Raw genomic sequence first — 60948 nt, 5'->3', positions numbered from 1 at the left:
CAGTCATAACTTTGAAGTTGTAGATAATTTCGTCTATTTAGGAACCAGTATTAACACCACCAACAATGTCAGCCTGGAAATCCAACACAGGATTGCTCTTGCCAACAGGTGCTACTTCGAACTGAGTAGGCAATTGAAAAGTAAAGTCCTCTCTCGGCGAACAAAAGCTAAACTCTATAAGTCGCTCATAATCCCCGTCCTGCTATATGGTGCAGAGGCTTGGGCGATGACAGCAACCGATGAGTCGACGTTACGAGTTTTCGAGAGAAAAACTCTGCGAAAGATTTATGGTCCTTTGCGCATTGGCCACGGCGAATATCGCATTCGATGGAACGATGAGCTGTACGAGATATACGACGACCTTGACATAGTTCAGCGAATTAAAAGACAGCGGCTACGCTGGCTAGGTCATGTTGTCCGGATGGATGAAAATACTCCAGCTCTGAAAGTATTCGACACAGTACCCGCCGGGGGATGCAGATTTACTATTTAACTTTAATTGACTGTGGCTTCTTAGTATTAATTTCACCTGGTCTTGAATATTAATTATATACATCTATAATTTCCGAAGCTATTCCATGTTGGCGTAGGGATCCTAAAAAATGGCTTTTGTAGCTAAATTATTTACCATCTCATATATAGCAAAATGTTTTATCCAAAAACGTTTCAGAATATTTTCTAACGACTACAAGAGCTCGGCGTTTGATCCAATACTGTATATATTTCATTTTATCCAACTGTACTTAAATGTACGTGTACAACCCCTTAATTGCTTATTTCAATTGAGAACCTACATTCGTCATCTAGAATTTTAGTGTACCCTTCATTAAGACTTCTGGTGGTGACGTCTATTCGAGATTTGTAGATTTGTTTTTTTTTGGTTACTTCAAATAAGCCTTAGCCTGCGCTAACAACCGTGGGATAGGTCTCTTCAACATCGGAGGAAAACTTCCACTCTGTTGGAAAGGCCAGGTGGAGAAGAACCTGTCTACACTTGGAATCTACAATTGGCGCCAAACAGCGAAAAGAAATAAGGTAGGCATTAGTCTTAACGCCTACTAAAGAAAACGAACTTTTAAGCCTGCCTGGTTAAGCTTGATGAGAAGATGAGTGACTTCAACGGCAACCTGCTGTTATTCCCATTCCGGCCGGGGTTCTAGACTATTAGTTTTTCAATAACTTTGATCATTCATGGTTACATAAATTTCGCCCCAGTTTATCTTGCCGTCGATGGATTTCTTCTTTCATATATTAAGACCTTCAATACTTCAGGTACTTGCCATAAAGCGATAAGTGTTTCTTTATCTAAACCACGATTATATGCTGAAATGCTGCTTTGGAAAATGAAAACAAAGATTTTTTCTTTGTTATTAATTTTTATATTTCTTTATTACTTCAAATTGATTTCATTTAATATTTACTTATATCTTTGCTGGCAATATAAAATTGTATAAATTAAATGCATTTGATTAAAATATTGTCCAATCTATATTTAATATATAGCAGATTAATTTTGCTTCAAGTATTTATCATATTTATGTATATTTATATCATATTTATATTAGTAATATGCCTTTGATGCATAATTAGATGCTCCTTTAAGAGTATTATTTAATTATATATAAGTAATTCCCATGGTATTCGTTTAATCAATAGTACTCATAATTATAATAACTATATATTTCGTGTTTTTGAAGTCAAAATCCAAATCAATATACTTGTATTTATAGGTTTTTAGTTTAGAGTCTAAAGGTTTTACGTAACGAGTTGAGTGGAAGTTGATAGTGAGTCGATAGTTTTTATTCGTAGCGATCTGGTCCAAAAATGGATGTTAAAATGGTAATATTAATGATATATTATATATATATATTTCTTAATTACTAAAAGTATTTAATTTTGAGAATTCGTTGGAGTTTTTTTTTTATTTAAATAAGTATAGTTCAATCACAAATTAGGTATATAAAAATGAATTATTAACTAAAAGGTACACATTTTTGCGGTATACATACTTTAGAATAACGAATTGAATGCATTTTAGGTGTTTTGGTATATGTATGGATTTATTTTAAATATCATTAATATCATTGATATTTTTGCTATATAATTTATCTTATAAAATTTACATTATAAGTACTGTACAACTGCACACTTGGCGTTGGTGTATTGTAAATGGGTTTGCGTTGTTTGGCCTAAATGCAATCGTTTCTTCGCGTTAGGAATATTTACTCTATATGTCTAATATTAATATTAATATTAATATATATTTATATGTATATAATTTTATATGCAAATATATTTACATATCTAAAGGCTTATCATGTAATATTTTATGCTGTCATATGCTTATTTCAAAACTCAGAAGAATGTTGAACACTATTTTTGAGGTAGTTACATAATAGAATAAAATAAGGCAACATAATGTATTAAATTGAAAAATTATATAACTTCAACTGACATAAGGTTTTTTTGTTTTAACAAATTATGGCGTTACTTTAAAGAAGAAGGATGGGAAAAAATATGGAAAAAGTATGATGCTCAGCCTAAATAAGCGTCTTCAATTTTTACTGAAAATTTTGAGCTTTGAAGGGAGAATTAATATAAGGTTGTCAAATATAACCCTTCCGTTTTTTTGCTCCATATTCAATGCTTTATGAAAAGTGTTACAGTGATCGGATTTAGTTCAAATATGCGCCATTTCGTTCGATAATCTGTTTTCAACAAGGCGGTAACTTCATAATACCCCCCTCGTAGAAGTCCCTTTCCTTATTTGCGTAGAACTCGGACAGCCACTTTCACAAGCCTCTTTTGAGTTCAACTTTACACCATGGACAGGAACAGGTGGTAATCACTTGGCGTTATTTCCGGGCTATATGGTTGATGCGATAAAACCTCCCATCCGAGCTCCCGTAGCTTCTGACGAGTCATCAACGAAGTGTGTGGTCTGGCGTTGTCCTGGTGGAACACTAACCCTTCCTGTTGGCCAATTCTGGACGCTTCTGGTCGATCGACTGCTTCAAGCGGTCCAGTTGTTCGCAGTATATGGTAGAATTAAGCGTCTGTCCATATGGGAGCAGCTCATAGTGTATGACCGTTTTCGCTTTATATTGTCGTGTGTGATCCATTTTTCGTCGCCAGTCACCAACCGCTTCAAAAATGGGTCGAGTTCGTTCGTTTCAGCAGCATATCGTTGGCGTTGATTTGGTCCAGAAGGTTTTTTTGCGTCAAATCATGCGGGACCCAAACATCAAGCTTTTTTGTGTATCCAGCTTTTTGCAGATGGTTTCAAATGTCGAATGTCGGGCGATGTCACGAGATGCCACATGCCGATCTAACTCGATGTTTTCCATGATTTGATCGGTATTCGTCGTCACAGGTCTTGCACCGGCTGGTTTATCAATGGTGTTGTTTTCACCCGCTTTGAATCGTCGAAACCATTTCTCCGCAGTTTTTAATGGACATATTGAACTTTTCCAAATCGAATTTTGATTGCAGTTTGGACAGCAGAAGGAAAGAGCAATATTCTTTGCAGCATACCAAAAGAATTTTTCAGTGTTTTTATGGAATTTATGACTTAACTTAATGCCAATGAAAGAGTAAAAAATATTAGTTTTTACGTTGCATGGTGAATAGAGTAAGGATATGAGGATTGTGTTTGGAGTTGATATTACCGAAACCCAAAACACATCTATATACCATATGTATGGTATATACACATATTTTTGTCAGTAATATCAGTTTTTTATTCCAAGCTTTAAAAATAGCATTGTAAGTATTGACTGAGTTCCCGTATCGTCATCAATTTCTCTACAAAATCGATCCTTACGAGCCGCGGTATTAACGAAATACCAGGTATTAGCAATGAGATTAAATGGTGTACATTTCCTATGTCTTTGCTTGGATCTTATTAAATTACATAATATTCTAGGGCAAAATGTCTTGAGAATTTCATCTAGTAATTCCTCTACCTTATGACGTAAGCACTAAGTCACAGAAGTTTAAACAGAACTTTTTAGGTCGCAACTTTGATAAGATATTATACCCAAAACGCATAAGTAAACAAACTAAAATTTTTAAGACAAATTGCTAATTGTTAACACGCTTAACGCCTCTAAACTACCGTTTAATTTTCTCCAATAAATATTACCGACAAGCCAAACATTGTTTCCTAACTTTACATATAATACTTGGTATCAAAATGAAAAGTAAATAGCTATTAAGTACTACAATACTGCTCTATAAATGTATAATTAATTACATAATATGTTGTATTTGATATTCTTTACTTACTAATTTGGTGTATTCAATTCGAGATCAGAGTAAATGTGGAATGCATATTCTTTCAGGGTCCTTTATACCGGTAATTTGGCAAATGTTTTGGAACATTTTTTCATTATGTCATAAAGTAAAACTATTTAAGGGAATGTGTAACAGAATAGTGATATCCTCAGCTTCACTCTGGCAGATATTACAATATGTTCACCATGCGAGTAGTTACAAAACACTGTGTGCCTGTGCATCAGAAATATTGAAATCATATAACTTCGGCAAACCATTTTAAAAGATCACTATGTTTCTAGAAGATCTACATAAACTTCGATGTACTCGTAATAACTAATTTATGATGTTCCCTCATCTCTCTCTATTGTAACATAACGCCAGAACTATAAAGTACACTTGAATATATTATTCTTAGCCACTGTTAATCTCGCTTTTGGAACTCTTTAAATGTATAAAAGTTGATTTCTATTACAAAGGCTCAGACTTCATTTTCATAATACGCGCATTTCTACCTTTCTTTGAAGCAATTTCAATCTGCTAAAAAAATTATTAGGCAAATTTTAATCGCCAGAAATTGTAATGATTCGTAAAAAAGCTGAATTTGCACTCTGCTTGTCAAACATAGTCAGACGCATTGGAAGCCTCAGATACCGGTTTTCAATTACATACATCATTTTTCGATAAATATAGCGTTTGCATCCAAAAGGTATTAAACTTTTTAAATAGATTTCCAGGCTGTTACTAGTGCAATTCTTGGGATAGTACGGGTACACCAGATAGGTCTGTATTTTTTATTATTTGTCCTGAGATCGTTTTAAGGATTAATGTTTGCCACCAAATATCAATTTTTTGCTGTTAGATATATTCTGCTCTACCTTATTCGATAGCTCCTCCACATTTAATATGAACAATACTGTTTAGAATTGTTATTCACTAGCCATTCGCTACTCTAGTTACTACAGCGAACCAGCAAAATAAAGCGAACAATTTGGCGCGAGCTTAATCTAAGTATGCCTCTGGTAGTATAAAAGTATAAATGCATGTTGCGATTTTTGTATATATATCTACACAATATCCTCTTACTTAACCAGCAGCAGAGTCCACACTGCAGAATTTATCGGCCATTAGTGCTAGCACTTTTTCGAGTTTTGAATGACGATCCTCTGGAGTAGCGGTGACGCCATTACTACCCCATAAAAATTTCACGTGGAACTCGGTTCTGAAAAGTCGTAAATAAATACATAACTCACAATGCACTTGCAACAACTAATGAGTACATACCTAAATGCGTCGCTGAGCAATTCGTCCAATCGCTTACTGGACTCTTCAAGTAAAATTTTCGCATTTTTTCTATACAGCGATAAATTGTTCAGGAAATGACGCGCCGAGTCTAAGTGTAGAAAATTAATTGTCATGCCGAAATCGTCGGCTTTAGCCTCCCATGCTGTTATACAAGTGCCATACAGTGAACTGCGATCGTCCAGGTTGACATTATTTACACTGATAATATCGATGATCGGTCGATCTTTCAATAGCGCATAGAGTAAGACATGTGGTACTGTAGTGTTTGGCGCTTGTGGGTTGGAACACTCATTCATGCTGATTAACGTGGGTCGTAGCTTGGCTTCGAAGGTGAAAGCGCTGTCTGTGTACTTCTGGCGGAGTATGTGCCAAGCTTTTTCTAGTTTTTGAATCTGTGAAATAGTATTTAGAGTTTTGAAATTAATTGAAATTGTTGTGTACTATTAACTTACCTGTGGCATGCATAAGCCCAACATAATGGCACAGAAGCCGAAGAGATTGCCCAAAGCTGTTTTCGTTTCCACTGCAATCTGTATCCATTTGCTTAGTAATTCCGCGCGATCCAAGTCTGTTTGACAAGTAAGTATTGTCACTGCGACCATTAATTTTATGCACTGTGTGCGTTCGATTAAATCAGCGCGGAATAATTTGCCAAATGGTAGTGTCAGCATCTCCAAGCCGCAGCAGTCTAATACATTGCGATCTTCATCTTCAGGCAGCTCTTCAATTAGTAGACCAATATCGATACGCGTTATATGCTCAGCAATGACTTTGGGACCAGTTTCCAGCAGCATCATCTTAAAAGTGGTAAGTGCGTCCCCATCCAATGGCTTATTATCCACTGACGGTAAGAGCAGTGTTATGAAGTTTTCAAAGTCGAACTTAGAAACCTACAATTTAAAGAGCAGGTATTATTTCAGAGACTGATTTTAAGTTGGTAAAAGGTGGAAATTTTTGAAGCTGTGTGCTTCAGAAGAACGAGTAGTGGAATTGGTGGATCGTGGACTCGAGCCCATAACATATATACTAAATTTACCAAAACCTTGAGCATTTCGGAACAAACCAGAACTTTTTCTAAACAATTTGAAAACATCAGAACTTGCAACAATGTATGATAACTTATCTTAGTGCCAAAGCATCATCTTTTTAATGACTAATATTTACAATCCACGATACTATTCTAATTTATTCAAATCTGCGCCTAATTAAAAATTTTACTGCGGCTAGGAACCCACTTACCGGCTTGAAATCGGGTATCTCCATAGTGAAAAGCTGCTCTTCTGCTGCAATCACATCGAAATCAGCAAGACTCTTAAGAGCTGCCGACGAGGCTGAATTACTCAAAAAGCGTGGATTCTTTATTATTACACCACGATGTTGGGTAAACTCGTTGGAGTCACCAGGTATCGAGCTCTGTACCGAATCGCCAGAACCATTGCCCGAATCAGAACCACTGGCGTGATAACCAACCCCTACAATACCGGCGCGATGCGCTGCCAATTGCTGTTGCTGTTCCTTCTCTTTACGTGCCTGACTATTTGCGCGTACTGGCTTCGGTGGTGGACTAGGTGGTTTCTCGGGTAGCTCGGGTATTTGTCTGCCCTCTAAGCTTGTGCTCAAGCCAACGGCATCTGAACCAAAATCTCGTGCCAAACTTGAGATACGCATAATGCTATTGCCGCGAAAGTTATTAGTATTGGGACGTGGCAATGAATGTGTGGTGAATTTAAAATGATCGACTGCCTCAGTGGCAGCGGAACATCGCGCGATCGTTTGAAATCCATTACCATGTAGTTTGCCCGCTTGCGCCAAGTGCTCCAGATGGCTTTGTAAATTTATATTATCCCCACCAACTAACGACGTCTCGCTAACTAGCACCTCCTTTTCGAAATTGCTTAAACGACGACCATGATCACGGAAGCCATTCGGATTATTGACGATCTCATTAGGTTGAGTAGGCGCGGCTTGTATAATACCATCAGCACTTGAGCACGATTCACTATTATGCGATTGACGTACACTAGTAGGCGTGGCATGTGCTGGCGTGAGGGATTGAGAGCGCTGTTTCTTTGATGGCAGACGTGGAGGTATTTCGCGTTTGACACGCGGCGGTGATGACATGGGGCTGTGTACTGGTTGTTGCTGTTGAGTATGCGGTGTTATAATACCGGACCCAAAGCGAAAATTCCCATTGTGGCTTAGTGGAGAATTAAGTGGGCTAGCACCTCGTATGCCAGCCAACATTTGCGTGTGCAAATGATTACCAACAATTTTATGTCCATAGAACGATAAAGGATATGTCCGATTGCAGGGATACTGTATGCGAGCACCGGAAGCTACCGAAATAGGTTTGCCTGGAAGAAATGAAATCGTATTTAGACTTCCTATTATATTCAATAAAGAATTTTTTAAGCCAAAGGCGAATAATTACCAGAACCAACATAAAAGGTGATAAGGTCGGGCACTGCATCAAAGGCATCCTCCTCAAATTGATACTGTACGCGCTCGTAAACCGTCTCAGGTTGTAAAAGAATCTGTAATGAGTAATAATTAATGAAATAAAAATTCTAATAATCTGCTTTCAATATTTATACAATTATTAAGAACAGCTTCATTGGAAGGTTTAGCCAAGTTCACCTATATAATAGCGACATTGCTCTTAATTATAGTGGTCAAAGTGGCAGGGTTTTTCCTATAAATTTTAGGCCGCCAACGAAGTAGTTGTAGCATCGGTTCATAGTTTCTCAAAACTTAGCTCTGATGTAAAATGAACACGCTTAATCGATAAGGACAATCAAAACTTAAACATTTTTCTATCATTTCTGGCACCAAGAGTGGGCCCAGTAAAACTTTAAATATTTCCTGGGGTTTTCAGATCCAAAGATTTCTTTAGTATGGAAGATTATTGAGCTGAAATACTTTTTATTTTTTAACATCTCGGATACAAGAATAGAAATATTTAGGCTGTGAAATTTCAGTTGACTTAGCCATGATAGATTTTGGAAAGACTGCTTATTATTGGATTTCGATTAAATTACCGATCTATGGAAAGTGATTAGAATATAAACTTAAATTATTTATATCTATAAAGTGATCGTGTTTCAAATATATTTTCAAATGGGTATCATAATGACTACTACTAGCCCCTTCAAAGTCGTCACATCTCTTCGACGCTACGGCGATAGAAGGAATTCTATAATTTTGTTCGTTGTCTGCTACAATTCTGAACACACAATTAGCTTTTACTAATCTCTCTCGCTTACCTTGTTTATAACGAAATGTAGCACCTGCGTTTTGGTGTGACAGGTGAGAACATAATTGTCCGGTTGGGAGGCGCAATCCCTTATCAAAAATTCTCCTTCCCTCTGTACAATCTCTTCGGCACGTTGCCGTGACAATGGTCCATGATACCAGGCATGCGAACGTAAATCCTTTGCATCCAAACTGAGTTCCCATTCTAAAGCCTTCTTCAAAGCAATTGCTTCTTGTTGTTCGCTAGACGGTGTGCTCACCGCCATGCTGTTGGGTGGCAGTTGATGGTGTTGCTGTAGATGCAACTGACCCACAATAGATGCTGTAGAGCCACCAATACTGCTGCTCAAGTTACCACTTCCACCAACATTGTCCATCGTGTGGATTGTGTTGTAGTTGTCGGATGCACAGCTATCGGCAGTAACCGGGTGGGTTAAGTTTTGCGGTTTTGTTGCTGCGTTTGTTGTTGTCGTATTAGTTTCTGGAGGATCTAGTTCCTCGTAACTGCAATGAAAATTGTAAATTTGAACAACAGTTGTTGCTAGTAAACACGCGCGCGAATAGGGGGTGTTGATAGTAAAAAGTGGGTGGTGGTAAGAGGAAGCTGAAAAATGCAAAACAAAAACAAACAGTTGGGATATTTTCTCACTCGTTAACTTTGTGTTTTTATTCGTTTTGTTTTTGCTCTATTTGCTTCTTGCTTTCTGTTTTACTGTTCCACTTGCCACAACTTCCTGTTGGCTAACCACTTTGCCTGTATTTCAAGTGGCTAGCATTGAAAGTGAAGTACCTTTTTTCAAAGTGCAAATAATTGGTCAGGGATTTGCCTAGATCAAGGTTACAACTGTTTGCTTGATAGTATGTAGTAAAAACTTTTCTATTCGATACGATAATAATAATTAAGGAAAATAAAATGCTGCACTTCATGGTATTAATTCAACTCTATTCTGAACATATACTTACTCATAAACAAAAATCACGGTCTACCAATTTTTAAATCCATTTCTCCCAAAAAAGTTCTTAAACGCTCTATAAGAAATTACACACAAGTGTCTAAAAGAAGTTCGTTGCCGTTTTCACTACTTTTTAGTTTAATTTTTACTTTCCAAATATTTTAATTATAAAAAATCGGTTTTTCTTTCACAAAAGTATACGCTCGCCGTCTGACTCGTTCTGTAGCTGAATGAAAACTCGCCTTACTTGCTGGCCCTGCCCAAAAGGTATTTTTTGTGTCCGCCTACCCTGCTGCTGCTTGATTTTATGCCGCAAACTACGCGCTTGCTTCTCTGAATTTGTGATAAAACACACTCTCACACACACGCATATTCAATACTTGAATTCTCTTCATTTTCTGATATCCTTTTGCTCCACAGCTGCTCTCGCGTTCGCATTTGCAACATTACAACTCCAGTGTCAGTGTTCTAATGCTCCAACCGTTCAACTTTTGCAACTTCCACAACACCCCTAACCTATTGTAAATCAAGAAAAACAACTAAGGACAGTTTTGCTTTCCTTAGCTGTCAAAAGGCCGCCTTCGAAAGTCTTATTATTATTCATTCAACCCTCAAGTTCCCAAACATTTTTGACTGACAGCGAGCCGTGAGCACAAAGGACATTTCTCAATTGTTTTTCGGGATGACGCATGCGCATATCATGGCGCTACAATTCTCCTGAACGGTATTGACTACTGTTCAGATGCAGACTTGTAATAAAATTATAAATTTGCAAATATAATTTTTATTATCCAATAAAAATAAATCTGTGACAATATGTTAAACTATCTTAAGTTGACTTCAATTATTACTGACAATTTAAATTATACAACGTAACTTTTTGGATATTTATTTAACTTTTAACAATAACTAAGAATCGTAAGAATCGTAAATTTCAGACCAACCTGTAGATGAACATCCCAATATCATGATATACCCACATTTAGGATAGGAAGAAAATGATCAGCATTAACTAACATTAAAAAGCTACTTAAAAAAAATTCAACAATTTTTAAAATACTAATTATATAAGAAAGAAAGTTTCTCCTATAATAGGAACACAATTTTCAAAACTGATATATGTATATCATTTCCCAATAAACACTTGATTTGAGTTTTGATCGATGAATAGGAACGAAAGAATCATGTCGAAAATAGAATAGCAAGCTTGACATTGCTTGATGATGGCTGGCTGAAGTTAGAAAAGTCTCTTTCTATACTTCTACAATACATAAATTTAGCCTTGATTGGATCTGAACATATTTCCACTGTAGTAATTTGTAAGAGATTTATTTTTGATAAGAGTGAAACGTCAGAAACGCGACCTGTACTTAGATTGCGCCAAATAACATTATAATACCCTTAGATTACTATTTTTGTATTCCTGTTAAGAATTTGAAGCATACAAATTTCTATGGTGGTTGAACACAAAAAAAGGTTGTAATTTTTAGACAATGAAGTTCGATATTTTGTCATATTTTGTCAGAAGCCATAGAAAAGAAGAACATCTGTGTTCGAACTTATAAAAAAGCAGAACGTTTAGTAGCTGTTCACATGAGCTATGAACTGCAACATCTCACATCGCATCACCTCCCGTCACATCACATCACATCACATCACGTCACGTCACAACACCTCATCACACAACAGTTCACAGCATACACCAATACACACACACGCATCAAACACAGTACTTAACACCGATCATTACTACAACACTACAACACAACAACCACACGAGTCAAAGAGACGACTCGTAATCAGCATCTATTCACCACCCAAACCTTCAAAAGGGATTGATCCGACCGGGATCGGTCTCTTACCGTTTGCATCCGTGAAGCAAAGCAGTCGTCCGTGATATTTAGTTTTCATTTTTTAACCGCAATTTTTTTTTTATTAAAACCGCCAAGTGACGGGAGTGCAGTGAATCACCAAGTTCGCCTACCGTGTGCAGCAGTGGGTTCCGCAGAACACCACAATAAAAATATATACACATAGAGTATATATATATACATAAATTTTGTAATTAAATATAATAAATTTTATAACGAGTGTGAAAATCAGTGCCTTTTATTTTCGGTCTCATACGTATACTATACCAAATAAGTATACTAGTGGCACGCGTTAACAATAGCCAAGACAAATTTGCACAGGCGTCTAATTTTCACCTTCGCTAGCTCGGTGGGATGTCTCAAGGTATGCGCTCCCAAGTGCTTAAGTCTTGACCTCGCAAACGCGGAACAGTCAACAAGGAATTGTTGAGTTCTTTCCACCTCATCTTCTTCCATACAGCTTCTGCAAATGGCGTCTGGTAAGATTCCCAACCTTATACTATGGACGCCAATAGGGCAATGGCCGGCTAAAAACCCCAAAACTCGGGAGAGGCTAGTCTTAATAAGAGCAAAGATATCATTAGAACAAAGTTTGATAACCGACAAATTAGAATGGTAAGTTAAAACTTTTAGAAGGCGGACTTTTCAAGACATACAAAATTGCACTCTGCCTTTTTTATTGTGATTCCCTGTGCTAAATATGAGCCCTGTTTCTTAAATTGTTATTGCCCAACCTTCCCAGAGTGCTAACGAATATGTGCTTTACCACGGAGTTTATAACACCAAGAAGGAGATCTTATAAAATATATAATGTATATAAATGATAACCGTGACGCTCTTAGTCGAACTTAGTTTGGGTAATGATTTCGCTTTTCTCTCCTTGAAGCTGCTCATTTGTTAAAACCACCGATATCGGACCACTACAACATGTAGCTACCAAACAAACTGGCCGTTCAAAATTCAGTTATATGGCAACTTCTTATTTGTGAAGGGTACAACCAAAGTTAACGTTTTTTCTTGTTTTTATATAAAGACAGCGCTTGTTCTAAATGCTAAATGTGTTTCAAATGCGTATCATTAATTATAACAGTGTGGTGTACTTACATCATATCCGAAGCATTAAAAGTCAGACGCTTAGAGTCCTTACTGTTAGTTCTAAAATTTGAAAATGAATTACGATTACTGCAATTACGCTGCAGCGACCGCTCTATTTCACTGGAATCGCTTGATAAATACATCGGTGGACAAGAGTTCTTTCGCTTGGACAGCGTGCGAGGTAAGGTGGAAGCTACAAATAAAAAAAGAAGTATCTGTTTTATATAAATTTTGAAAAAATATTCGAAACTAAATAATTTAATATGCGAATACAAAGCTTACCCTCAATATTCAGCGACTGTCGACACTTAGCCTGTACACCCATCAAGCTTGATAGCATTTTTGCTCGATGACTGCTCTGACGTATGCCCCTGTGCCTTAAACCGCAATCAGTTAAATCGAGAATGTCTTCGACAGTATTATACATTTGAAAGTTAGCTATAATAAATTTGTTTCAAGATTATAATAGTTTTAGGCGAAGCTGTAGAAAAAGAAACTAAGATATTTATAATCTTTCTTTATGTAAATTTAATTTATTATAAAACCGTTTATCTTAAAGCATAAATAACTACATATATTTGAGCTGTGATTTGAACAGTTTCGAAAAAGTTAGCGTGGATTCGCCACTGTTTAATGGGCATCTTCCACCCCACTTAAACTAAATCGACAAAAATTACTCGGCCCCTGACAGCTTAAAAATGGAGGATATCTGATTATAACCCCGCTCACCACCCACCTAACGGTTATGTTGAAAACTACTAAAAGTGCGATGTCACAATAAATAAATGCGTCTTTGACATTAAACTTTGAACCCGATATGATACCAAAGGGCTTTATAGGAGCCGGTATAATAATTGGACAATGCCAGTGGTACTGTCCACTTATAGAGGAAAAGCCTTATATCAGAGCCCGCGGAACCAATTTAAACTAAATTCGGTAATTAACATTATTCTAACCACAACCACGCCTACTTATATCATAACACAATTTCAAATTTCATATGATCTTTCACTTTAACGTAAACAAATCAAGCACCAAAGAACATATTGAGATAAAGCTTTGCAGGAATAGTGTCTTGCTATCTCAAGTCTAAAAACTATCAAAATCGAACCATAACTATTTAAGGCCACCAGTGGCGTAGCTACAACTTCGGGCGCCCGGGGCCAAGGATGTTCTGCCACCCCCATTTATCTACCTACCTACAAGTTTCATGAGGTGGTTCGAACAAAAGTGAATTTTTACAAAATATCTTCGATATTAAGTATATAAAATTTAGGAACTAGAAGCCACGCAAATTATGAAGTTCCAAAATTCTCCCAATACGGTTTTTGAGGAAATTGATAGTAAATTTACAAGACATCTTATTAAAAGGCGCACAAAAAACCCATTTTCGCCCTAGCGGCGGCCCCCTTCGACCCCCCCGCCCCCCTAGCTACGCCACTGAAGGCCACAAATACCTAAGTTTTGAACACCAGGGTCTATGGTTTACTTTTTATCGAAAACATCGGTCAATGTCAGATGTGTGTAATTCGGAGAGAGTGTTTTTTCGGGAATGATCTAACATCGAATCAAAAGTGCATAAAATCGGGTCAGTACTTTTTATAGGCCCCATATACTTAATATAATGATTTTCAAACTTCCAATTGACTTTATGCCGTATATGTACATAATGGATATCGGTAAATGATAACCTGTAATATAAGTTAGTAGGTAAAGTGATTGTAATCCTTTCACTCTTTCGTCGAATAACGAACGTTGAATTATTTTGAATCATTTTTATACTTTACCAACATGTATTAAAGCTTTGTTCACATGACTATTGCTTTTATCACCTAAAACTAATCACTTAGATATAGGGTTATGTATATATATATAAATAAATGATCGGGAGACGAGTTTAATTTCGAGTCATTCTGCATCTACCTGCCCTACAGCTGATAACTTGAGTGAAAACTGGTACATGGGTCTCTTGGCATCCAAGGCGGTTGGTATTGCAAATGGCCGTATTTGGAAGGAAACAGTTATACAACATACTTATAAGGTATTAAAAAATGGGTTTGATCGCGCTCTTTAATAGGTTTAATGGGAATATCTCACAAACCACTAAAACATTTTTACCAAACTTGCCGAAAGGAAGTTCTTCTAGTGCTTTTTCGTGCGTATGAAAATGAGTTAAATTAGATGATAACCACGCCCACTGCCTATATATTAAAACTACTAAAATCGTAAGAACTCAATAAGTAAATAGGTCAGATACATTGAATTATAAAAAATTTTACACGCAAAAGGTTAATAGTTGCTGAGGTAAAAATTTGACAATAGGTGTATATGAGAATATCTCAAGAACTACTTCATCATTTGCAACCAAATTTGGTGCATAACATTTTTTCCAACATCTTATATTATACTATACTCATGTGAATTTGCTGAATAGCCAGGAGTTAGTCGTGCGACTTCTTCAACCTGCTCCTGGAGAAAATAGTTCGAGCTGCAGAACTAAACAGAGAAGGTACCATCTTCTATAAGAGTGTACAGCTGTTGGCGTATGCCGACGATATTGATATCATCGGCCTCAACACCCGCGCCGTTAGTTCTGCTTTCTCCAGTCTGGACAAGGAAGCACAGAAAATGGGTCTGGCAGTGAACGAGGGCAAAACGAAATATCTCCTGTCATCAAACAAACAGTCGTCGCACTCGCGACTTGGCTCTCACGTCACTGTTAACAGTCATAACTTTGAAGTTGTAGATAATTTCGTCTATTTAGGAACCAGCATTAACACCACTAATAATGTCAGCCTTGAAATCCAACGCAGGATTGCTCTTGCCAACAGGTGCTACTTCGGACTGAGTAGGCAATTGAAAAGTAAAGTCCTCTCTCGAAAGCTAAACTCTATAAGTCGCTCATAATTCCTCCTGCTATATGGTGCAGAGGCTTGGGCAATGACAGCAACCGATGAGTCGACGTTACGAGTTTTCGAGAGAAAAATTCTGCGAAAGATTTATGGTCCTTTGCGCATTGGGCATGCATGAATGGAACGATAAGCTGTACGAGATATACGACGACATTGCCATATGTATAGTTCAGCGAATTAAGAGTCAGCGGCTACGTTGGCTAGATCATGTCGTCCGAATGGATGAAAACACTCCAGCTCTGAAAGTATTCGACGCAGTACCCGCCGGGGAAGCAGATGAAGAGGAAGACCTCCACTCCGTTGGAAGGACCAAGTGGAGAAGAACCTGGCTTCGCTTGGAATATCCAATTGGCGCCCCGCAGCGAAAAGAAGAAACGACTGGCGCGCTGTTGTTAACTCGGCTATAATCGCGTAAGCGGTGTCTACGCCAATTAAGAAGAAGAAGAAGAAGAATAGCCAGGAGTTAGACGAAGATAAATCAGCCGAATGCGGTGGTTGCGGCACGATATTAGTTGAAAATGTGGCGAAATGACCACGAATAACCAATGCAGTATGAGATGATGCAGTTCTTTGTTCAATAAATTCAGACATACAAGTAGTAAAAATCGAAGAATTCACTTTGGAGCCTCACAAAACGACGCGTTTCTCAAATACTAATGAATATTTTGACGTAAAATTTAGCATAGATGTACAGTACTACCAATTTACAGGAAATTTACCGATTCGAAAAACACGCGTAGTATAAATTAAAAATTCACCAAAATTATCAAAAAGGCGAAATCGAAAAACAACCACGTCTACCTCCCATATATACAATTTTGAATTCCATAAGAATCTTTCACTCTCCAGTATACAAATCAATCAACAATAAAGTTATTGGGGTAAAATCTTGACATAACTTTCCAACTCGTCAGACACCGAAAATTTGTTCCTATAGTTCAGCTATATCACTGAAATTTAGAGGGAATATTTTCCTGATGATTGTGTGCCTTTTAGCCAATAAATGATAAAATCGGGCTTCTATTGCAACTTCCAGTTGACTTTGTATTATATAAGTGAGTGTGCGATAGATTAAGGAAATTGAGAGAGCGCCTGTGTTTAATATGCTTATGATCTTGTGTCTACAATTGACAATATCAGACCAATGCTACTCTCAGTTCTCATTATAAACACATTTCAAACATGTTGACTATGAACCATTACAGCATAAAGCTTCCATTCCACAGTGACCCTTATTGAGTAACCTTAGTTTGATTCGAAGGTTGTTTACATCAAACAACGTGGTTAGGAAGAACTAGCAAATCATTTTACGTTGAATGTACGAGGTGTGTGCAAAAAGTATCGCGACAGTTTGCTGACAGTTTTCTTCGATTGCAGGGGCGTGGTGCATCATGAGTTCTTGCCACCGGGAAGAACGGTCAATAAGGAATACTACCTGCAAGTTATGCGCAATTTGCGCGAAGCAATCCGCCAGAAACGCCCGGATTTGTGGAAGAACAAAAATTGGCTTCTGCACCACGATAACGCCCCTGCTCACACATCGTTGCTTGTGCGCGACTTTTTGGCCAAAAAAAAAACACACACTAATGATGCCGCAGCCACCGTATTCCCCAGATCTGGCCCCTGTGACTTTTTCTTGTTCCCTAAACTGAAGAGGCCCATGAAAGGACGACGTTACGCTTCTCTTGACGAGATAAAGACGGCATCGAAGGAGGAGCTGAAGAAGATAAAAAAAAATGATTTTTTGAAGTGCTTCGAAGATTGGAAAAACCGTTGGCACAAGTGTATAATATCTCATGGGGATTACTTTGAAGGGGACAAAATAGATATTCATGAATAAATAAATAATTTTTGAAAAAACACAAAATTCGCGATACTATTTGAACACACCTCGTAAACCGATACCGGTTATTTATGTTACATATATTTGCTAGGAAGAACTGTGAAGGGTATTATAGCTTCGGTGCAGGAAAAGTTCACGTTTTTTCTTGTTTCTTGATCGAAGTGACAATACATTTTTCATAATAATCTATGTATTTCATTTAAATGATTGAAATTTCAATTTATTACTCACTTTCATACTGCTGCAAACCGAGCAAATCCAGCCAATCCGCGATACTCATTTTCATATTATAAACGATCGTTGCTGTTTGATCGCGGCGCTTCATCAACGGATAACGGAAGTTCCACGACATACCTTTATTAATAAATTTGTAAGTAATTAAGCTTGTTGTAAGCCACAAAGTATGTACTCGTAAAACCTCGTACTCACTTCCACGGCGCTGAACCATGCCCTGGGCATCGCATTGTCCTGTTTGTACATTTCCCATATTGTTGTTGCTGTTGCACACTTTTCACTTTTCGACAGCTGTTAGCAGCACTCAGCTGTTCTATTGGAACATAGAATTTCAGAATTTGTTCTTTGATACCGTCTTACACTTTTATAACCGTACAGACTATACTTATGCACTTTCAGCATTTCACGCTCGCTGATCTACACTCAGTGCCGTACCACGATCAACTATTAAAGTATTTCTGAAAAGAATTTATTGTGCAACTGTTGGACGACTTTTGCGTGTTTTCATAATTTTTTTTACCATTTTGTTGGTGTTGTTTTTGTCATTTCTCATATGGTTTTGAAGCAATGGCATAGTGGTGGTGGCAATAGTGGTGGACGCGATTGTAGTGGCTGCTGTTATTTGAGGCACTCCATTCCATTTCATCGCCGCACAACGGCACATGCAATCGGGTATTTTCATTTCTATTCTCTTTGCGTGTTTTCTAAAAATTATTTTATTTACCCATATATGAGTATCTATATAGCTGTATTTATATATTTACTTCACATGTTATATTAGAAGGTTTTATCAACTTATATCTAGTATGTTATTTTTAATATCGAGTTTCGCTGATCGCAGCAGAATTCCCTCAATTAGCCAGCGTGAACTTGGCGCTTTTATATACATACATATATGTACTACGTTACAGTTTTGGACATGTAAATAGAACACTCACTGACACTCACTGACACTCACATACTAAATACACAGTGTGCAGTCAGAACATAACATATTTTGCGTGATCAATTCCCTGATTTGTTTTTTATTCTTTTCCAAAGAACACATGTTTAATTATGATCAGTGTAAAATTGGTCCGTATTTTTTGATCTTCTTAATATCTCATGTCGGGCCGTGAATTAAAAAAAAATAGTGCTCAGTATAAGAAACCTTTTAAAGCAACAATTTTAACGAAGTATTGTAAAAGTCCTAAATGGTCTATTAAAAAATCTGCAAAGTATTTAAATACGAGTTATATATTTTTAAAACGTATGTCTGACACTTATGGAGAAAGTGGAAGATGACAAAACCAGGAAGAGGGAGAAATTACGTGCCATCTAAAAGCGAGGACAAAGCTATTGTTCTCTGTTTGAAAAGTAATCACTTCTAAGAGAAGCTAAAAAATTGTATTCAAAAAAGCACTAGATATATGTATATTTAAATACAATATGAAACAGTCCTCAGAGACCAGATATCAAACGCACCAGTATTGCAATCAAACCCTTACTTTGAAAAAACATACTGAAACAAGTAAGGAAGGGCTAAGTAAGGGTACAACCGCACATTTTATACTCTTGCAACTTGGTAGAATTAATGCCAGGGAATACCTTAAAGAGTAAAATGTATATATACTATACATAACTCTTACAAGGTGCGTTCCAAAGTAAACAAGACTTTTTGAATCTAGCGCCCCCTGGTGGCGCCATCTATATGTCGACTAGTACGTTAGAATTTGTTATCAGAAAAGTTACAGTTACATAAAATAAATCCCTATTCTGATATACTACAAATATACCGGCAAATATCCCACAGCGGAAAATTCATAAATTTTACAAAAAATCTGAAAATATATTTCGTAATGAGAGATATTTTGGAAAAAAGTTCATTAATTTCTTCCGTAAAAACATGAAGAATATTCCAAATATGCAGAAAGTTTTGAGCACTTCTATTGTAATTTACTTTTAAATCAGTGGTTATGCCAGAAAACATTTGCATTCAAATTCAAAATATTTGTATAACAACTAGATAATTCAATTCGGTATTAATCACCAAATAGTTCCAATAACAATCATCAATTTCTCTTTGTAAGTCAACATTATTGAAATCATCTATAACCCTCATCGAGACCCTCGGGTCTGGCCAGGCATATTTTGTTTTTGAATGTTATTTAAATATATTTACAGTGTAGCAAACGACTTGCGCTTCCAGGTAGGTTCCTAGAATTTTATTGGCTATAGAATTCACAAAAAAAAATTCAAGGATATCGTATCGAAAAGGACGAAAAAAGGATATTATAATATTACACCTTAGTGCACCAATGGTCCTTGGCTGGACCCCATATATTTTGTATGAAAATATATGAACTTTGGTATGTTTCTATCACTTCGCACGGTTGATTTATCTGTTTTCATGTTCGTTACATGTCCAAATTGGTTTGTATGTTAATCTAGGTCAAATACTTTAGCCGCTAGAGCGTTTTAAATGTAATTTTTCTCAAAATGTTACATTTTTTGTGAACGCTATTGCCACGCCAAGCGTGAACAAGGCAGTCAATTTGATTTCAACCAAATCGGGAGGTAAGAAATTTCAAAAATTTATCTATATTGTACATATGTATATGAGCGTAAATACAACACGTATTTCCATACAAATGTATGTAAACACCACTTGGCCTAGCCAAGCACCATTGGTCTCGACTAAGTGTATCAGACCGTTGGTCTCGACCAGGAATAATCCTTATAATGCATAATCGAAATCATCTATAATCCTTATAATGCATAATCGAAACAGTGATGCGCGCAATAACGAAACTGAATACGAGGTGCGTTCCAAAGTGAGCAGGACTTATTGAATCTAGCGCCCCCTGGTGGCGCCATCTATAGGTCGACTGATGGGTTAGAATCTGCTATCTTTAACAATTGTCCAGTGAGAATTTATGACATTTCATTGATTGGAAGTGAAGTTATTGCGTTTTAAGTGTCTGTATGTTTGTGTTATCGGTGCGAAAATGAGCTTCGAACAAAGAGCCAACATTAAATTTTGTTTTAAAATTGGGTAAAACTTTTACCGAAACGTATCAATTAATGAAACAAGTTTATGGCGATGATTGCCTATCCCGTAGCAGAGTGCACGAATCGTTTCAACGTTATCAAAGTGGTCGTGAGGACATAAATGACGATCAACATGTGGGCCAATCAAAATCCGTGATCACCGGAAATTTCATCGAAACTGTACGTGAATTCATCAAAAATCAGCCGAAATCATCATTGAAACTCATGGAAATGGAATTGAACATCTCCAAAACATCGATTTATCGCATTGTGACCGAACATTTGGGCTTACGAAAGGCGTGTGCACGATTTGTTCCGCACAAATTGACTGACGACCAAAACTTGCACAGAATCCAACATTCGAAGGACGATTATTTGACCAAAAATCACATTTTAACCATTAACCACTCTTCGTATTCACCTGATATGGCACCGTGTGACTTCTTTCTTTTCGGAAAAATGCATTTGTCCATGAAAGGAAAGCGTTATGCAGACGTAGAGGCCATTTAAAAGACTTGCACCGGCATACTGGGGGCCATACCGGCCAACGAGCTGCAACAGTCGTTCGACATGCTCTTGGACCATGCAAAAAGCTGTATTGAAGCAGAAGGAGACTATTTTGAATAAAATAAATTTGATTTTGCCGAAAAATGATAGAGATTAAAAACCATTTGTTCTGTTTTTTTTTCTGTTTGTTTTTTCCTGTTTACTTTGAAACGCACATTGCATATATACTATACATAGCTCTTATACTGACAGACACAAAAGATTTGTTAGAAAAACGAAAACCATTATATGTAGTACATGGAAGTTGGGGTAATATCGACCAGATTTTATCTATTTTTCTCAATACCAAATACTATTAGCATGTCACTTACTAAAAAACTAATCATATGAAGTAAAGTCAGCCGGATGTTCGAAAATCCTGATTAGTTATATGGGGGGTAAGTCAAGTTTTCGCTCGAATTTCGATTTTCTTTATATTATGTATATGGGGACTAAGGGAAGTATCGGTCCGATTAAACCCATTTTTGACACACAGACTTACCATAGTCCAGAGAAGTACTATCTCTGAATTTCAATTTTCTTCATATCTCACACATTCACCGATATTTTCGGTCAATAGTCAACTATGTATAAGTACTGGGGTCTAAATATTTGATAGCTAGGGGCTTGAACAGTTTTATTGGATTTGAAAAATCTTTGGTCGTAAGATAGCATACACTAAAGTCATTATTCGGGCAAAGTTTAATCCCGTTATATTAATTGCTTCTTGTTTTGTGTACTGGAAACTGAACGAATCAAGTGGAATTTAAAATTGTGCTATATGGGAAGTAGGCGTGGTTATTGTTCGATTTCGCTCATTTTCACAACGTGACATAAGAATATAAAAACAAGAAAAAACGTTAACTTCGGCCTCACCGAAGCTAATATACCCTTCACAGGTGCATTTCTTTTAGTAATTATGTGTTCAGTTTGTATGGAAGCTATACGCTATAGTAATCCGATCTGAACAATTTTTTCGGAGATTATATTATTATCTTAAGCAGTAATCCATGTCAAATTTCGTGAAGATACCACGTCAAATGCAAAAGTTTTCCATACAAGTCCTTGATTCCGATCGTTCAGTTTGTATGGTAGCTATATCCTATAGTTAATCGATCTAAACAATTTCTTCGGAGATTACATTGTTGCCTTAGAAAATAATCTATACAAAATTTCGTGAAGATACCACCTCAAATGCAAAAGTTTTCCATACCAGCACTAGATTCCGATCGTTCAGTTTGTATGGTAGCTATATCCTATAGTTAATCGATCTAAACAATTTCTTCGGAGATTACATTGTTGCCTTAGAAAATAATCTATTCCAAATTTCGTGAAGATACATTGTCAAATGTGAAAGTTTTCCTTACAAGAACTTGATTCCGATCGTTCAGTTTATATGGCAGCTATATGTTATAGTGGTCCGATATCGACAGTTCCGACAAATGAGCAGCTTCTTGAAGATAAAATTACGTTTGCAAATTTTGAGGGACTAGTTCGTATACAGACCCACAGACAGACAGACAGACGGAGATGGCTAAATCGACTCAGCTCAACATACTGATCATTTATATATATACTGTATAGGGTCTCCGATGCTTCCTTCTGGGTGTTAAAAACTTCGTGACAAACTTAATATACCCTGTTCAGGGTATAAAAATGCCACGTAGCAAATTTTGTCCAAATCCACCGAGGTATGGGATTTCACTAAAAAGTGAGCGGTGCCACTCCTGTCGTCCATCTCGGTGGTAAAATTAAATGTCTCTGGCGTATTTAGTTATTGATTTATTGCGGTTTTAGTAGTTTTTAACTGTACCGTTATATGGGGAGTGCGCGGGGTTATCATCCGATTTCATCCATTTTCACAGTGTCGGTAGGTATGTAGGTAGTTTTAATAATATTTGAGTTATACTCTGTAGCAATAGGCTGCAAGAGTATAAAAAGAATCACAATGTACCACAAGAATTAACGCAAAAACCTCATGGACCGAATTTCCATTTGCGAAATGCTGTTAAATAGTAAAAAATGCAATTCACTTCTAAAGCGGTTGGTTACTTAACTTGAAAATTGTTTGACAAAATGGACAACTATTACTTCCAATCTTTTATTTGAGATATGTATGTTCTGTTAACAATTAGACCGTTTGATGTAAGCAATCGCTCAGAAGGGGCCAGCTTACGTCGATAGGTTCGGAATTATGTTCCATCAGGGCAACGCCAGATAACACACATTGATAGAGATTCGCCTGAAGCTCCGATAACTTAGTTGTTTGATTACAACCTGTTCTTTTTTTTGAATTTTGCTGTTGAAAAAATTCGCCTCAGCTTACGTCGATAGGTTCGGAATTATGTTTCATCAGGACAACGCCTGATAACACACATTGATAGAGATTCGCCTAAAGCTCCGATAACTTAGTTGGGATATTGCTATGATGAACAACTAATTTTGCTGTTGAAAAATTCGCCTCATGCGCATTATGAAACTAAATCACAAACAAGCTATTGAATAAAGCGACGCATATTTCACTTAAAGCGGATAATTCTAACTAAGTAAAACCTCCTCTTTAATACAAAAATAATGGATTTCTTTTCCACTAGACCTTATATTATGGATTTCACTGCGTATAAATGACAGAAGATGAAATCTTATCATAATGGTAAGTAATTAATTTTCTGTGATCTTGAAGAGTTTGACTAAAGTTTTAATCAAGCTGCTACATGGAAAATCTTATTGTAAGGTCGCACCCCGACCGACACTGTAAATATCCCTCGTTGAAAACCTCGACTTTTTCAGATAGAAACAATATGCACATCATAGAACAAATTATTATTATATCTGATGCAGACTGATCAGTAATGAACAATTTGTAGGGGAGGATGGAAGGATATGAGAAGGTATGAGTTCTAACATATGTAAGTATATCATTATTAAGGGAACCGATGACCGCTACAGCAACAACAGCAAAGACGAAACACAACAATTGAGTACATAAAAACGGAGATCCAAGAAGAGCTGTAAAAACTCACTGACATTTTAAGATTTCATTAAAGAAGTATAGTATATTACACATAAATATATTTTCATTTATTTTCATACACGAAAAAAATTAACAATATCGTAACAAGTTTATTTTAATTAAATGCTAATGAGTAACAAAAATTGTAAGAGTAAATAAATATGTATGCTTTATTATACATTTCTTTTGGTTTCTTTATGTTATTGAGTATATATACGAGTACTTTTGTTGATATCTGCATACAATTATTGAGTAGTGTAAGCAGAGTAAAATATAAATATACATATAATTCATTGCACCACGTCAATTTCATCTTCATTCTCACTTAATTCACCATATGACGAATCGTCGCTGGAATAACCGTCCACGATGTGCTTTTCATCATTAGTCGCTTGCACGCTACTCTCTTGTTTGTGACTGGACGCCGCAGCAGTTGTAGACGCTGACGGTATTTGCTTCTCCTGGCCACTTTTCAGATTTTCACGCGTGTGCCGCCACTTCATGCGACGATTCTGGAACCAGACCTTAACCTGAAAATGGTAATGGAATACCTAAAATTCGCAATGCTATAACTAATATGGCTCTACTAACCTGCGCATCGGTGAGGTTGAGGCGGGCCGCGAGTTTACGCCGATCGGGCTTTGTTATGTATTTCTGCTGTTGGAACTGTATTTCGAGTCCTTTGCGCTGCAAATTGCTGAAAACTGCACGCGACCACGAGCGTTTTCGTTTGCTGCCGCCACTGCTACCACTCGCACTAGTGCCACTATTGTTGCTGTTACTCATACTAATACTACTGCCGCTCGCAGTTGTTAGTTGTAGTTGTGGGGAGGTGTTGCTGGCGACGGCGTGGCTTGATGTAAGGCTCGTCGTTTGCGTCCCATGGTGAGGATGGTGTTGTCTGTGGTGATTTATAAGGCTAGCGGTACTCATAGGAATGTCCAATAAATGATGCGCATGTGTCTTCAACGTGGGGAAACGTACCGACAGCGTCGGTGGAGCAAAGTTTTGCATATTCATTGTGGGATTGTGGAAAGATTTAAGGCCGAGACTGACAGCGGTACCAACACCTGTACCACTCAGATTTTGCAACATTCCTGGCGAATTGACAAGTATTTGTGCATGTGTTGCAATGGATTTTTGTTGCTGTTGTTGTTGGAAGCGCAGAAGGGCAGATGTGGCCAACGCGGAGTATGGAGCGTGCAGCTGCACTGTAATATTATATTAAAAAAATATTTATTTAAGTGCATGGCTTTTAGTATGAAAAAGTTAAAAGACGTTCAGAGCAGTTTTCGAAATTCAAAAATATTTTTTTTCGCAATTCTCATTCTCTCTCATTGAGGGAGCAATAAAGCAGACAAAAGAAGTGAACAAATTAGGGAGACGAAAAATAGTACTCGCTACTAAGAGAGATAAACTGAAAAAGCAATGGATGTATGTTTTTCCTCGACGAACTGCAAAGGACAGTTTGAATACTTTCCAAAAATACTCAACGTTGTGGCTGCAACTACAAAACGATAAATCGACTGATATATTTTCACTTAAGTTACTAGAAATGATTAACGGTAAACTACCAATTAGTAAGACATTGCGATTTTGTGATTTAGTAAAGTGGAAAGAGAAATATAATTATGTTATATGAGTGTTCCTGGATTCAAACATCAACTTAAGGGCTCTTTGTTGCGAAAACAAGATTTATATTAAATTAGTTATATTCAAATATGCGGTGGAACCTTCTCAGTACTTGAATAGTTTAAATGCTCAGACTGAAAATCAAATAAGAATAATAGATCCGCTGAATGTCTTTCACTATTAACAGTCCGAACATAAGAAAGCGTGTACCAAAAATTAAAACCCAGCCAGAAAACATATTGTCGTTTCTATCAGAAGATCATGAAAGAAATCTATATATAGTTGAACATCCCTAACTCGAATCACCATAATTCAAAACAAACTTTGTGTTAGAGAGACTTCGAGTTATGGAAAGAAATTAAATGAAATTCGGCTTCTAATGTCAATTCAAGAGTTCGAGTTATGAAAGTTCAATGATATTTGGAAGACTTCGAAAAATAAATTTGAATATAACTAATAATACAACTATTGTGGTAAATTGTTCCTAATTTACTTGCTCTAGATACTACAGCAGGAGTCTGCTTTGCGGTTAGTAGCTGGGTATACTGGACAACGGAACGCACTGGTCAAATTTGTGTAGGAATTCTTAATATGAAATAAAGTTGGAAATACTCAGTAGATTTGAACAAATGTTTATGTTAGTCGTTAAATTACTTAATACTTCAATTTAAATACCTCAGCTGAAAGAATACTATTGGCCATTTCAAAGGATTTGAGCTTTTTTTTTACTAGCTGTCAATTCTAAAGTCCACGTTTGAGTACATCATAATAATTTATATATTAATTTAAGCATTTTGGTGCAACAATAGAAATTGTAATTTCTTTATGCACAATTTTACCACCAAAAATTTTGAAACGAAGTATGTATGTTAATATTATTTGAAAAATGCGTTTCCATCATGTGTATAAAGAAAAACATTTTTTTTATCATATTTGATAAATTATTCAGTTCGATCGTAATAAAAAAAAAAACAAATAAGAAATGGCTAAGTTCGGGTGTACGGACAAGGACTGAGGCGAGTAGATCCTAGTGGTTTTTTCTACAGTGGCCATATAATGGAGCGCAGGTTCGGTGTGGAATTCGTGGTAGGAGAGAAACTCCGTCCGAGTACTGTCACTCACCCCGGTGGATGAACGCCTCGCCACAATCCGCATCAAAGCCAGGTCCTTCAACATAGCGCTGATTTGCGCCCACTTTTCGATGGAAGAGAAGGACGATGTGACCAAAGATGCCTTCTATGAGCGCTTAGAGCGCATCTATGAGAGCTGCCCCGCCACAATGTCAAAATCGTGCTTGGCGACTTTAACGCCAGGGTGGGCAAAGAAGGTAAATTCAGGCTCCACGAAGAAACATCACCAAGTGGGATGAGGCTGATCAACTTCACAGGGGCCCAAAGTATGGTTATCTGTGCTACTAGATTCCAGCATAGAAAAATTCACCGAGCTACCTGGCTATCTCCGGATCGAAAAGTCACCAACCAGATCGGTCATGTTATGATAGACTGAAGACACGTCTCCAATGTTTTAGACGTGCGTACGCTTCGAGGTCCTAACATCGACTTGGACCACTATCTTGTTGCAGCCAAGATCGCACGTCAACAAACAAGAAAGGCTGACATCACAACAGACGGCCGAACGATTTTCGACGCGACTTGCACTACTGCGGGACGACGTTTCCAGCTCCTTACGTCCTTACGTTTGCTCCTGCAAACGAAACCATTGGTTGCAGTGGAGAGAATGCAGACTGCCTACCTCGGAACGTTACAATCGAACACAACACGTGCGGGATGAGATAGATACCGAAAGTTGAAGAGGGAGTAGAGACGTATTTGCAGACAAAAAAATAGAGAGGCTTGAGTATGAAGAGCTTGACAAGCTGGCCGACAGGAGTTATGTTCGAAAGTTCTATGAAAAGATGCCGCGACTAACAGAAGGTTTCAAGACTGGAGCATACTCTTGTAGAACCCCCAGAGGTGATCTAGTGACTGATACCCATGGCATACTAAAATTATGGAGGGAACACTTCTCCAGCCTGCTGAATGACAGTGAACGTATAACGTCAGGAGAAGGCGAACCCGATTCCTCAATCGATAACGATGGAGCAGACGTTCCATTGCCCGACCATGAAGAAGTTCGAATTGCAATTACCCGCCTGAAGAACAACAAAGCGGCGGGGGCCGATGGATTGCCGGCCGAGCTATTCAAATACGGCGGCGAAGAACTGATAAGGAGCATGCATCAGCTTCTTTGTAAAATATGGTCGGACGAAAGCATGCCCAACGATTGGAATTTAAGTGTGCTATGCCCAATCCATAAAAAAGGAGACCCCACAATCTGCGCCAACTACCGTGGGATAAGCCTTCTCAACATCGCATATAAGGTTCTATCGAGCGTATTGTGTGAAATATTAAAGCCCATCGTCAACAAACTGATTGGACCTTATCAGTGTGGCTTTAGACCTGGCAAATCAACAACCGATCAGATATTCACCATGCGCCAAATCTTGGAAAAGACCCATGAAAAGAGAATGGACACACATCACCTCTTCGTCGATTTCAAAGCTGCTTTCGACAGCACAAAAAGGAGCTGCCTTTATGCCGCGATGTCTGAATTTGGTAACCCCGCAAAACTAATACGGCTGTGTAAACTGACGTTGAGTAACACCAAAAGCTCCGTCAGGATCGGAAAGGACCTCTCCGTACCGTTCGATACCAAACGAGGTTTCAGACAAGGCGATTCCCTATCGTGCGACTTCTTCAATCTGCTGCTGGAGAAAATAATTCGATCTGCAGAACTTAATCGAGCAGGTACAATCTTTTATAAGAGTGTACAGCTGCTGGCGTATGCCGATGATATTGATATCATCGGCCTCAACACCCGCGCCGTAAGTTCTGCTTTCTCCAGACTGAACAAGAAAGCAAAGCAAATGGGTCTGGCAGTGAACGAGGGCAAGACGAAATATCTCCTGTCATCAAACAAACAGTTGACAGTCACTACTTTAAAGTCGTAGATAATTTCGTCTATTTTGGAACCAGTGTAAACACCACCAACAATGTCATTCCTGAAAGCAAAAGCGGTATCACTCTTGCCAACAGATACCCTTTTGGACTGAGTATTATTATTCCCGTCTTGTTATACTATGGTGCGGAGGCATGGACAATGACATCATCTAATGAGTCGGCCTTAGGAGTAATCGAGAGAAATGTTCTGAGCAAGATTTACACACCCGCCGGTGGAAGCAGAGGAAGAGGAAGATCTCCACTCCTTTGGAAACATCACCTGGAGAAGGACCTTGCTGCACTTGGTATCTTAAATTGGCGCCAAATAGTGAAAAGAAGAAACTACTGACGCGCTGTTGTTAACTCGGCTATAACCGCGTAAGCGGTTTCTACGCCAGTAAAGAAGTAGAAACTATTAGTACCTAAAACATGGATAATAGGTATCACATTTTTTAATGAAAAAACTTTGTTGATACTAGAAAATGGTTTAATACTATTACTATTAATATTATTCGTGCTCGACGAAGAAACCATTCGGAATGGTGGATAGTTTGTTAAGCTCTAGTAAAGGCACCTAAATCGATGAATGTATGTAGTAGATTTCCAAAGAGACTATTATGATCGAAAGCTTCAAAAACTAAAAAGATTGAACTATTCAATCGCAATAAGCCTGAAATATGGATGCACTAATCTTCAATTTTATACTTGGCTGAATTTATAGGATTTATAGGAAGTATTTGTTAGAAAAAATATGAAAGTTTCTTTTGTCCTTGAAATTAAATTTTCTTTAATTTAATTATTCAACGCTTTTAAAATCACTGTTTTTTAATCATTAGTTATACAAAGAGGTCCAAATGGACACTGGAGAGTCCTCTCACTAATTCATTAAAAAACGTGTATTCTCCCGTTCAAAAACAATGATTCATGACGATTAGTGGAAATCTATTAGACGTTAGCATAAATCTATTTTAAAGGCAATTGCAATTTATTACAATCAAACGCCGCAATTAATCACCAATTGTGCGATAATCAATCGAAAACATTCCATACTTAAATATATACATATGTATATGTATGAATGTGGTTTCTTTTCATCTGGCAAATTATACAACTTAGCTATTTAGGAAATTTCTTTCGGTCATTTGAGAAAATAAACAAACCATAGAAAAATAAAATTAAAATCAGCACGATTTTGCTAAATCGAAAATCAAATAAAATCAAATCAATTACGAAACGTTTGCGTACATTCATTAATAGTTCGACGGACGGAAAGAATTATATACATATTTACATTCAGATTTGAGTATATACATATGTATATGTAAAGTATAAGCATTTTCAGGTATATACTCGAAAACGTGCTCCAAAGTTTCAGCTAAACATACATATTTAAAAGGCAGGGAAATAAATACCGTCGACCAAATACAGTTGGTAATTAATTGTTCCGACTCGAAGCTGCAGACAAACAGAATAACAAATAAACAAACAATTCGATTAACCAATACTCATCATCTGCACCGTTCACCAGTACTTAGTGAGTGAGTGAGTGAGAGTGGAAGCAACAACAACAATGATCGCGATCTGATCGATCAGTAATGTACGCTGATCCACAACGGTGATAGATGAGGCGCCTGTTGGGGGCCAATTTTGATAAGATCTGCCTGTCTTTCGGTATGCCGACCTACCGGCCAGCAGATCAACCTGCCACACATCAGCGCCACATAATCAAATCAAATAGCATTGTATCATCATCCTCAAAGCAATAACCACAAAAATAGCCACAACATCAACACAACCTGCACCATCTCGTTATTGGTATTCAAATATTCTGAACGAGCAAAAAAAAAAAACAAAACGTGCCCATATTTAAGTAATGATCTTCATCATCATATTGAGGCATACGTTTTGGTGCAAACATACGTGCAGACATAGGTTTATACTGATGTGCAGATAAATGAATACTTCAGAAATCAAACAGTGAAAGGTGGAAGCAATGGCACAAGACGTGTATTAATGAACACTTTAACCAAGTGAACTCTGAACACGAGAAGTTGGAGTGAGATAACTTGAGTGTTAAAGGGTTATAAATCGGGATTTTGCAATATTGGATTGTTTGATTTTAGCATACTAACATTAATTTGAAAAAATCCTTCAACAATGTGATTCCACAAATTCTTTCTTACTCTGTTGTAGTGGAGTATGTTACTTACTAGACCTAACATAGATTCAAAACTACAGGTCTGTATATGAACTTATCTAAGACTCCTTGACGTTTTGTCTGAGGAACAAAAACTAAACCGTATGTTGAACACTGACTTCCTAACAGAAGAAAAATTTGCCGTTGAAATCTAATTTCGTCAAATAGGAAAGAATTCATATCATGTGTCATGCCAATATTTTTCTAAGTTGCCTAAGTTCTTATAACGACCTAATGATAGTTAGGTATCGTCAATGAGATATTTGAAATTATCCAACTAAACTAATGACCCCAATAAATATGCTACACACTGATTTTCAAGAAAAACGTTAACTTCGGCTGCACCGAAGCTAATCCACCCTTCACAGGTGCATTTCTTTAGTAACTATGTGTTCAGTTTGTATGGAAGCTATATGCTATAGTAATCCGATCTGAACAATTTTTTCGGAGATTATATTATTACCTTAAGCAGTAATCCATGTCAAATTTCGTGAAGTGGTATCAAATGCGAAAATTTTCCATTCAAGCCCTTGATTCCGATTTCGATCCTTTCGATTTGTATGGCAGCTATATGCTATAGTGAGCCGATCTGAACAATTTCTTCCGATATTACATTATTTCTATGAACAATAACTCATACCAAATTTCATGAAGATATATCGTCAAATGAGGAAGTTTCCCATGCAATAATTTGATTCCGATCATTCAGTTTGTATGGCAGATAAGTGCTATAGTGATCCGATATCGGCAGTTCCGACAAATGAACAGCTTCTTGAAGAGAAAATGACGTTTGCAAAATTTCAAAACGATATCTTAAAAACTGAGGACTAGTTCGTATATATACAGACAGACAGACGGACATGGTTAAATCGACTCAGCTCAACATACTGATCATTAGATCATTATATACAGACAGACAGACGGACATGGTTAAACCGACTCAGCTCATTATACTGATCATTTAAATACATACATATATACTTTTTAGAGTCTCCGACGCTTCTTTCTGGGTGTTACAAACTTCGTGACAAACTTAATATACCCTGTTCAGGGTATAATTATAACCGTATCTAAGCTAGAATAACATTTGTGTTACTCGCACAGTCTAAAAAACTGTAAATAAAGTTTTGAGCAATTTTATTTGAAAAACTTCTATTCAAAAAAGAAATTCCTTTAAATTTTTGACAGAACTTTTTTCTGGGATTCCAGTCTAAAAGTGAAAATTTGTCCTATTGAGAAATGTAATTTGCCACAGGAGATCGCAGTATCAAGGGGCACTTGTGGGCTAAAAATTTTGAAAAAGTGGACATGGCTAGAGAGTCTCTAAAGTTACAAAAACCAAATTCGCTCAAAACAAATATCTTAATCTTTCCAGTAAACAAATCAAACTTGTATAATTGAAATCCAAATAGAATCCTTTATTGATAGTAGTATGTCTGTGTGGTAGAAATGGTCTGAATCGAATCAGTACTTCCCATATAAAGATTTTCGAATTTCTGGGAGACTTTATACCGCATATATTGGTCAATATGCGAGTTATCTTAATAAAATTGAAAGAGCGTGTTTTTCATTTACCGGTGCACATTTGTGCTTAACAGACCTTATGTACCTGAAAGTACTGCTCTGGCTTTAATCAATGCAAGTTGCAAGAGTATTCGGTTATACCTGAACGTAGCTATTTCTTACTTGTTCATAATTAATTTTCTATTTTTATATCATGAGTCCGACGAAAGTCAATTACTTTCAGAAGGAGAGAACATCCTAGAAAATACCAATGATCACTCACCTTTCGTATGGACCAAAGAAAATATAAAACATTACGAAGCCTCTAAGGAAGACTTAGCTAAATATACGCTGCTACCACATATCACACCAAATCCACAGCTTTCATTCCGGATTGGCGCATCCGACTATGCAACGCAACACCAAGTAGTTAGAAACACGCTCAAACCGCTGGGTTTCTTCTAGCGAAAATTTACAAAAGCCGAACAGCGATACAGCACCTACTGCATGAAGGTAACAGCTATGTATCTCGTGATTACCCAAGACGGCAACTTCATAATACCCCCCTGTAGAAGCGCCACTCCTTATTTGCGAAGAACACGGACAGCCACTTTTAACAAGCCTCTTTTGAGTTCACCTTTACACCAACAAGGCGTTCGCCATGGACAGGAACAGGTGGTAATCACTTGGTGCTATGTCCGGGCTATATAGTGGATGCGATAAAACCTCCCATACGAGCTCCCGTAGCTTCTGGCGAGTCATCACCGAAGTGTGTGGTCTGGCGTTGTCCTGGTGGAACACTGCACCCTTCCTGTTGGCCAATTCTGGACGCTTCAGGTCGATCGACTGCTTCAAGCGGTCCAGTTGTTCGCAGTAGATGGTAGAATTAAGCGTCTGACCATATGGGAGCAGCTCATAGTGGACGATTTCCTTCCAATCCCACCAAACACACAGCACTACCTTTCTGGCCGTCAATTCCGGCTCGGCCACTGTTTGGGACGATTCACCGGCCTTCGACCACCACCGTTTTCGCTTGATATTGTCGTATGTGATCCATTTTTCGTCGCCAGTCACCATCCGCTTCAAAAATGAGTCGAGAATGAGTCGAATATCGCAGGCGTTGACTCGGTCCAGAAGGTTTTTTTTTTGCGTCAAATCATGCGGCAACCAAACATCAAGCTTTTTGGGTATCCAGCCTTCTGCAGATGGTTTAAAATGGTTTGGTGACTAACTCTCATCTTCTGGGCGATGTCACGAGATGCCACATGTCGGTCTAACTCGATGTTTTCCATGATTTCATCGGTATTGGCGTCGCAGGTCTTCCGCCGACTGGCTTATCCATGGTGTCGTTTTCACCCGCTCTGAATTGAAATGATAGAGTACCATCTCCCAAAACACCATTAATCTCACGGAATGTTTCTCTAGCGGATTTGCCTTTAACGAAGGAAAACTTTAAAATAGCGCGAATTTCGGCGTTAGTAAACTCCATGTTTACACGTCTATACAAGTATGTAACTGTTGAACGCAATATCCAAACTAATCATGTATAGCGTCGTTTTGTAGGTTATGCCAAGACCTTTCAAAGATGCATAGTATTGCCCGATACGAGCGCTGTAGCGCTTTATACATTGCCGCAAAATTCAAAAGACAAAAAGGCAGAAGGGAGATATATTTGAAAACTTTCCTTTCCGGATGAAGCGAATCATACTCAAGGAATGTATGCGCTTTGAAATAAATATAATATGTATATACACATACATACATACATAAATACATTTTAGAGCAAATCTTTATGCCGACAAGTGTAAATGAGCGTGTCTACACATGTATTGCACGTAATAAAAACTCATTTCAAAATATTCCAAGTAATTAAGGTAAACTAACAAATTACATGTGAAATGCGATAATGCACCACGATGGTGGTAATTTAAATACGGAAGCAAATAAGCATAAGTCAGCGCCAAACTCAAGTGCAACAACAACAATTATAATAAAACCATAACAAGTGCGCTAATGAGAAACGCAACGCGAAGAGTCAATATTTTAGATAAAATACGAGTTAAGGATGATGAACACATTACCTGGTGGAGCCAATAATAAACGTAATAATAACAAAAAAGATCTTGTTGATAACCACGATCAACAAATATGCATAAACGCATGAAAACCACTGCGTAGGAGGATGTGAACGCGCAAGGCGCGTTGAGTGGCAAATCGATTGCGCCTTACAAAAGAGAATTATATTAAACAAGCGTTCAAGTGTAAACACACATACACACACAAACAGAAGTATAATATATACTATATATGCCGTGTGAACGCATGATTATTGTGTATGTAGCCGCGGCGGGAAGTAAAAGTGGAAGCGCTAATTAAGCGGCAAGGCCGCTGCATCCCATAACTGCTGGCTACGACACTGTAACGCGGCGCGGCAGCGCATTTGTGTTTACATGAAGGTGTGGAAAATTGGTAAACTCATTACAATTGCGGATAACACAAACCAAATGTTGCTGCCAACACAGTGGCGCTGCTGCGGCACCACTCGTTGCAATCCCAATTGCAACAAAAGCAATGTGAGCGCTGGAAAAGCGCGCTCAATATGCACCATAGTCCGCAGCCGAGTGCGCATGTCATGCCGATTGGTTGTGAGAATTCCAACGACTAAATATATTGCTTGTTGTTTTTTGCGCGCACAATGCTACAGTGAATAAAAGTCAAAAGCACATATTTTCGTATTTAATAAATGTTTTTCTTTTTGCCAAAAAGCGCGAGCGGAGCACGGCTGTTTCGCGGCGGTGATAGAAAAATATACAATAACTTGGAAAATGCGAATAAAAGGTAATAAATGTTAAGCAGGTGATAAATAAACTACTTACATACACACACATGCATATAAACAACTACCCCACATGCGTGCGTGTGATTGTACTACTTATTTATTTGAGAAATTCATAGCTCGATCCGCATCGGTGTTGTGCTACAGATGCGCCTTCGTTAAGTAGACGAAAGAATTATTTGATTTCGTTGCCAATGGAATATGCAACAGCGCAGGAATTTAAATTTACGAAAAATTTCTTACTTTTATAGACCACATATCGTGTGTGCTTAGCGCGCTAATACAAATAAATATAATGCGGGATATTTACGCAGGTACATTCACCCACGCACATACCCTGCAATAAATCGGATCAATTTGAGTCAGCATAGGCCTAACGGTTTTGAGCACCTTCAAAAGGAGGCATTCATATAATACTTTTCTCCGTTTTCATCCAGTCTAGGTTTTTGCTGGGAAAGCTGATTTTTCACTATTCGAAATCAATACCTCTTAATAACATAAAGAACTATTGACGAATCAATTTAAGTTTTCACTAAAAAGCTTTGTTTACAATTTCTAACTGTCAACGGCAGCATAAATAGCTGTAACGCTTTTATAGCCAGAAAAAATCTGCTCTGCCTTCATAGAATTGTACTTTCTTTCACCTGGAAATATGGTTATAACTACTAAAAAGTCCTGGAAACCTTAATATAGGCATGTTCTGAGTTCCCACTACCAAACAAAGTTTTCACGCGGAAAATATTTCCTTTATTAAAATAGTAAATCTCAAATCTTTGCATCTGAATTTTCCCTTAAAAACTGAGACTTAGTACATAAAGTTGTCTGTTGTCAAAAATCAATCTTTATGTTTCGTCTGCAGACCGCTGTTCTTATTCTATAAAAAAAAGATAAGATAAATAAATAAGGATTGCACCGCGACTTAAGGTTTATTGTGACCTCTCTTAAGTCATATCGACTCACTTAGCATATTGATAAATTCCAGCATACCGCTAGGTGTTATTGAGGTCTTTATCCTACGTCTGCAGACTGCTGTGCAGTCAATTAGCAGGCGTTTTGGAGTTTCAGGCTCCATGTCGCAGAACCGGTAATTTGCACAGAAAGCTATGTCTATGTTATAAAATTGCTTCTTGAGCTTACAGTGGCCAGTGAAGAATGCGGCCAGTAGCTTGAATTTGGCACATGAGATGTTGATTACAAAAAGAACAAGTAAGGAAGGGCTAAGTTCGGGTGCAACCGCACATTTTATACTCTTGCAACTTGCAAGACTTAAAGCCAGGGAAATGCCTTAAGATGTAAAAAGTCAACCAGAGGATCGGAATCTAAGAAATTTTATATATATACATGTACTCTATATATGTAACTCATAAACTGGCCGGCAAATTCGGCATAAGATTTGTTATAAAAACGAAAATCATTTTATGTAGTATGTGGGAGTTTAGGTAGTATCGACCCGCTTTCTTCTATTAACCATGATCATGCCACATGCTAAAAAAACGTTCCCTTGGTTTCATGAAGGTACCTCACATACAATCACCAATCCTATGGAGTAAATTCAGCCGGATATTCGAAAATTCTGGTAATGGTTATAAGGTCGCTAGGTCCATTTTAGGCACAATGATTAAAACACGCGCTCCAAATTTCATTAAGATAACTGAAATATAGAAAAAGGAGACCCCACAATCTGCGCCAACTACCGTGGGATTAGCCTCCTCAACATCGCATATAAGGTTCTATCGAGCGTATTGTGTGAAAGATTAAAGCCCACCGTCAACAAACTGATTGGACCTTATCAGTGTGGCTTCAGACCTGGAAAATCAACAACCGACCAGATATTCACCATGCGCCAAATCTTGGAAAAGACCCGTAAAAGAAGAATCGACACACACCACCTCTTCGTCGATTTCAAAGCTGCTTTCGACAGCACGAAAAGGAGCTGCCTTTATGCCGCGATGTCTGAATTTGGTATCCCCGCAAAACTAATACGGGTGTGTAAACTGACGTTGATTAACACCAAAAACTCCGTCAGGATCGGGAAGGATCTCCCCAAACCATTCGATACCAAACGAGGTTTCAGACAAGGCGACTTTCTATCGTGCGACTACTTCAACCTGCTTCTGGAGAAAATAGTTCGAGCTGCAGAACTAAATAGGGATGGTACCATCTTCTATAAGAGTGTACCTACAGCTGCTGGCGTATGCCGATGATATTGATGTCATCGGCCTCAACACCCGCGCCGTTAGTTCTGCTTTCTCCAGGCTGGACAAGGAAGCACAGAAAATGGGTCTGGCAGTGAACGAGGGCAAAACGAAATATCTCCTGTCATCAAACAAACAGTCGGCTCTCACGTCACTGTTGACAGTCATAACTTTGAAGTTGAAGATAATTTCGTCTATTTAGGAACCAGCATTAACACCACCAACAATGTCAGTCTGGAAATCCAACGCAGGATTGCTCTTGCCAACAGGTGCTACTTCGGAGTGAGTAGGCAATTGAAAAGTAAAGTCCTCTCTCGACGAACAAAAGCTAAACTCTATAAGTCGCTCATAATTCCCGTCCTGCTGTATGGTGCAGAGGCTTGGGCGATGACAACAACCGATGAGTCGACGTTACGAGTTTTCGAGAGAAAAATTCTGCGAAAGATTTATGGTCCTTTGCGCATTGGCCACGGCGAATATTGCATTCGATGAGATACGATGAGCTGTGTGAGGTATACGACGACATCAACATAGTTCAGCGAATTAAAAGACAGCGGCTACGCTGGCTAGGTCATGTTGTCCGGATGGACGAAAACACTCCACCTCTGTAAGTATTCGACGCAGTACCCACCGGGGGAAGCAGAGGAAGAGGAAGACCTCCACTCCGTTGGAAGGATCAGGTGGAGAAGGACCTGACTTCGCTTGGAATATCCAATTGGCGCCACGTAGCGAAAAGAAGAAACGACTGGCGCGCTGTTGTTAACTCGGCTATAATCGCGTAAGCGGTGTCTACGCCAATTAAGAAGAAGAAGAACTGAAATAAAATCCAGCATAAAATCAACTGGAAGTTCGAAAATCTCTAATTAGGTATAGGCCCGATACGACCAATTTTTGACATACAGACATATTGTTAGAGAAGGATTATACCTAAATTTCTTTTATATATCTCACACATTATTTCGGTCAAAACTCAACTAAAGATACCGTCCACATATTCGGTACCTCGGGTCTTGAACAGTTTTGGTTGGACTTGGACAATTTTTGGTCAAAAGGTGACATCCTTTAAGAAAATTGTTATTTTTAAATTGTGTAATATGGGAAGTAGGCGTGGTTGTAGTCCGATTTTGCCTATTTTCACACTGTAACAGTCTTAGAAAAATGATTCGTACTATAATAAATTTAGTCGAAATCGGTTCGGTTGGGTCCCGAGATATGATTTCACCAAAAAGTGGCCGGTGCCATGCCCATTGTCCAATTTTCACACCGTCTTTCATAAAGCCTTCTCATACCATCTCAGAGTTAAAATTTAATGTCTCTAGCGTCTAGTTAGAGATTTATTTCGCTTTTAGTAGTTTTGAACAGTACCGTTATATGGGGAGTGAGAGGGGGGTTATCCTCCAATTTCATCCATTTTCACACTGTCGGTAGAAGTTCTTATAAGGTTTGTCCTCAGCAAATTTGGTTGTTGTAGCTTTAGTGGTTTAGGAGATACGTATATTAAACCTATGAGAGGGCGTGGCCAAGCCCACTTTTTTAAAATTTTTTACCCACACTTGTCACTTGCTACTGCGATGCCCTGTACGAAATTACAATTTTATATCTTAATTTAGTGTTTGGTTATGGCACATTATATGTTTTCGGTTAATGGCGATTTGTGGTCGTGACAGTGGTCCGATATCGCCCATCTACGAACTCGTAATTTCTTTTGTACTAAGGAATCCATATACCAAGCTTCATTGAGATATCTCAATTTTTACTCAAGTTACAGCTTGCTCGGACGGACGGACAGACAGACAGTCAACCTGATGTCAACTTTTCTCATCACCCTGATCATTATATATACATATATAACCCTATATCTATCTCGATTATTTTTTTAGGTGAGACGTATAACTGCTAGGTGAACAAAATTATAATACTCTGTAGCAACTAGTTGCAAGAGTATAAAATAAAAAAAGTTACGTTCGCCTGCGCCGAAGCTATTCTACTTTGTTTTTGATCGGTCAGTTTGTACCATATGGCTATATTTTATAGTGGTCTGATGAGAACAATTTGTTCGAAGGTTGTCGCGTTGCCTTAGATAATAATCTACAACATTTCGTGAAGGTTCGTGGCAACTTTTCAAGACCCGTTTTTAAAGAGGATTCGAAATATACCCAGCGCTTCAAAGCACATACATATGTATGAGATTTTGATATAGGTATTAAGAACTTGGAATTTCCTTGCCTCGATGTCACATACTAAAACTCGATTTGATTATTCTAAATAGTTTTGTGCCCACGAAGTTCCCAATGTGGGCCGTATTTTCGCTAAAAGGCAAAAGCTATTATGTCAACTTACAGTTGGCAAGCCGTCCTTAAAGTGAGTTGACATATGTATATAATTTATAAACTAGTTTGAATGGTTTTCTCAAAATTTTCGTGACTCATTAGGGTCAGTGAAAAAGGACCCGTATACCGGATAAGTAGCTGGATATTTTCTGAACACTTTTATTAAAACTGATATTCTTTCGCGATGAAACTTCAACAACACTCGAATGAAAAATCAACACAAAATTGGGTCTGTTAAAAAATTCCATGATACCAAATCCTTAGCTTACTAATAAGTAAATAATGTAGGAAAATGTGTGTTTATTTATTAAGGTTCAATCAATGAAATATCACGCGATTTTACCGACCTTAAAAAAGCGATCTTAAAACAAGTAAGGAAGGGCTAAGTTCGGGTGTCACGGAACATTTTATACTCTCGCATCATAAAATGATAATCGAGATTTCATTATCCGTCATTTACATATTTTTCAAATACCGTATTTGTGTAAAGTTTTATTCCGCTGTCATCATTGGTTCCTAATGTACATATACATATATTATACAGTGAAGGCATCAGATGGAATTTATTTATTTATTTATTTATAATAATTCATATAACAAAAAGGAGTTTTATTATATAAATACATAAACGCAGCACTGGCTACGAGGCCTTCAGCCGCCTTGTAATTATAACTAGGTGAAAAATTCTATTTGCTAAGGGTTAGTAAAGATGTAAGTTGCTTAAATATGTTTTAACAAATCGTTGGTTTTTAAGAATCTATATACAATCATAACGTTTTTTTCTGAAGGTTCACTTAGTAGTTTTATGAGATCAATGTTGCCAGAGTTGTGGGCTGTTGAGTGAAACATCGGACAGAGTGTGAGTAAGTGTTTGATAGAAGCGGTGTCATCGCAAAAGGGGCAAATGGATGGGCTTTTACCCGATAGTAAGTGGGCGTGTGTTATGATAGTGTGTCCAATCCTTAATCGAGTATAGGTCTTCATTGCGCTAGTTGGAACTGTTGACGACGATTTCTGGCTGGGTTTATGACAGCGTAGTGATGTTTAAATGTTTTCCATTCGCTTGCGTTTTTTTATTTTGTGCTTAATAAGGTTAGAAATATCTTGCTTGGTTGAGACGTAGTATGTTAAGGCAGGAGTTCTGGCTCCATGGAATTCAAAATTGCGTTATATTCGAAGAAAGCGTGGTTGTGAACCGATTTCACCCATATTTTGTACATTTCATCAGGGTGTTAAGAAAATATTATATACCGAATTTTATTGAAATGGGTTGAGTAGTTCCTGAGATATGGTTTTTGGTCCATAAGTGGGCGACGCCACGCCCATTTTCAATTTTTAAAAAAAGCCTGGGTGCAGCTTCCTTTTGCCATTTCTTCCGTAAAATTTAGTGTTTCTGACGTTTTTTGTTAGTCGGTTAACCCACTTTTAGTGATTTTCAATAACCTTTGTATGGGAGGTGGGCGTGGTTATTATCCGATTTCTTCCATTTTTTGAACTGTATATGGAAATGCCTGAAGGAAACGACTCTATGGAGTTTGGTTGACATAGCTATAGTAGTTTCTGAGATATGTATAAAAAACTTAGTAGGGAGCGGGGCCACACCCACTTTTCCAAAAAAGTTACGTCCAAATATGCCCCTACCTAATGCGATCCTTTGTGCCAAATTTCACTTTAATATCTTTATATATGGCTTAGTTATGACACTTTATAGGTTTCCGGTTTTCGCCATTTTGTGGGCGTGGCAGTGGGCCGATTTTTCCCATCTTCGAACTTAACCTTCTAATGGAGCCAAGAAATACGTGTACCATGATATCTCAATTTTTACTCAAGTTACAGCTTGCACGGACAGACGGACGGACAGACGGTCGGACAGACAGACATCCGGATTTCAACTCTACATACTCGTCACCCTGATCACTTTGGTATATATTACCTTATATCTGACTCTTTTAGGACTACAAACAACCGTTATGTGAACAAAACTATTCACCTCAGATACGTTTATTATGCAAATTTTTAAACATGTCTTACTCCTTACTTATACTTATTGAATGCTTAAATGCCACATTGCTCGAAAATTAGGAAGAATTTTTGCAAATATTTTCATCGCTTTGAGAATATTTTGTAGTTTACCCTTTTCTGTTTCAAGTGGTAACCGTTCGTTCAGTGCTTTAGCAAGCATCAAAAATTGTCATTGATCATGCTTATCGTGGGACAAGCTTTCAGAACTAGCTACAATGTGGCTAGAGGCAGAAGTTGGATTTCCAGACTATTATCGACACAATCGCTGCCGCCAAAGCTCTCTTCTAATTTCCAAAAAATTTAAGAATGGAGAATTTTAAACTGCATGTTCATGATAGTCAACAGATTTCAAAAGAACCGTTTTTCCATTAATTAGATGAATACATAAAGTCTTTAAGAAGATGTTGCTGTCTTCTAATTAACTGTTTATTAACTGTCGAATCTCCCTATCCCTATTTTAATATAATCAGGAAAAATATTTTTCTAAAACTAGGAGAAATCATTAATGGAATGGCGAACGCCGAAAAATAGCCAAAATTTTCGACTAAACACGAAGTAATAATTTTCCATCATGACAACGCGTTGCAACGTTGTCATGTTACAAAGCCGATTAAAAACTTTTTGGAAAACAGCGGCTGGAAAGTATTGCCTCATCCGCCTTCTAACGGGCGATTTAAGTAGAGATACTATTTTTGTCAAAAGCCTTTTTTTGACAGATTAGTCGTGTCAAGCTGCCATGTTATCTTTGTTCAGCATTGTTTTGCATTTCATCATGGAAAGACTTTCGTCTGAATAACGTTTACAAATATTATTTTTCTTTCTTGGCGTGAAAACCGCTTACGCGGTTATAGCGCGCCAGTTGCTCGGCTCGGAGGATGGAGCCATGCAAGTGAGGAAAATTCTCTCAGTGCAATTCACTTGTGAATGGCCAGAAACGATTATTTTACATATGGCTCAAGCAGCTCACGACTTCCGATCTTCGACCAGGTATCCTCTGGGTAGCCAAAAAACATCTATTTGAAGGCGAGTTAAAGTGTGAAAGCGAATCATCCCTCTCCAGGTTTACAAATCTTTCAACTTTATTACGATTAAATGCACGTTCTTTAAGGACTCAACGACTTGGCGCATTTTACGGCGAGACCTTAAATCGATAGTGTATAAAATGCAGCTTGTGCAAGAACTGAAGGCGCTCGACCTTAAAGAGTGACATTGAAAAGTTCCAAAAAGATCAGACGTTTTCGGCCCAAATTATGTTTAGCGATGAGGCCCAGTTCTGACTCAATGGGTTACATACCCACTACCAAAATGCCGCATTTGAGACGAAGAGCCACCTGATGTGCTGAACACATGGATGTCGCTCTCCATGCTCAATACTTTTACAGTGTCTCTATACCTTTTCAACACAAGAGTAAGCTATTTCGAGAAAAGAACTTTGAGCTACAACACAAACGTAGGCTCTAAAAAATATAAAGTCACTGGTGGAGTACCCCAGGGATCTGTACTTGGGCCGCCACTTTGGAACATAATGTGCGATGGAGTACTGCGACTAAAAGTCGGCAAAAACGTTCACATTGTCGAGCCAGCAACGAATTAACATCACGCAAGACTATAGCGCAAAACCAAATATGCCCTGCGAGAAATATTTTATGATTCTAAATGCCTTTGGTGCCATGCAATGCCTTTTATGTTCCAAGTCTTTTAAAGATAATAGGGAATATATCCTTAAAAGACGTTTTGTTAATTTTCATTGTACTCTTAATTAATTCAAAATTTGCTTAATTTTAATTCCAATTTCTCACTGGGCTACTTTTTTTTCGTGCTCACCAACACAGTGACAGATCCTCTCATGCCGACCACTGACTTGTAGTTACCATAACCAACACGATAATAGCTTGGCTCGAAACTAGCGGACTGAACCTAGCAGAGAGCAAGACCGAAGCGGTACTTATTACTGGCAGAAAAGTCCGTGAAGTTGCCACTTTCAACACAAAGGGCAATTAAATACTTGGGAATTATTCTCGATGCAAGGATGTCCTTTAAGGAACACTTAGCGTACACAAGCGAAAAAGCTACAAAAGTGTGCAGAGCCTTGAGGCCGGTTAATGCTCAATACCAGTGGGCTAAAGCAAAATAGAAGACGACTATTAGCTGGTGTACTAAAGTCAGTCGCGCTGTTCGGCGTCCAGATATGGGGAAAAGCCCTCGAAATAAAATCATATCGCTGTGGCCTTTTTTCGATATAAGAATGCCACTTGCGCGCTGAGAGTATGCTCTGCGTTTCGCACAGTATCGAAAGATGCTGCCCTAGTAATTGCGGCTTAAACCCCTTAGACCTCTTCGCCAAGGAGTTTCAATAGAGGTTACCGCACAAGACACTAAAAGGAATTGCAAGGGCAGAGACAGTGAATAACTGGCAAAAATGCTGGGAGGAAAGCGGAAATGGGCGGTGGACATTTCGACTGATCCCCAACGTTGAACCATGGCTAAAAAGATCGCACGGTGAGGTAGATTTCCACCTAACTCAAATCCTCACAGGTCATGGTTGCTTCAAAGCATATTTGAAACGATTCGGACACGAAAATAACGATACATGTGATTATTGCGGTGGCGAGACCGTCGAAAATGTGGAACACACATTATTCTATTGCCCGAAATATAACCATGAGTGGCAATATTTAAAAAATGAGTTCGGTATAGACCTAACTCCCGATAAACCAAATGGTCGAATCAGTAGAGAAGTGGAAAACTGCTTGCGAAGTTGCAGCCAGAATTATGAAATCCCAACGTGCCAGCGAATAGTGGCGGAGAAGAGAGCTGTTAAATGTAACGAACAACTACGACTCAAACACACTAACATTGACGACGAACAATGTACGAGGCGGGTTATCAGACCAACAGAAGTGGGGCCAAATAAATGCAACTTGTAACTGAATGAGTGTCACTTCAGGGGGAATGGTACATAGCGATAGCAGGTTTAGTTCGGATTAAAGTTCCACACTGACATGGGGTCCAGGCTTTCGATGCTTTCTCCTCGTAACAACAAAAAAACCTTCAAGCGACATCTGTAAAATATTAAAATACACACGTTCTTACGGATACGGTTATACAGACAGCTGGACGACTACATAACTGTGTCCATAAGAACGTGCGTATTTTAATATTTGACAAAGGTCGCTTGAAGTCTGTTGCTCTCTACGTGTTCAGCGCATGAAGAGATTGAAGAGCTGTCACTTCATCCGGAAAAAATAACGGTTTGGTGTGGTTTGTGAGCCGGTGGAATCATCGATCCGTATTTCTTTAAAAATGATGACAGTGAGAACGTAACCGTCAATGACGACCGCTAATGCGCCATGATTTGATGCCTGAAATTGAAGCTCATGATCTCGGCGACATTTGGTTTCAACAAGACGGCGCCATATCCCACACATCACATAAGTCAATGGATTTACTGAGAGAACTCTTCGATGAGCAGATAATTTCACGTTTTGGGCCGGTTGATAGGCCACCAAGATCGTGTTATATCACAACGTTAGACTTTTTTCTGTGGGGATACATATGTAAAGTCTAAAGTCTATGCGGACAATCCCGCTTCGATTCAGGTCTATGAGCAAAATATCACGTGTATCATTTGCCAGTTACCAGTCGAAACGCTGGAACGAGTCATTGAAAATTGGACCATCTGAGACGTTGCACCAGCCAATATTTGAAAGAAATGATCTTCAGAAAATAAATACAAGAGAATGTTCTTTCGAATGTAATAAACATTCCCCATTGAATTTGAAGTTTCTTTTTTTTATTTAAAAAAGTAGGGAACCTCGAAATGGATCACCCTTTAGCACGGATCTACGCTACGTTTTCAATGCATGAATACATGACATCAGAGCAGGGTCTCAAAAATTGGCTAGATTCATTCTTGGCCACTAAGCCGGCGCAGACATTTTGGGGTGGAATGCACGAATTGCCAAGATGTAAAAAATGTTATAGCTTCAGAAGGATTATACATATTATAATTTTGAAAAATAAAACCGCAAAATTTTAGTTATGGACACAATAGGAGAAAAAGATGTCTTAGATAGTAATCAAAAATTTAATTATTAAATTATTATTTAAACCAGGTTGGGAAACTATATGCAGGTATTTAAGGTACTGCTTCGTTTTCTACAGCCTAGCAGAACAATTTATGTGGTTATTTACATATGTACGTATGTTTGTATAAGTAGATAAGTAAATATAAGCAGTAAGGTTTGTTCACACTGTTTTTTATAGCGGAAAGCGTTTAAGTGTTGATTAGCGTTCGGTGCTGCGTACAGCTGTGCGTTCAGCATGATGCCTTAATGAGACTCATTAAGTTGCGATTTCCCGCATTCACAGCGTAGCAACAACAACAAACACATTGAGTAAAAGCACCTTTCACTCCGCGCACCTTGAATTGGCTCTGCGCTTCATCATATCCGCAGCAGCTGCCGTGCGTTGTGCATTTTCAGCACTTCACACGCATACACATTCTCATTTTTTAGGGAAGTTCAACCAAAACAAATTAAAATGTTATATCTTTTATTGTATTTGTACAATGTATTATTACGGATGATACCTACTTATTGAGCGGCGAAATATGGCAAAGTAAATATAAATATTTACCATATATTCCTCAATAAATTTTTCAACATTTATGAAGATAATTCATTGTTTTATAAATCGAGCGCTTCGGGCGGCCGCATTGGATTTCCCGTTTAAAAATATGTGTTAATGTCTGTGTACGTATGAAAGTGCTACCGCAAGTGAAAGTGTTTCTGTGTTTGCACGTATGTATGTATTTACTGGAGTATTACTTTTTGTACATTAAAAGTATGAGTGGTGTGTCCATACATACTTATGTTGTATTTGTACTAATATAACTTGATTTATAAACATATATACATATGTATATATGTGTTCATATAAGTTGGAGTAAAATTGGATATTTTCATAGTGTTTTACAATCAAATATTTCAGTTTCCATGTAGTGATTATTTTGCGGATTTCCTTTCCATTGTAGATTCCATCACTTGTTGTTTTAAAAATAATTGTTTAATTTCCCTTTGTGAGCCTTTCAAATTGATTTGAAAGGAAATTGTATAACTTCCTCCTATATAATTTGGAAAAATTCAGTATCAGTGAAAATTGATTTTAAAAATTCTTCTTTGTTCGAGGTTAGAGTTCATGTATTAATAGGATTCCTAATGAGCTAGATTGGAATATTTAACGAAACGAAACGAAAATCGTATTCAATAATTCTACGCTTAAATACGGTCTGGTCTAGAGTGGTGCCCATGGCGAATCGATCTATCCTTCAAAATATTCAAAAATTCAGCACTGGTATAGTCCCAGTGTAACGCATGAAAAATTAGGCGATTTTCGTGAATTTTTATCAAAGAAAGTACGCTATTGAATATTTGGAACTTCTATGACCGTAATAAGGTATATTTTCAAGTATATTTTAAGATTTTTTTTTACAAAAATGTTGAAAAATAACAGAGTTATGGGCTGTCTTCGAAGGTGCCGAAAACAAAAAGTGCTGGCCAACTTCCGGCCGAATGAGTAGCTGAAACAAGCAAATTCAAAAAGTTTATTAAACTTTAAAATACTTCCTATACAATGACCTTTGAAAAATATCAAAAATTAACAAAATGGCGTAATTTTGAAAAAAAAAATCGTTTTTTTAGCTAAAAATGGTAGTTTTTTTATGCCAAATGGTCAAAAAGATCGTAGGTCATTGTATAGTAAATGTATTTAACAATACTCAGTTTGAATTTGAAGTCGATTGGTTAACTTCTCGTTGAGTTATGATGTCAGTAATTTTGGAAAATGTCGTTTCAAGAAAAACGCTTTTAAAGTTTCACTCATACGAGGTGTGTTCAAAAAGTATCGCGAATTTTGTGTTTTTTCAAAAATTATTTATTTATTCATGAATATCTATTTTGTCCCCTTCAAAGTAATCCCCATGAGATATTATACACTTGTGCCAACGGTTTTTCCAATCTTCGAAGCACTTCAAAAAATCATTTTTTTTTATCTTCTTCAGCTCCTCCTTCGATGCCGTCTTTATCTCGTCAAGAGAAGCGTAACGTCGTCCTTGCATGGGCCTCTTCAGTTTAAGGAACAAGAAAAAGTCACAGGGGGCCAGATCTGGGGTGGCTGCGGCCAAAAAGTCGCGCACAAGCAACGATGTGTGAGCAGGGGTGTTATCGTGTTGCAAAAGCCAATTTTTGTTCTTCCACAAATCCGGGCGTTTCTGGCGGATTGCTTCGCGCAAATTGCGCATAACTTGCAGGTAGTATTCCTTATTGACCGTTCTTCCCGGTGGCAAGAACTCATGATGCACCACGCCCCTGCAATCGATTGAACACACCTCGTATATGATTATACCTCCGAGGGGTCGCAAACGGTGCCATCAAAAACTAAAGATGCTTGCCGATTTAACGGAATATTTTCGGTATTCAAAAAGTAAAAAAGTATTTTTTTTTTAAATGTAGATTTCAAAACAAAGAAAACGTGCTTTATGATCACAAAAATAAGTTTAAAATAGATTTGTAGTGAGGAAGTGTTTTTCAAAAGAGATTAAGTGTGTATACTGGTAGTAAGTCCACCTCAGGTTCAGCTATAAGCATATGTAAAACTTTAAACTCGTTTTTCTTAAAACAACTGTTTTTCAATGGGCGAGTCAAATAAGTCTCACAATATTTATCCAAACGAAATTTTGAGATTATCATTAAAGTTTGATTTTGCATAGAATAGCCAGTTTTTTACGAAATTGTTGACTAAAAACTTAATTTTACCGTTCAAATACTTATAATTTTTCAAGGAATTAATATTTTCAAATTTCTCTTAGTACTTCTATGGATATTATCATGTAAATTAAAACAAGTAAGGAAGAGCTAAGAGGAACGGAAGTATACTCTTGTAACTTGCAAGAATCAAAGCCAGGGATATACTTTAAGGTGTAAAACGTCAACCAGAGAATCGAAATCGACACAATGTTACACCATGTTAGTTCCAAAGTAAACAGGATTTTTTGAATCTAGCGCCCCCTGGTGGCGCCATCTATATGTCGACTGGTGCTATCTTTATCGATTGTCCAGTGAGAATTTCATGACATTTCATTGATTGAAAGTGGAGTTATTGCGTTTTAAGTGTCAGTATGGTTGTGTTATCGGTGCGAAAATGAGCTTCGAACAAAGAGCCAACATTAAATTTTGTTTTAAAATTGGTAAAACTTTTACCGAAAAGTTTCAATTGATAAAACAAGTTTATGGCGATGATTGCCCATCCCGTAGCAGAGGGCACGAGTGGTTTTAACGTTTTCAAAGTGGTCGTGAGGACATAAATGACGATCAACATGTGGAACAAAAACCAGAGATTGCTCAGAATCCAACATTCGAAGGACATCATTTTTAGTTTTTAACAGAACCGTTATATGGAGAGTGAGTGGGGTTATCTTCCGGTTACCAAATTACAATTGTATATCTTAATTTAGTGCTTAGTTATGGCACTTTATAGGTTTTCGGTTAATGGCGATTTGTTTGGCGTGGCAGTGGTCCGATTACGCCCATCTAATAACTCGTAATTATTTTGTACTAAGGAACTTGCATACCAAGCTTCATTAAGATATCTCAATTTTAACTCAAGATAAAACTTGAACGTATGGACGGACGGTCGTACAGACAAACAATTACCCGGATTTCTACTTTTCTCGTCATCCTGATCATTTATATATGTACATATATTTAATCCTATATTTATCTCACTTAGTTTTAAGTGATTCGTACAACCGATAGATGAACAAAAATATTGCAGAGGAAGGTCTGCATTGACTTCAACAGTATTCAGATATACTTTAGCACATATTTCCTCGTAATTTTAGGAAGATAACATATCTCACACATTAATCGATATATTCGGTTTAGGGTCTGCTAGAATGTCGAAAATCATTATAAGTTGTACTTAAATAATTCCTGTAACAATTTCACAAATTTTCTGAATTAAACTATCGTATATCCAATGTACTATATATTATTAGAAGTAAAAACATTTATAAATTAGAGGATGGCGTGTTTGTAGTTCGATTTCACCCATTTTCACAATTTAAGATAGGAATATCTGGATAACGGTACACACCAAACTTGACTATAATTATTGTAGTAGTTCTTGAAATATATGGGCGGTGTCACGCCCATTTTCCTGTTTTTATATGTTATTAAGTTTTCAACTTAATCGATATATGGAGAGCAGGCACTGGTTTCACCCAAAACTTGGTGAAATAACGTCAGACGCCTCTGAAATATGTACGTTAAACGTTTTTCTGCACACATGTGCTCATCACTTGTATCTTGATTATGTGCTTAGTTATGGCACTTTATAAGTTTTCGTTTTTATACCGAATATATGCGAGTAAATGGTAATACCAACCTGCCAATTTTAGCATTGAACATGTGTACAAAGTTTCACCATGGTATCACAATTTTATGTTATCGCTCACGTCACGTTTTTTTGGAAAAGTGGGCTTGGCTCCGCCCCCTACTAAGTTTTTTGTACATATCTCGGAAACTATTAAAGCTATGTCAACCAAACTCTATAGAGTTGTTTCCTTCAGGCATTTCCATATACAGTTCAAAAATAGAAGAAATCGGATAATAACCACGCCCACCTCCCATACAAAGGTTATGTTGAAAATCACTAAAAGTGTTTAACCGACTAACAAAAAACGTCAGAAACACTAAATTTTACGGAAGAAATGGCAGAAGGAAGCTCTACTTAGTCTTTTTTTAAAAATTGAAAATGGGCGTGGCGTCGCCCACTTATGGACCAAAATCATATCTCAGGAACTATTAGACCGATTTCAATGAAATTCGGTATATAATATTTCCTTAACACGCTGATGACATGTATGAAATATGGGTGAAATCGGTTCACAACCACGCCTTCTTCCAATATAACGCTATTTTGAATTCCATCTGATGCCTTTTCTGTATAATACGAGTATATACATTAGGAAACAATGATGATAGCGGAATAAAACTTTACACAAATACGGTATTTGAAAAATATGTAAATGACGGATAATGAAATCTCGATTATCACTTTATCATGCGAGAGTATAAAATGTTCGGTGACACCCGAACTTAGCCCTTCCTTACTTGTTTAATGTACAATTAAAGTAAGGGTTGGAAATCGTTTATATACTATATATAAACGAGTAAATCTTACAAACCATTGTGGGCAAAACTATAGCCAAAATCGATATTATATCTAGGCAACAAAACCGCTGTAGATCTGTGTCGTAAGTAGTAAGTATAAGGGAATTTGGTAGTATTGATTCGATTTTATCATTACTTGCTAATACCACATACAATTAACATGCCACAGACTAATAAAATGACCTCAGGGTTTCAATAAGAGATCTCACATACAACCACCAATCATATGGAAGTCAGCCGGATGTTCGAAAATGATATTAATTATATGTATACATTTTATCCATCCAGGCAACTATACCGGTATCTAGGAGCTTGAACAGTTTTGCTTCGATTTAAACAATTTTTGGTCACACAGCGGCACACTGCAAAGGGACTATTATAATTTGTGATTATTTGTATAGTGGAATGTGATAGCAACAAATAAAAATTAAATCGTGGATGTAGTCCGATTCCTTCCACTTTCGGACTGTAACATAGGAATATCAGTAGAATTTTATATACCGAATTTGGTTGATATTGGTGCAGTTGATCTCGAGATATGAGCACCGCCGTGCCCAACGTCCAAATTTTATACCGGTTCCTCTAAAGCCATTTCGAGTGTACAATTTAATGTTTTTGACGCATTTAGTTATTTATTTATTACACTTTTAGTAGTTTTTAACAAAACCGTTGTATGTGGAGTGGGCCGGGTTATCATCCGATTTCATTTATTTTCATACTATCGTAATAAGGGTTTGGAAGATACATACATATGTATATACATTGAACTCATTAGGGGCTGGGCCACGCTCACTTTTTAAAGATTTCCAAACCACATGTGCCTCTCTTGAAAGTGATTCGTTGCGCCAAATTTTAGTTTTGTATGCTAATTTATAGATTGGTTATGTCACTTTATGAGTTTTCGATTAATCGCCGTTTGTGCAAGTGACAATTGTCCAATTACGCCCATTTACAATACCAAACTTCTTATGATGCTAAAGGACATGTATACAAGTTTCATCAAGTTATCTTAATTTGTACTCAAGTTACAGCTTGGACGGGCGGACAAACGACAGTCACCCAAATTTCAACTCGTCTCGTCAACTTGATCATTTATATTTACATAAGTATATATAACTCCATATCAATTAGGATTAGTTTTAGGTGCTATATTTAACCGTTTGGTTAAATTTGCTGTAGCAGCATGTCGCAAGAATAAAAAAATGTATACAGGCTTTTATTTTTAATGATTTTTAATAATATTTGTAAAGCAAAACTTATTTGTTACATATGACGAATGGAACAAACCATTGAAATAAAATGAATAACTAGGTTGGCATTTGTTATCATAAATATCTCCTGTCATCAAACAAACTGTCGTCGCACTCGCGACTAGGCTCCCACGTCACTGTTGACAGTCATAACTTCGAAGCTATAGATAATTTCGTCTATCTTAGTACCAACATTAATAACAACAACAATGTAAGCCTCGAAATCTAACGCAGAATAACTCTTTCCAACAGATACTACTTTGGACTGAGTAGGCAATTGAGAAAAAAAGTAAAGTCCTTTCTCGACGAACAAAACCAAATTCTACAAGTCACTTATTCTTCCCGTCTTGCTATATGATGCAGAGGCATGGACGATGACAAAATCTGATGAGTCGTCGTTACGAGTTTTCAAGAGAAAGGTACTGCGGAAGATTTATGGTCCTTTACGCTTTGACCACGGCGAATATCGCTTTCGATGGAACAATGAGCTGTATGAGATATATGACAACATTGACATATGTAGTTCAGCGAATTAAAAGACAGCGGCTACGCTGGCTAGGTCATGTCGTGCGTATGGACGTAAACACTTCAGCTCTGAAAGTATTCGACGCAGTACCCGCCGGGGGAAACAGAAGAAGACCTCCACTCCGTTAAAAAGACAAGATAGAGAAGGACCTGGCTTCACTTGGAATCTCCAACTGGCGTCACGTTGCGAAAAGAAGAAGCGACTGGCGCGCTGTTGTTAACTCGGCTATAATCGCGTAAGCGGTGCATACTCCAGTTGTGAAGAAGAAGAAGATTTGTTATCATGATAAAACCATTTGCTAAATGGTGTTGACAAGTAGTATGTTCGAAATGATAACGCGCATGTTTGAGCACCTGAGGAAAATTAAATGAAATGGAATATCGCAAAAACAATGCTTTAAGATTTTATATAATTCAAAACTTCGATATTTTATGAAAAATGTCCATTTAGTAATATGAGAGTTGTTGTATGTTATTATAATTCATCATGCGGCAGACATACATAAGTATGTATAAATTATTTTGCAGAAATGAAAACACATTCAACAAATATTCAAAATGACAGTTTTCGCCAGCAATAGTTGTCAAAATAATTATTTAGACAATTTTCCACATATTTACAAGACAATTATTAGACAATATTACCAGCAATATAGTTTGCTTTCAATAGATGAAGAGTATTATTTATTGCATCATAATGAAAATTCTAATTCCAAACCAAGTGGGTGTACATTAAAATATTTTAATACATATGTAACAGTAGTTTTCAACTGAAACATTTAATACTGATCGCCATAAATGTTTCAATCGGCAATTAGAAAAATCAGTTTCTTTTATTCAAACACATATACACTTTGCTCTGTTTGTTATACGCTCACCCACCTCATATCATACCACTCCTTGGGGGCATAATTTACACACACTATCCAAACAAAAAATTAAGAGCCGAAAGTATTTACGCATTGCCTGTTTATGTGTAAATAAATAATAGAAACACAATAAACCGCTACAATTATGATTTGAAAATTTATTTTTCCATCCGCCCAGCACTAATTCTTAGCGCCCATAAGAAGCATTGCTTTGCTTGCTTAATTCTCTTTCAAATGTTCACTGATCTCATAAACAACCGTTTCAACTCCCCTCTCCACTTGGCATTTGTTGGCAAATGGACACAGGAATTATGAAATAAAGGAAGTCACAATTTGTAGCAGGGATGAGAATTGTTTGCGTCAAAAACACTTGCCAACTGTTTACTCCCGGATGATGGGTTCATCCACGGACAGAACTGGTGTATGCAATATGGTCACAGGTTAACAATCGAATATTACAAACAAATGAAATTATTCAACAGAAGTGAAGAGATACCATTATATGAGGAACAGCAGCAATTGGATTTTTGCTTGCATTGAAATTTCTCTGGGCAATTGTCTGCCGATTCTTCGAAATGGTAATTACAACTGGAACATGATCAAAGTTTTCTCATGTCATTAGTCATACTTTTTTGCAGAAATCAGATGATTGACAGTGATGATATACAAACCAGAAGAAGTTATATATGATTGCAGATTCTGTATAACAGTAATTTCATAATAAAACATTCGCATAATTTCTGGTCTTAACAAAAATAATTTAAGCATTCATATTAACCAAACCAAACCAAAATTGTAATGGTTGTGTTGTTACACATATTAAGTTCTTGTTTCTTTTCTAAGATTTTTTGAAACATCGGAAAGAATTACTCAATGTTATTCAACGCAATCAAGTATTTTTCCAGTCAGCACAAAAAATAAAAAATGTTGTTTCGCTTCGATATCTGAAACAGAAGGGTTTGAATGACTACCTACCTGAGTATCATCTTTCTAAGAAGTAAATCCGATTTACAGGAAATTCACTGACGGAGGTATAAGGAAAACTTCTAGACTTTGTTTCAATGAACTTTGGTTTCATCGAAATATTTAATATGTGTACAGAAGTACAGGAATTTATCAAAAAGGAAATGATTTAGTATATACGGTTAGAACATAAAAAGTTTTCTTGAATATCCAGTAGTATTTCTTTAATTTCTCCGCATTCGATTGCAGAACCAACAGAAAGTAAATTCTGAGATTTATAAAGTATTTGTCAAGTGGCCAGATTGCGGGGTTATTCTGATCACTAGATAATAGGTCATGAGAACTAGCAAAACTGGTTGTCCTAACTCAATACTTAAGTAAAATAGTGTGAAATTCAAGTCTAAACTAAGTATAGTACTTGCTAATTAATGTATCTACACTTCAATAATTATTGGCTAATCGGATGTTCGTGTCTTGAAACACTAAATTTGAATAATCGCATACCTAGGACATTAGTAGATTCGTGACACAATATTTTTTTCATGCCATTTATGGCTTTTTAAGTATTCTGCCTCACTCGTATTAAAGCAGAGGATGAGTAGAGATTACGGTTTTCTAACCTTCTATCCATCTGTCATTTCCCGATTCCAGTAATTAACTTTTGGAAGCAGAATCTAAAGTGGGTCCATTGAAAATTTTTAAAACTATTGTGGTGTCAATACTAATCCAAAGTGATTTTGTGGTTCGTACCATTTAGCTGTTCCAGTTTTGTTACCTTTTATGCTTGGAGTTTAGTACGAACGAATTAATTATAAGACCGTCGGGTTCGAAACGGGACAACACTTTCGCTTTTACAATATCATATATACATACAAATGTATATGAAAGCGAAGGTCTTCAGAAGAGGTTCACCCTGTTTATTTGCAATAAGACCGATTATGATATGGTTGGTTTGAAACCATAAATATTTTGCCATATAGTACATACATACATACAAACCCTATGAGGGTTTTACTATACTGACTTAGTACCATCACCCTGACTTGGATTTTCTCACCCCCCAGATTATCTGTTGTACTGTATAATGTAATGGGTGTCTAGACGAGGGTTGTAACTTATCCTAGAACAAGCTCGTGAATTCTACAAAAAATTAGTAGGCTGAAAAGCTACAACTAAGTTGCGTTACTCTTGAAGGTCATAAACCCACTTTTTGCCAGTGAAGTCAATCTGATTTGGTTTTTTAATAAAACAAAAACTGTTTGCGATATCAAGGAAATTATTTATTGTGAAAGTATATACGTACGTACTTCATTAGTATCTATTACATCCCGAAAAAATCACGGTTTGGTGCGGTTTATGGGCAGGCGGCGTCATTGGGCCGTATTTCTTCCGTGATGATCAAGACCGGTACGTTACAGTGAATAGGAATCGCTACCGCTCAATGATAACCGAATATTTTTGACCTGAATTGGATGATATGGACTTGGACAATATGTGGTTCGAACAGGACGGCGCTACAAATCACACAACAAATGTCACAATCGATTTATTGAGAACCAAGTGGTGAACGTATTATCTCACGAAATGGTGGAGTCCATTGGCCGCCACAGTCGTGCGTTTTGACGCCGTTAGACTATTTCTTGTGGGGCTACGTCAAGTCTATGGTCTATACCAACAAGCCAGCGATGATTGATAAGAATATCGAACGTGAAATTGCAGCATTATCGGCCGATTTATGCTTGAAAACCGTCGAAAATTGGGTTTAGCGTCTGGACTTCTGCAAGCGTGCCCGTGGTGGTCAGGCAAAAGAATCGAGTTCCATACATAATGGCATCGAATATACCTTCACACAGATAAAGAATTTCATTGATATCGCAAACCTTGTTTTTATTTTAAAAAATTTTGTAGCGCTCATATTGAAAACCCATTATAACAGAATTTGAAGATAGCTAAAATGTTATGCTATTTAAAAATATCTGCTTCAAAAGCATCTATTTCTTTTCGCTGTCTGCAACTTCACTTACCAGTCTCACGCCCATTATTGACCACCCGAATCGGTGTCGGTCGCACGATCGCTTTAAAATCCAAATATGGCGGCGCCAAAGACGGCATTTGTCGATAAAACTTCTCTTGCATCTCATTGGTGAGCGCCGAAACGGAAAATTTTTTTAAATTTCGCGACGTATTGTCGAGTTGCATGTCATTTGCACCGCCTAACAGAGCCGCACAGTTTGGATCCGTACACGAACCATATGCACACATATTCGCACCATCAAAACACTTCACTGCGCTGGTATTGGTATTTTTCCCACTTTCACAAACTTCATTCGACTCCTGATTAGCACTACTACTACCATTTGAATGGGCTTCTTCGATATTTAATAAACGATCGACACTGAAACTGAGTTGTATCTTTGTTTCACCAACCGGGAGTGGTAGCTTTGATGCATTACTATTTTCACCGTTATTTTTGTCGATTTCTAGGGATTTCGTGAACTCGACATGCATTTCTTCAATATTTTCCGAGCACTTATGCACATCACTGGCGACGGGCTTTTCAATTGTTAAATTCGTTGGCGCTGTTTCCATAATCGTGCTTAGGCGCTGATCTATTTCTAAAACTCCCATTTTCGACGTTAAACAACTGACATTTTTCTATCAACTCAAGAGCAAGTTTTCATCGATTTGCCAAATTTTTTTTGTATTTGATTTTGTAACGAAATCCTTAGTCACTTGCGTCGGTGTTCGCACGAATTTCGTTCGGTACTTCGTTCACGGATTAACGTTCGCACCGATTGGTAAGAGTCGTCACGCCGCACTAAAATGCCTCCAACATCCGCATGCGATCGTGCACCGTTCCAGAACAAATTGATTGAGCGGAAAATCACGTAAACAAATCGATTACTATGAGGCTACAGTGGAGCATTCCGGTGATTTGTTTGGAGAAAAGCGTGTGTGTCAATAACAATAAATTTAAACGAGCATAAACTTGATGAATGTGCATATTTACAAAGCAAGCTGAGATGATCAAAGGCTTTTTGTTACGATACTTTCATAAATTGCTTGAATGGAAAATAAATAACAAAGTGTTAACTTAATGATTGATCATAAGGACCGAAATTATGTAACGTTTATGATTTTTCAAAAAAGTATTAAGCAAAAAGTAATTAAGAAAATGGATTTGCTTTAGATTTGTGTTTAAGTATATCTAGTGTTTTATAGTTTCATTCATCAGAATCTGGAGAAAACATTGAATGAAGAAACCTTTAATGAACCGCGTAATGGAACGAAGAGCGATCAATCGAATGAATTGTGATCCACAAAGAAAATTTTTAACCCTTCATATCTGTGGAAATACAATAATTTTATTTTGATTCTGAATTTCTATACGATTTGCAATTATTTTGTACCCTTATTTCACGCTTAAGTTTGCCACGAAGTGTGTAACACCCAGAAGGAATCGTCGTTAGTTGATCACTTGCATATGAATTTGGTAAAATACAAAGAGCGTTCCAAAGTAAGAAGGACTTAAAAAAATAGAACAAATGGTCTTTTTGGCAAAATCAATTTATTTTATTCAAAATAGCTGCTTAAATACAGCTTTTTGCACGGACCAAAAGCATGCCGAACGAGTGTTTTAGCTCGTTGGCGGGTATGGCCGCCAGTATGCAGGTGTAAACAAGGAAGAAGTCGCACGGTGCTATATCAGGTGAATACGGGGAGTGGTTAATGGTTAAAATGTGATTTTTGGTCAAATAATCGGTCACAAGCATCCTTCGAATGTTGGATTCTGTGCAATTTTTGGTCGTCAGTCAGTTTGTGCGGAACTACCTGTGCACACACCTTTCGTACGCCCAAATGTTCGATCAAAATGCGATAAATCGATGTTTTGAAGATGTTCAATTTCATTTCTATGAATTTCACTGATGATTTTGGCTGATTTTTGCTGAATTCACGCACAGTTTCGATGGAATTTCCGGTGATCACGAATTTTGATTGGCCCACATGTTGATCGTCATTTATGTATTTACGACCACTTTGAAAAGGTTGAAACCACTCATGCATTCTGATACGGGATAGACAATCATCGCCATAAACTTGTTTCATCAATTGAAACGTTTCGGTAAAAGTTTTAACAATTTTAAAACAAAATTTAATGTTGCTTCTTTGTTCGAAGCTCATTTTCGCTCCGATAACGTAAACGTACTGACATTTAAGACGCAATAACTTCACTTCCAATCGAAGAAATGTCATGAAATCACTGGACAATCGATAAAGATAGCAGATTCTAACGCACGAATCGACATATAGATGGCGCCACCAAGGGGCGCTAGATTCAAAAAGTCCTCTTTACTTTGGAACGCTCCTTGTACACTGTAATAAATTGCCTCCCACCCTAACCAACGTGCTAAATAAACGGTTTAGAAGAAGAGCTTTGTATTGATATGTAGCTTTTGATTTCACCCATTTGTTTTCTAAAGGATCCGTGGACGTTGTCTGGCCATGGATATTAAGGTTATTATATCTTCTTTGCAGTCCAAGTTACCACTTTTCTTTTTAAAGAATATATAAGCCTTAAATATTTTATTTTAATGTTCAATAAATTTCATTTTGATTTAGATATGATTTCTATTTCCAGTCGTAGACACACAATTTGACTGTCCTAATGGTAGAAATTATGTAAAACTTCAATCTTATATCCATATTGGTACCTTTTGCTGTAATTTTCACTGAAAATTATAAAAAAAAAATTAAATAAATTATAAAAATTCTCAATCTTAAATCTCCTTTTCAGGGCTTATGTTGGAAAATGTTTATAATTTTTTCCATATCCAAAAAATCTAATTCCTAATCTACTTTGCATTAACAGCTTTTTTCGATTCATAAAAATTTTAAAAGTTGTCAATCGAACAAACAAATGAACATCAAATAATTTAAAGAGAGGTTCTCATATTTCCTCGTGTTGAATACAACTGGGTAATATTAAATGTAAAATTTTTTTCAGAGTAAACAGAGGAGGACAAATCGAACATGTCATTGTGAAAGTCTTTCGAGGAAAAATTCGAACTATCTCGGAAAACACTGATCGGTAAAACGACCGACAAAACCCGGTTTAAAATTTCAACTGTGATTAAAGAAACGACCTGACAAATCTGAAATTATAGGAAATTGTGAAATTGTCACATTAGCTGTTTAAAAATATTTATATTCTCAATTAAAAATGATAAACACATAAGCGAAAATTTCATAGAAAAAAACTTTGTTCTGTTTAACATATTTAATTAAGAGAAACGATTTCGTTTTGCTCCACGGTTAGCGCTCTATACACTACATATGTATGTACATATTACATACAGGCATCGGAGCCAACAACATATTTTCATTGCCTTTCATTCGTTGTTCAATATTTGTTTGGTATTATTTTCTTGACAGCATTTTTTGTATGATCTTCGATTTCCGCTCTCTCCCAATGTTGCCCCAAACAAGCACATTCACTGAAGGCAAAACGGGACAGAATCAAAAAGACTGCTTCTCACACCCACTGTGCACAGCAGTGAGTCAGTGGAGAGAGCAAGCCATGCTCCATTGCAAAATGATCAGCGCCAATCCATAAATATCGATCACGCTACTGATGGGTGGAGCAACACCACTACATTGTCACACCAGTACCACTGCAATGCAACGCTTTCAAGCCGTTCGATTGGTTAATATTGCCATACTTATATACACACATATGTAAATTGATTTAAATGCATACACACACGCATATAGCAAATGTACTGTCGGCATTTCGCTCGGCTCAACTTGGCGTTGATTGACTGATTACGTCTTCCCATTGTTTGATATTTCATCTCACCTCAATCGTAATGGGGATTTTCCGCCGCACTGCTTATGAAGGAATCTAATAAATTAGTAAAGGCATAAATTTTGAAAGAATTTATGATCAATGGCAAGTGAAGGGGGAAAACTCATTGAGGATCATAAGATCGCATCGAATTTATTTGAGCTATTTATTATATACCGGATTTGGTAAGCGTTTTCACCAAATACTCAGTATTTTGTTT

General features: G+C 37.3%; 2 protein-coding genes across 3 annotated transcripts; both read right to left on the bottom strand.

Annotated features, from left to right (window-relative positions):
• Window positions 1-2719: 2719 nt before the first annotated feature.
• Window positions 2720-18157, bottom strand: LOC126752536 (breast cancer anti-estrogen resistance protein 3 homolog). 2 transcript variants are annotated; one of them, XM_050463419.1, is made up of 10 exons: window positions 17936-18157; window positions 17738-17860; window positions 13034-13189; window positions 12761-12944; window positions 8844-9336; window positions 8012-8114; window positions 6820-7934; window positions 6033-6470; window positions 5560-5972; window positions 2720-5497 (listed from the first exon to the last, which is right to left on the bottom strand). In XM_050463419.1, exons 1-10 carry the CDS (start codon window positions 17991-17993, stop codon window positions 5362-5364), a joined length of 3219 nt encoding a protein of 1072 aa, XP_050319376.1. In that variant the 5' UTR covers window positions 17994-18157; the 3' UTR covers window positions 2720-5361. The 2 variants fall into 2 exon arrangements, with proteins under 2 accessions (XP_050319376.1, XP_050319377.1); XM_050463420.1 differs by lacking the exons at window positions 12761-12944; window positions 13034-13189; window positions 17738-17860; window positions 17936-18157 and adding an exon at window positions 9796-10371.
• A 6462-nt stretch (window positions 18158-24619) lies between these two features.
• On the bottom strand, window positions 24620-57620 carry LOC126752605 (homeobox protein H2.0). The gene is made up of 3 exons (XM_050463541.1): window positions 56908-57620; window positions 24921-25540; window positions 24620-24859 (listed from the first exon to the last, which is right to left on the bottom strand). Exons 1-3 carry the CDS (start codon window positions 57509-57511, stop codon window positions 24620-24622), a joined length of 1464 nt encoding a protein of 487 aa, XP_050319498.1. The 5' UTR covers window positions 57512-57620.
• Between the last annotated feature and the right edge of the window lie 3328 nt (window positions 57621-60948).

This window comes from Bactrocera neohumeralis, chromosome 3 (assembly GCF_024586455.1).
Source record: "Bactrocera neohumeralis isolate Rockhampton chromosome 3, APGP_CSIRO_Bneo_wtdbg2-racon-allhic-juicebox.fasta_v2, whole genome shotgun sequence".
Taxonomy (NCBI): Eukaryota; Metazoa; Arthropoda; class Insecta; order Diptera; family Tephritidae; genus Bactrocera; species Bactrocera neohumeralis.
Note: the sequence above shows the minus strand (reverse complement) of the source record. Positions and strands in the feature narration are given on the sequence as shown.

Excerpts from the sequence above, each read along its gene's own strand:
- LOC126752536 (XM_050463419.1), bottom strand. The coding sequence starts at position 17,993 with ATGGGAAATGTACAAACAGGACAATGCGATGCCCAGGGCATGGTTCAG. Across the intron at positions 13,190-17,737 it reads CGGTTTGCAGCAGTATGAAA|CTAACTTTCAAATGTATAAT; the intron begins GTGAGTAATAAA and ends AATTTATTATAG. Across the intron at positions 7,935-8,011 it reads CACCTTTTATGTTGGTTCTG|GCAAACCTATTTCGGTAGCT; the intron begins GTAATTATTCGC and ends CATTTCTTCCAG.
- LOC126752605 (XM_050463541.1), bottom strand. The coding sequence starts at position 57,511 with ATGGGAGTTTTAGAAATAGATCAGCGCCTAAGCACGATTATGGAAACA. Across the intron at positions 25,541-56,907 it reads CAATAATGGGCGTGAGACTG|TGCAGCTGCACGCTCCATAC; the intron begins GTAAGTGAAGTT and ends ATAATATTACAG. Across the intron at positions 24,860-24,920 it reads TCAACCTCACCGATGCGCAG|GTTAAGGTCTGGTTCCAGAA; the intron begins GTTAGTAGAGCC and ends TACCATTTTCAG.